Source organism: Schistocerca serialis, chromosome 6 (assembly GCF_023864345.2).
Source record: "Schistocerca serialis cubense isolate TAMUIC-IGC-003099 chromosome 6, iqSchSeri2.2, whole genome shotgun sequence".
In the NCBI taxonomy this organism is placed as follows: domain Eukaryota; kingdom Metazoa; phylum Arthropoda; class Insecta; order Orthoptera; family Acrididae; genus Schistocerca; species Schistocerca serialis.
In genome coordinates this window covers 350840578-350912666 of record NC_064643.1, presented here as the reverse complement: position 1 = coordinate 350912666, position 72089 = coordinate 350840578, and positions in this window count along the sequence as shown.

Below are 72089 nucleotides of genomic sequence, written 5' to 3'. Positions count from 1 at the left end.
ATTTGGAGTAGGGCGTTGCTGACTGAAATTCCGTGAAAAGTTCTTGTCGCAGGAGAAAACGCCTTCGTGTTAATGACTGCCACCGACCCTCCTTATCATCTTCCCTGTTTCACGACAATACAAAAAGAGCTGCCCTTTTTTGATCTTTGCTGATGCCTTCTGCCAACACTCTCTGGTAAGGATCCCACATTGGGCAGCAATAGTCTAGAAGACGACGGCCAAGCGAAGTGTAGAAAGTCCCTGTAGCAGATTTGTTGCGTCTTCTAGGTGGACTGCCGATAAAGCGCTTTGTTTAGTTGGTCTTCCCCACAATTTTCTTGTGAAATACTTGAATTACTGTTTTCGTGTAAATCCGGGGAAGTTAGTTGAATTTACAATCTCCAAATATGTATAATTTTTCGAATATCCCAAATTTAAAGGAATTTTTTAATACCCGTGCGGAGAAGCTCAGAATTCTTTATTGTCAAGTGCTACTTTTGGTCCCTGCAGATATCTTCTCAAAAGAGTTTTGCAGTTATTTTCCATCTTCTGATGACTTTATTAGACGATAAATGACACCATCGTCTGACAAAAATCGAAGAGTGTTGCTCTGATTGTTCCCTAAATACTTTATGTATACTAAGTACCAGGGCTTATAATGCTTCCTTGGGTACCACAGATATCACTTCCCTCACTTCCCGTCAAATACTACAATCTGTGGCAGTTGTGACAGGAAATAACGTAAAAGTCGCACAACTGAGACGATATTCTACTTTCAAGCGACTTTATTAAAACATGATCGTGTGGAACGAACTCAAAAGCCTTCTGGAAGCAGGTAAATATAGTACTGACTTGAGATAACTGCCAACAGCACTCATGACTTTCTAAGAATAAACAAACACTTGTGTTTCAGAAGAAAGCTGTTTTCTTAATCTGTGACGGCTATGTCTCAGTGGATCGTTACCTTTGATATAATTCATACTTTTTGAACATATTATAGGTTTTAGAACTCCATTGCAAATCAATATCAGTGATACGAGACTGTAATTCAGCGGACTATCTCTGTTTCCTGTCTTGTGTATTAGTGCGACTGGTGGGCCTTTCCAGTGTTTCGCTGCGGATCTTTCTTCGTGAGAGCGACTGAATCCCACTACTAAAAATGAACCTGTCCCATCAGCATACTCCAAAAGCAATCGACAATCTGAACCGGAAAGTTTACCTTTATTGACTTTAGGTGTTTCTTAACAAAAGAAATAAATTTGCTGCATGAATTTGCTACCATTGTGAAAATATTGCGCATAAAAATGTAATAGACCGCTGAATATAGCGTATATTTGCTAAGTCGTTTCGGCTACTGGCATCATCAGATCAAAATTTAGAAATTGTAAAACAACGCTCAGCGTCAGTATCAATATGAACTATACCTAACTGGGGCGTAAGCTGAAGCTGACTTCCCACCTAGGCATAGATTTTTTAAAATATTGAAACTGAATGTTAATTTACAAATTCTGAGCTTGGTTCTGATGATGCCAGTAGCCCAAACGACATTGTAAATAAAGACTATATTAAAATATGTGAAAGGTTTTATTCACAAAAAAGACTCAAACGAATGTATGTACTTCTGAACTACTCACATTGGCAGTTGTTTTCGACTCTCCTTCTGTAAATATTTACAGGATATTCTATGTGAAACAATTTAGGAACGCAGTGTTTCGTAACTCATTTTTGTGGCGTTTCCGCCGGTAACCTTCAAAACACAGTTAAGGCATGGAAAGGCATGCTGTGCAACATATCACTTGCTTCACAAATGATGTATATTTTCTTGGTGAAAAATATTTCAACTTGCTAACAAAATAAATAACTTACTTTTAATTCTTTTCTTTGGATTAAACTCAACTTACCTTGCTAACACAAAGTTTCTCACTTTCTTTCTCTCTCTCTCTCTCTCTCTCTCCCTCTCTCTCTCATTTCTCTTATACTAAAACACACACACACACACACACACACACACACACACACACACACACACATTGCAGAACTGGTGTAGAGCTCATTACGCGACGGACTCTTGGTACCTAGAGAAATATAGTGAACAGCGGTGGGGCCCTTTGAGGCAATTTTTAATAAAGTGTTCTATGTGATTATTGTGTTCACAATCTATGGCACTGAGATTAATCTGTTTTACATATCTGACGCTGCTATCAGGAAGATCAGTGGAAATACACAGATCAAAAAAAGTTTGGCATCACCTCGGTTCCGAGAATTCCGGAACCTGTACAGAAAATTGGAATAGAGATCAAAATAAACATCATTTCTGCCGTTTTTACTGCTTATGAAAATCCCACACTGCATGTTGCAGAACCATACAGCGAGACCTTCAGAGGTGGTGGTCCAGATTGCTGTACACACCAGTACCTCTAATACTCAATAACACGACCTCTTGCATTGATGCATGCCTGTGTTCGTCGTGGCATACTGTCCACGAGTTCATCAACGCACTATTTTTCCAGATTTTCCCACTACTCAACGGCGATTCGACGTAGATCCCTCAGTTGGTTGGTGGGTCACGTCGTCTATAAACAGCACTTTTTAATCCATCCCAGGCATGTTCGATAGTGCTGATGGCTGGAGAACATGCTGGCCACCCTAGTGGAGCGAGGTCTTTATCTTGAAGGAAGTCATTCACAAGAGGTACACGATGGGAGCGCCAATTGTCTTCATCAAGACGAAAGCCTCGCCAATATACTGCTGACATAGTTGCACTATCGGTCGGAGGGTGGCATTCACGTATCGTACAGCCGTAGCGGCGCCTTTCATGACATCCAGCGACGTACGTCGGCCCCGCATAATGCCACCCCAAAACAGCAGGGAGCCTCCATCTTGCCACAGTCAATCGACATTGTGTCTAAGGCGTTCAGCCTGACCAGATTGGCTCCAAACACGTCCCCGACGATTGCCTGGTTGAAGGCATATGCGACACTCATTGGTGAAGAGAACGTGATGCCAATCCTGAGCGGTCCATTCGGCATGTTGTTGGGTCCATCTGTACCACGCTGCATGGTGTCATGGTTGCAAAGATGGACCTCGCCATTGACGTCGGAAGTGAAGCTGCGCATCATGCAGCCTATTGCGCACAGTTTGAGTAGTAACACGACGTCCTGTGGCTGCACGAAAAGCATCATTCAACATGGTGGCGTTGCTGTCAGGGTCCCTCCGAGCCATAATCCGTAGATAGCGGTCATCGGTCGTCCAATGAAGTAGTAGCCCTTTGGCGGCCAGAGCGAGGCATGTCATCGACAGTTCCTGTCTCTCTGTATCTCCTCCATGTCCGAACAACATCGCTTTTGTTCACTCGGAGACGCATGGACACTTCCCTTGTTGAGAGCCCTTCCTGGTACAGCGATCGAACAGCGGTATTGACCGTCTAGGCACGGTTGAACTACAGACAACAGGAGCCGTGTACCTCCTTCCTGGTGGAATGGCTGGAACTGATTGGCTGTCGGACCCCCTCCGTCTAACATTCTCTGCTCATGCGTCGTTGTTTATATCTTTGGGCGGGTTGAGTGACACTCTGAAGAATGAAATGGATCGTGTCTGTGATACAATATCCACAGTTAACGTCTATCTTCAGAAGTTCTGGGAAGCGGGATGATGCAAAACTTTTTAGATGTGTGTAACAGTCCATGTCACGTGGTGTAACTGATTAGAGAGTGGCAGAAACGCGGCTTTTGAAACTCTGTTCCACGGAGTAGGCCGCCGTCGACAACACGGCTGCCTTTCAAATACTGTCGCACTTGGGAACATGAGTAGTGATGAATTTCGTCGCATAATTTTCAGCTAAAAGCCTCGGTTATGCACGATAATCTATGAATAAGGTGGCAACGAAGAGCGCACGATCCGCCAATGATGTGGAAACTGGAGTTACTGTCACGGTCCCTTTAGGGAGTTATCATATCGGACTTCAGGCCACTTCTAGTAGTTTGTACGTTGAGCTCTGATGGCATAGTACTACTTCACATGCGTCCGGCTTCCTGATCTCTTGCTCTCGTTAGTAGTATTCTGATACACGTTTCACGTCTCTCACGTGATGTGCAGGAAGATCATCCGATCTGTTAACTACCCACATTGTGTGGGATTTGCTTGGATTTGTTGTGGTACCTGCAGCAAGATCACTCTATCTGTTCGCAACAGAACTTGTTTGGGGTTCTCTTGGACTTCGTTGAATCATAGTATTAGTATCGAGGGCCGTCAAAAACTGTGGTGCGCCTGCTTACCGCAGGATTAAGTACATGGCTGTATGACACACTTTCCAGTCAAATCAGTGTGTAGAGTCACATCCAATATACTACTGACAATGGATTAACAGTGTATTTCAACTGCCAATTTCAGTCACCATTTACGTGACTTCGTAAAGACTGACGTAAACTATATGATCTGCCAGCATTTGATGTTTCATTTGACGTACTCTTTTTCTTCCGCGTATTTTATTTCTTTTGTCTGAGAGTACATGCGAAATGTTTAGTTCCTTATATGATACAATTTGTCCAATTTTATACAAAGACCTTCTATAATTAGTCAAAACACACTAGGAGATAAATGTTATTGGTTTGAAACTTTCGTTCTCTTTTCTCTCTGATATGCTTCCTCGCTGAGCTGTTGCAAACGTCGAAACATATCAGGGCATTTCAATTCGAAAGCGCATTTCCATTCTCCAGGAAGTTCCCTAATCAGTGCGTTAACTGTAAAATGGAACTCACAGCACTCTAACTGGAGAAGCTTTTAACAGGCTATTAGGCGGTTTTGCAGACACAGTCATTAATTTGGGTGGACACCGGTGCAGGTAGCCGTTTCGGCGTTCGCCGGTCGCCACTCCCCGTAAATAACTGTAATCGGCCGTGGTCGGCAGCTAATGAAGATAAATGGTAATTAATTAGAGCCGAGTGGCTGGTCATTTTTGCCGAATGGTGCTCGCAGGTGCGCGGAACGGCCTCGCGCCTCTAAACGGAGGCCTCTGCGTTTTATCAGGAATCGATGGTACGCGGTTACCACGAAAACAACCTTATCATGTTTTGTATAAACCAATCAGACTTAGTTTCAATAACATTTCACTGGGTGTTGCAGAGCTTCGTCGTGTAAAATACTTCAACGTTTCGGCCGCTGTTGAAGAAGAAGGTAAACATCAATACGTAAACGTCGCCTATGGGATTACGTATGTCAGTTGAATACACTATAACTGAGTAGAGAAGTAGATAATACAGAGGAAGAAAATTAAAAAGAAAAACTACTCCCATTTTGGGTCAGCAGTCTTCACTATTTCCTTTCTTTCATTCTAATGCAGGAATCGCGCCGATGTCTTATATTATTATTGTATCTATTGCAGTCATCAGTCCTCCACTGCATTTTTTTTCATTTGTAACGCCATCCTGTAGATAGTAAGAGTTTCTTACTCCCACAGTACTTTCACATAAATAATGAGTCATGTATGTATCATATTTGAGTGAACTTTATTCATTTATTCCTACAGCTACGATTTAATCGAAATAATCAGGAAAATTTAAATACCTTCTGTAATCTACCTTGCTCATTTTATGTATCTCTTCCCTATTCCACCTGCTTCATCACACCTCTCAACCTGTCCCTCTCCACCTGCCTCCTCACAGGCTCTCCATCTTCCATCTAACTAAATGTCCCTCTTCCATCTACTTCCTCACAGCATATCTCTCTTCCTTCTGCGTTATTACACGCTGTCCGTCTTCCACCTACCTAAATAGCCTCCTCCCACTTCCACCTGCCTCTTCACATTCCTTCGTCCAACTCACAGCGTTTCCCTGTTCCACTTGCATCCTCACACCTTTCTTTTCCACCTGCCCACTAACCCTCTACATTTTCCACATGCCTTCTTCCCCATTTATCTCTTTCCAGCTCCTCCACTTCACATTCAGTATTCTACTCCCACTTTCTACCTGACCCCTTTCCTCACCATCTCTCTGTGTCTGGATCTCTTTCTTTCAACTCTTTTAGTCCATTATATATGTCACCTTCATGCCACTGGGAGCTAGGTGGTTCCTACCCCCATAATGTTCCTTTCTGGACAGTAAATATTATGTGTACTATGTTCAGCAGAAATAAATCCACAGTTGTTCGGTTGAAACTGATCAGGTGCCTTTTTAGGAGGATATGTGTAACATACATATACACAAACATTCATTTTTGTAATATATAAAATACTGTAAACTTCAATCTTACCCTGCAATTTTAGCTGTCTGTTACTGTTCAGATCCATGGAAGCCATTCCCTGGTGGCCTTGCAAATGACCTGTAATTTGTTCCATTCTTCAGGTTAGCTTTTTCCGTGTGTTCTTTTCCCCGCCAACTCTGCGACGGACCTCGTAATTTTTAATATTATCCGTGCACTAAATATTCAGCATCTTACTGTAAAAACACTTGTAATTTTTTCAGATTTCCATAACGTAAGGAAACATTCACATTTTCTTTCAAACGTCACGTACTTCATATAATAATTTATCTAAAAGTAGTACGTGTATGTGTGTGTGTGTGTGTGTGTGTGTGTGTGTGTGTGTCAGTGATGTATAACCTGCACGCAAAAGGAACGAACTGTCGGCTATAAAATAAGGTCGGAACGATTGTAGCACCATTGCTTACGGAAGACGTCGTAGTCCCTGTAAGAGCGCTGAAGCTTCAGATTCGCCACTAGACAGTAAAGGACGCACATCCCCCTGAAAAAAAAGCAAGCATGTTCACACGTTGTTCTTTCATTTCGTCTAGTATTGATGAAAGATAAGCAGAGGCTTCTAGAGAAAAGCAAAGGGGGTGTAGTGAGTTTCCTTACAGCGAAGGGAATGTGATTAACGGAAATTCATCGACGAACGGCAGAAGTGTACGGAGAGCACTGCATCCCTGTTGCAGTTCCTACTTTCAATCCAATCTTCCCGCCGTAATTCACCGATCTCCCTGCTGGACAACGGTATCGGTAAAGCGGTGTGACATTACAGATCGTGCAACTTCTGTCAACGTCATCTGTCCTTCCTTGAATCACTTGTGCCATCCCTTGACCCTTTAACGGACATGAAGCGCTCTTCGCACACTTGTGCAATTCTTTGATGAATTTCAGTTCCCCACACTCTTTCCGCTATGAGGAAACTCACTAAATCGCTCCGCACTTCTTCCGAAGCTTCCATTTCACTGTTCTCCGCACGATGGGTGCAGTGTACGCTCGATGATGTTAAGCGCACCTACTCGCTCTGTCGCCACGTGCTGTGTGCCCACATTTCTTCAGCGGCGAGTTAGTGGCATCAGCGTTCTGGCAGAGACCAAGTCTCCTTCCATAGACAGTGCCATTACGGGCACTTCTGGGCTTTTAATTTACAGCCTCCGACTCGTTTCTTTTTGAATTTCCCTTAGACTTATGCACAGATGTGTTTTTCCCTACACCACTTGAAACATGGATTAGGATCAATAAACAAACACAAACCAGCTCCGTAACTGATAAACTTACAGGTATACAGGTTATAATGAGTATAAGTGCAGATATTTTTATGTGTGCTACCCTAATATGTGCGTACATTAGTGTATTCCTTATTTTTTCTCTGCGTTGAACCGTCTTCCCGCTGACACATTAAAAAGTTTACGACCTGAAGTTTTCTGTACAGTCTAAGGCACCACTAAGTGGAATACTCCTGTCAGTATAGAGCTAACATTTTGCGTCCACAAGTCCACACTTCAACATCTGACCTGCTTAATGACTTGCTCTTGCAATGCGTACTTGGAGGTACTAACCAACCTAAAAACATGCTACCTGTAATGAATATAACTATTAGTCTGCAAATAACTTAAGTACTGAGGTAATAATGGTCAGTACACCATCCTCAGTCACCAACAGAAACATCTCCACTTATAACCTTTGCACTCTGTAGATTCAGTGACCAAATGTTAAATTTTTGGAAGACCATGCAATGTTTTCGCTAGTGAGTTTTATGGAACTTCAATGTTAGTAATTACCTTACTACCTTACTACACAGCACCAAGAGTTGTCAAAGCGAATGTAGTTTTATTTTCCTTTCGTGAGACTCGAGCTGCTCCTGGCGTATCTAATATCAGTCATTTATGGAAATGAAGCTGGGTAATGACTTCGACCACTCGCAGATAGTCCGACATATCAACACACTTCTCTTCCAAGTCGTAAATAAAACGAGAACTCACTGTGCGTAGTGACGTCAGCCCTCGGTGGGTGGGGCCATGTCGTCCAGGAAACAAAAGACGGTGCGTATGGGAACGCACAGCGTAAACAAACTACAGCCAACTCAGCGCCAGACTGTGTCGATAGCGAAGCGTTAATCAACAACACACAGATTCTGCCTTGCATTCCCAGTTACTGGGATTATGTTACTAAGGAAGCCGTTGGGAATAAACTAGCAAGTAACATTGTAAACGCAACCGGAAGCTTTGTTGAAGCTCTACCAGAAATCCTGGCCTCTCCATGGTCAAACAACAGAGCGACGGAGTATTATACTACGTGCTCAACCGCTGTTAATTAATATTCACTTCTGATAACGTCTGGCGGTGGTTACGTTTTGTATTGTGGTGGCGCTAGTTGTTTTCTGTATGTGCTTCGAACAGGTGAGTCAGAACCGTTACAGACAGTACAGCTCTCACAACGAGGACTTTCGGTAATCGACACAAATTACCTAGACTTGATGTATACGTACCTGTGGAAGAGAGAGAAGCTGCTATAAAAACCTATCACGTCTATATTTTGTGTATCTGTACCAGTCCTGTTTGAAACGAAGATCACTTGATTTTGAGTTTAGTTCGTCATTTTTCCCGTTAACTAGAACCTTTAGCGTGGTGAGGTAGTTCTGCTAATTTTAGATGATGTAGGAACAGAGCAGAGAAGCTTATCCGTACCGATAGCTATACATGACTGCTTGACAATTCATCCAGTGAACAACTTTAAAAAAATAAATGAAAATACAGGTGTTAAAACTATTGAAATGAAACCATGAAATCTACAAACGTCCGCTGTAGCTGTATTTGTTCACGTCACTTACAAAGAAGTTAATAAGCGACATGAACAAATACAGCTACAGCGGGCTATCGGACAATTCACTTTAATAGTTTCAACAACTATATTAAAAAAAAGAGCTGTTCACTGTATGAATTGACAAGCAATCGTGAATAGCTGTGGTTTCCCCAGTTTTAAAATTATCCGAATCGATAGGTGACATCAGATTTCTCATTTGGACCATTGGGTTTGTCAGTGGCAGCAAGGTGCCTCTTTGTACACCCCCATTCTGTTTTTCGCCCTCGAGCGCTCACATTTCACGAATATAAATAATAAGATTTCCGCGACAGCACTTTATTCCGACCCGAAATGCCACCACGGGAACTAGGAATACTGTGTGTTCATGATTTCCTGATTTTTTGAGAATTAAACTCATTCTGAGTTTCACTGGTACATGTAATGTTAATTACCTTTTTGACAGCGTATATGAGAGGCATTGAAATGAAAACCGAGCGCCCACCGTAATGGAACCACGGAGTGGAATGCGATCGGACGTTGACGAATCCACAATATGAAGGATACAGACCCGCACCCATTCTTGCACTTCCTTTTCCGACTGAAATTGACATCTACGCATGCCTTCTCCAGGTCACCGAAGATGTTAAAATCATGCGGTGAAAGATTCGGGCTTTACGGACGATTCTGCCATTTTTCCCAATCAAATAGCTCTAGAGTAGTCTTCGTTCAGTTGGCAGTGTGTGGGCGGGCATTACCCTGCAACAAGGTGATTCTGGTCGACAGCATTCCCACAGGTAGAGGACAAACTGCCGAGCCAACGTTGGAAACATCCCACACCTCGTCTGCCAACGAAATCCAAAGTTGTTCACACAAGTTCCGGTAAGATCATGAAGTCCTATTCTTCGGCTGGAGGGGTTCTCTGCTCGTCGAGATTCTCGCGCGTGGAACCACTATTAACACGTAGCACTATGAAGAAATTTCGCAGACACTCCGACGCGCCATAAAGTCAAAACGCCCAAGAATGCTGTCGGACGGAATCATCCTGTTGCAGATCTTCCACCGTGTGGTTTCATGTTTGGCGAACTGAAGATAAGTGTAAGTGTGGGTGCGGTTGTGGATCCGTCAGTGGCCGACGGCGTTCTACGAAACAGAAATTTATCGTGTCATCTCACAGTGGGATAAATGTCCTAACGCGTCTGTTGAGTGCTTGTGAACGGGGTCATTGCTAGGTCTCGCTGTGGCGGTGGTTCGGTTTTCACCTAATTCGAATTGTGCCGTGTTGGAGACTTGAGTTTTTGCTCGTCAGCTTCCCAAGTCATATTGAATTGGATCTGAGTCTTTCGCTCTTCCAATAGATATCAGATGCTTTTGCCTACAGCGCTTAACTATACTTCTATATGTAAGTATTAACCCAGTTTTACACATCTCTGAAATAGACGAATCTTTCATCCTCACGGCCAACGTGTGTTATCGCGGGTCTTTGGGAGTCGACTTCACCACCGTAGTAACTGTTCTATTTATGGGGTGACTATAATTATGAGATAAATAGTTCTGGAACGTTACTGCCACTTATAACATCAATTTGGAGATCTGAAATATCTGAAGTGGGTGAGATGCCATCAATTTGCATTCTTGTTAAGTTTGAAGTTACCAGCTGATGAGTTGTAGGACAATACTACTTACAGAACGTATATCATTAATTTAAATTTTCACTATTTATGACTCCTAAAAGTTCAACAAAAGAGTTGTGTAAGATCGCATAGGTTTGATGATTGAATGAGGAAAAAATACAATACTTAACCCTGTGTCCTAGGTGGGGTTACTGACGCAGCACATCACCGTCTGTGTAGGTTCTACAAGGAGGAACAAGTAAAGAAGAGGAATATAAACATTCCGTCACTAATAAATGGAGTCATATGGCTTGTACATACTGGCAGCTCCGAAAAACAATTGGTTCGAATATCTTCACAATAATGGAACAAAAAGGGTTAACTAGATCAAATTGTCCGAATTTTGTGAGCAGGTCTTTCAGTAAACATAAGGTGTCATCAAGTAAGATGTGATCAATTCACGAACTCAGGATAAAAAATATGGTCAACTAGCTAAAATTAACCTTAGTAAAACTCACGCCTTGTGATTGTTGTCTGCGAATGAATATTATCTAACTGAGTCAGTCACTTCACGAAGCCGCACTTACTCTGAGAGGAATTGACGCCACATCCCAAGTCTGAATTTGTCTCCTTCCGATTCAGATACCGGGATAAATCGCGTCTACTTCCTTCTACAACCAACACCAGAACTTGATTGAATACTTCTTATTCGTCCATAACCTCAACTTAGGTTCTGAATGGGAAAATACTTATGTTAATTTTCTAGCCAATCACGTATTAAGATCAATTGTTCTGCCACCTGTACGACAGGCTAGCCAATGACACAGAGGAGAAACGGACTTTCTGACATCCCATCCTGTCAAACTCGAATAAAAAATTACAACATAAGATTAGAGAGAGCAAGAAGTTAAGAGGCGAGAGAGAGAGAGCGGGTTTACGCAGCCACCTCCCAGGCGCCTGACTGTCAGAGAATTTCACTCTTTTTAGAGAATGTTCTCTTGTTAGGCTTGCACTGCATATTACAAAGAACCTTTCTCCTGCCAGTAATATACTAGAGAGGCGTCTGAAAATCTGATGAGGATAAATATTTCCTAAACTCCAGCCTCCTCAGCACGGATTGTTCGTAGATCCCGTGAAAAACGCATTATTAGACAAGCAACGTTGGCGTCAGTACCTCTGTGGCCACGCTACTACAACGCCAGCAAGCCAAATACCTGAGACAGAGCCACATACACAGAATACGTGACTTTGTTCCTGTCTCTACGGGACTCGTCGTATTGAGGCCACAGTCCTAGCCGGGTTCGCGCCTATACGAAAGTCACTCGAGTAGATAGAGGACGATCTTTCTTGACATAAGTACCCCACCTTCACGGGGCCCGCCTCAGTTCTGGCTGGAAGCCGAAAGGCTAGAATCACCTCTAAGATTCTTGTTCTCTTATATCGAGTTATCAGAACTGCCCGTGATATATTTATGTGTGGTGTCTTATTTCGGGCATGGTGGGCGGGAGCACTTCGTAAATAGTGTGCGATGAGATGGGAAGGTGCTTTCGATGGCAAGAATGTTCGGGTACCAAAGCACTTGAGGCGGCCGCTCGCGTAAAGTGGGAAATCCGAGACGGCATTCTAGTCCGGCACATATTTTCATTTGTCACTGTATTCATTTCAGTAATCGATTGCGCCGGTGTCAGAATTATTTCTTTTCATCGTACCCATGATTTTCCTGTACTATGAGGTGTATCTAAAGTATGAAGCTGGGCTAAGCCAAGAATTATTTACAGACCCTCTGCAATACCTCTTGTTTACTTTTATCGTCATGCTAACTCCTTTTCCATGATATGTGGACAGAAGCAGAATGCTGAGGGGAGGTGGACGTTGATTGTCAACTATGTGTCAATGCCTCAAATTGGCAGGAAAGTTTCAAAGTCAAGTTACTAACATTTTTTTTTCTTTTGCGAACGCTTGTTCTTGCATACTCACACCTCTCTCACCCCATACGATATCATGCTGTTTCAAGTCGTGGGAGCTTGGATAAATTAATCAATAGTCCATTTGGCCTAAGATTTTGCAGAGTAGGGGCCGTATGGTTTCTCATATTTTCTTTTGTATTGTTAATAACGTAAATTACTCGTATGGAACAATAATTATTGGACGCAAGATCATTATAACAAAATCACGGTTAACAAATTAACAAACCTCTTTTTAAATTACGATTCTTTATCAGAACCTATCCCATTCCCGAGGACTTATACCTGTTTGTCAGGTATCACTGTTCAGGAAGGTCTGATTGTAAGAAAAGAATGACAGCTCGAAGTAAGTCCTATGATTTAGAGATTTGATCCTATCTGTAACGTTAAATTCCAACTTCATATTCGTGAAGTAGTGGTGTCTGTTGCAGAAACACATGTTCCAGGCCACAAAGATAGACAAATTTGTGTTGAAGGTATTACTTTGTGATAAAAGTGCACAATAGCTTTCTATTCTTAAATACTGAAACCCATGTTAACATGCAGTGTATAGCACTGCGGAGAGTGTATTCCTGAATAATGCCGCCATTTATGATGGAAGATACAAGTAAATGCATTATACTTGAGCGGATCAGAAAGCTATTCTGTTTGTAGGTGGACAAACGTGTTTGTAGCCCTTTTCTTTCAAACTTTCTTCTACTGTATATAAATTTGAATAGCTTGCTAACTGAAGGTATGCCATCATAAACAGGTTATGTTTGATGAGTTAAATTTTTCTAATATTTTCTTCAGTCATTGGAAAGTGAAAAATGTTATATCCGTAGATTAAAGGGATAAAATTGTGGCAGCACACATACCTGCAAAACAAGATTAAAACACTTGAAATTGTAGAAAGCAAATCTCATTAATGAAACTAGGGGCTTTTGTGAATGGCTTATTTAAAAAGGCACTGTTTTAATTTCCATTATTATTCGTCTGTAAGTACGGCATATAGTTGCTCAGAATATTGTGTACATGTGTCTTATCTTGTCTTCCTACATACCACTAAATCCGGAAGTAAGTGTCTGACTGTTAGATGTAACCACCTCCCTTAGTGAATACTGCGTTAAATGTAGGTGAAACGTGTATTTACTGGAATAAAGAAAAACGTGGAAGGGAGATCCCACCATTATAACTTTCTTTTCATACAACCTGATTATTTAACAATATAGAAAGTGTGTTTTATAGATAATCGAAACATTTACCCATAAAATGTTCTTTAACAAAAAGAACAGATTTGCCAAATTCTTTTGACTTTAAACCTTAACTTGAATAAGTCTTTAATCATTGCAAAAGAAATCAGAAGTGCTGTATTGCAAACCAGCAAACAATATGACAATGATTACAAGACGGATGGACCTGCAACCCACCAATCGGGTGAAATGGAGGTGTTTACTGCCGCTGTGGACTCAGTCTATCTAATTAAATGCCCTTCTGCAACACATGAAAGCTATATAAGCACCATTGATTACAAGACTGATTCAGCCAATCAAAACAGATGACTTAACTTTTAATTTGAAAGCTCTATGTCGATAGGTTCAGGGTTAAGATGCGCACCTGTGCTTAAAGGTTAGGCAGATTAGCAAAAACAGGACAATGATAAGGCTTATTTTAAAGCAATCAACCTTTTAATTTCAATAGGCAACCAAGGTACGACTGGATCCCAACTCGCCCCTTCTGACAATTTTATTTTGACTAAAGCCCTGGTGACAGTGGGCTGTTAATATTTTAAAAGTCAAACTGACTGTCAGTTATTAACACCGATGCGAAGGAACGTCTTGAAACATTGCTTGTGAACACTTATTACAAGAGAACTCACTCAGCGGAACCACAAGATCCAGCTAAAATACACCAATAATGATCCGGTCTTTCAAACACAGAAACGAACAGCGTAGTACAACAGGGTTTTCAGAATATAACTAATGACTGAGAAATGCAATTACAGTCAAAGAATTGAACCGGTTAACAGCTAAATCTACCACAAGATCGCTCTTTTGTTTAACGGCAACCTCTGCCTTAGTACAATTGCTCCGTCTGAGTTTAGGACCAAGAGCTGATTAATTAGAACATTAATGATCAGATCGGAGCCAGAAAGGAAAGGCCATATAATACATGGACATATTTTGAAACAGTACAATACTACTACCTATATCTACGACCATAGACCCGACCGCGTAAAACTCTGTGGGTCGGATACAAACCAGAAAATAATAAAAAGGGCCGGTAGACAGTGACACAAATCACCACGAGAATGTTACTCACCTTTATCAACAAGCAGTTCCATGGATCCATGGTGCGACGCAGCGGTTACTGAGTGGTGCCGATGAAAGCCAGCTAGAAGAGGGCAGCCAGGCCACGAGCGGTCGTCCGACACAAATGTTGCCAAACAACCAATGGGATGTCGGGCTGCTGCTTGTAGTCGACGCTGATCCCGGTAAAGTACTTCGGTATCTTCGCTCTGCGCATGCCCTTCTTGCGCAGCTCGTGGTTTCGGCCGCTCAGACCACCTCTTGTCGCGATGCTACCGCCAATCCGCCAACTTCGTGCTTCCCTTCGGGCCAGGGAAACTCGAATATATATCAGCAAGGAACGAGCTCCTAAGCATCTCCGGCGGTACCTTTCGATAGTGGCATTCAACTCTGATCGAAGTGTTAGGGTTTTGCAGGGATGGCCAGCCAGCCAGCCAGCAGCAGCAGCGGTCCAGCCAGCACCAGATGCAGCGTTCCTGCCAGCCAGCCAGCGTTCCTGCCAGCCAGCCAGCGTTCCTGCCAGCCAGCCAGCGAGCCAGCCAGCCAGCGTTCCTGCCGGCATTCCAGCCTCGGCGGCCGCCTCCCACCAGCAGCACCGGAGTTGGTTTTCGGCCCCGGTCGGCTTTTCATTGTTCTTCGTCCGTCTTCGTCCGTCCCTCGTTTTCTTCTGTAGTTTTTGTCCTGTCCTGTTCCTTTCCTCCTTGTAATCATGTCAACCCCCACCACCACTACCACCATAGTATACACCTCTCCCTCCGCCGCCGCCACCACCACAATTACGTGGTGTGCCCAATCGCCTCCCCCTCATTCTATCCCCCCACTTCTCACACTCCCTTCTCCTTTGCTCTTTGTCGCCCCATCCCCTGCTCTTTCCTCCTGTGCCTCCTCCTCTGATCCCTTCCCTCCACTCCCTCACTCTGTTCCCTCCATCTCTGCAGCCCCTGCTAGGGCGGTGGCCTGGAGGGTCACAGCCCACACCCATTCTCGCCCTCGCCTTCACCATCGACATCATCACATCATCTTCATCATCACTTTCACCATCGCCATCCTCATCTCCGGCACCAGCTCCAGCATCTACACCGGGACCTGCTACTTCCCGCCACCTCCCAGTTGCTCCTGCCCTACATGCCTCCTCTCACTCTTCAGTCGCTGACAAACTCCGCAGTGGCACCCCTGCCTCCTCTGCTCCCAAAAAGGCCCAGATCGACCTCCTTCTCTCCCCCCAGGATACCATGGATGTCTGCCCGTTTGTGCCCGCTACCTCCTCCTCCTCCTCCTCCCTCTCCTCCTACAAATACCTCCTCTCCCGTCCTCATCCCTCCCTCCTGGAGGCCCAGAACCTCCCCTCCTCCTCTGCCAACACTTTCCCCATCATCCTCCTCACTCCCCACTGAGACTCCGTCCTCATCCCCTTCCCCAGCCCCACCCTTCACACAGACATCCGCTCCCAAATCCCCATTACCCGATTTGGCCCCAATGCCTCCCTCACCCCTGCACTTTCCCCGTCTCCCTCTCGCCAACCCCAAACCCCGCGTCGCCTGCCTACCCTCACCTCTGTGATCACTCAGTTTAGTCAGATGACCACGGAGGAGGAGGTGTTGGCGAGGCTCAAGGTGCACATATCCTTAGAAATACAGGCAGTCTGCCACATGTTCAACCCCGCCGGCCCCACCTGCCTTATGTGGGTGTTCTCAGAATATGCCCCATCCATCGACTGTCTCCTGAAGGAGGGTGCTCTCCTCTTCCACCAACGATACAAGGTCGACTCCTCCCCTTCCCCTCCTCAATTCCTCCACTGCCAGATGTGTCTGTACTGTAGTGCACATCATACACTTGAGTGCCGCGAGGCCCCTGTCTGCCCACACTGTAAACAGGTGCACTTCCTCAGGCAGTGCCCAAACCTACAGTCCCCTTCCTTCTGCAACACCTGTAACCTCCCACATCTCACTCCCAGAAATTTAAGGCCTAACCCCCCTCCCACCACTCCTGAACTCATCATCCCTGTCAGCCCTCGGAACGCCCCCACCTTTCCTGGCAATTCCCTTCGTCCCCCCCTCCCCCCCACTGCTGAGGACATCGTCAGGTTCCTAACTATCATCCTCCAAAATGTCCACCCATTCCAGCGCCCCCACACCCTCCAGCAAATATCCCTCTGCACCCAATCCATCTTTCACCTCAACATATATGCCACCTACTCCCGTAATCAGGCCCATTTCACATTCTCCCGTCTCGACACCCTTGTCTAAATCCCTGTCATGGCTCGACAGCACCATATCTTGTTCAATAACATCCGTTCCCTTCTTGCCAACAAGAAATTCTTCCTGCACACTGTCGTAACCCACCACGTGGATGCCTTCCACCTCAATGAAAGCTTGCTTCAGCCCCAACACACCATACACACCTCGCCCTACCTCCTTCACTGCTCCGATAATCCCCTCCCGATAGCGCGTGGCGGAGTAGCCATCATTCACCACTGCCAGATCCCTGTTCGGCTCCAACCTCTCCTTCCTGACCCCATACAACAAGTGATCCTTAGTCTCTTCTTCCCTGGTCTTACCATCACTTGCGCCACCATCTATGTCCGCCCTAACCCCCCTATTCCTTTTGACTTCCTCTCCCACGTTAACTGTACCTTCTCCTCCTACATGATCGCCGCTGACCTCAACATCCACAGTCGTTCCACCGCCCAGTTACGGCGGTTCCTCTCCTCCCTCCAAGGCGACCTCATCCTCATTCCCCAGCACACCCACCCTGAATCCAACTCCACTCCCGATGTCATCCTCTCCTCCCCTAATCTCCTTGGCCGCCTAGCGGTGGATGTCCTGGACCCCATTGGTAGTGACCATCTCCATGTCCTCCTCACCATTTCAGACGGTAGTCGCCACCGTCCCAAACCTGATAATGACCATCCCCCAAAATACATCCATGATTATTCCCATGCTGACTGGAATGCCTACTGCCCTACTGGGATACCCTCTCTACCCAGGTCGATAGCCACCCCTTCACCTACTACCACCCTGATGATATTACCCATGCCACCTCCTTTCTCCAGCAGACCTTGTCCGAGGCCATGGAGGCCCACGTCGCTTCCATCCCCACCCACCACCACCGTCTACTTTACCCCCACAGGCCATCCTCCTTCTCTGTGAACTCCACCGTCTCCACCATGCCTTCCTTCTCACGCGTGACCTGGACATACTACGGCGCCACCGGCAACTACAACGACACATTAGAAACTTGCTCGTGGCTAAGAAATGCCAGGACTGGCGACAGACATGCACCTGTCTTATTGCTACACTTCCTATCAACTCGTCCAAGTTTCGGTCAGCATTCCGCCGCCTTACGAGATCAACCCCTCCCCCCCCCTACTACCCTCTCCTTCATGATAATCAACCATTCCCTGACAACCTTAGTAAGGCCAATCACATTGCCTCCTGCCTCTCTGATGTCTTTACCATCCCAGACGATCCCCAGTTCGATTACTCCCTCTTCCCAGATGTCCGAGATCGAACTGACACCTTTGCCCCTCCCCTCGCTCCTGGTTCCCAGTACTTGGACAACATTGCATACACCTAACTCAATTCCCCCATCACTACTCAGGATATCATCGCTACACTCTGCACGAAATGCAACACCACTCCCAGTCACGATCGTGTCACCTATCGCCACCTTTGTGAAGCTCCTGCCTCCTTCCTCTCCATCCTGGCCAGACTCTATAATGTAGTCCTGTCCACAGGCTACTACCCCAACCTGTGGAAAACCTCCCGCATCCTGATGTTCCTTAAACCCGACAAACCGCCGTCCATTGTCTCCTCCTAACGTCCCATCAGCCTTACCTTGGTCTTCAGTAAGGTCCTGGAATTCATCCTTACCCGACACATCCACTAGCATCTCCGTCAGCACTGCCTCTTTCCCGTTACCCAGTGTGGCTTTCGGCCGTCCTTCTCTACCGATGACCTTCTCCTTCACCTCACTCATCTCCTTTACGGCAGCTCAATTCGCATTGCTCTGCTATCTTCCTCTCCCTCGACCTCGAACGCGCCTATGACCGTGTATAGCATTCCGGTCTCCTCTTCAAGCTCCAAACCTTCGCCCTCCCTATTAACTACGTCCGTCTGATTGGGTCCTTTCTTTCCCAACTTCCTTCCTAAATCGCCATCCATAACGCGGATTCCTACACCTTCTTCTGCTCTGCCAGTGTGCCCCAAGGTTCCGTCCTGTCCCCTCTTCTGTACCTTTTGTATACAGCGGACATGTCGGTACCTTCAACCCCCACACAACTTCTCCAGTACGCCAATGACACCGCCTTCCTTGTCCACGCACCCACCCTGCAGCGCTCCTAACACCTTCTCCAATCCCAACCAGTGGTTGCTTCAGGTCAATCCTTCCAAAAGGTCAATCCTTCCAAAACCCAGGCGATCACTGTAGGCAAAACCACCCCTTCCCTCCGCCTCCTCGACTTCTATGCCACCATCTATTGCCATCCTATCGCTCTCACCCCCACTGTTAAGTACCTTGGCGTCACCCTTGACAGTCGCCTCTCCTGGACCTCCCATCTTCGGACAATCCAAGCCAAGGCACACTCCCAACTCCATCTCCTCAAGCTCCTTTCTAGCTGTGCATGGGGTCTGGACCCCTCCACCATCCTTCACACCTATAAATCCCTCATCTGCCACATCCTCTGCTATGCCCACCTTGCCTGGATCTCCACACCTCCTACCTTTTACAAATCCCTTCAAATCCTCGAACACCATGCTCTTCGCCTCACCTATCGCATCCGTCTCCCCTCCCCCACATGGGTCCTGTAAGACCTTATCCCATTTCCCCACCTCCTCCTTTTCCTCAAATGGATACAGATCCTCTACACCTCCCATAATCTAGATGCCCCTCACCCACTTGTTTCTCACATCCTCTCCCACCCCTGTCTGCTGCCGCACCTGTATTTCCACATCCCACCTGCTCTCCATCTCTCCACTCTCCTTACCCTCTCCCAAGGTGGCTTCCGCCAGCTCCCCCTCCCTGATGATGCCCTCCTCCCCTCCATCTGCCCGTCCTATCAACTTTAATCCTCCACTGCCACTTCCTGTGTTTTTTCCTCAGAACACCCTCTCTCCCTTCTCTCTCCCTTCTCTCCATCCTCCTTTCCTCCCCCCCTCCTCCCCCAGGCTTCTCCTACCCCCCATACCTTCATTCCTCCCCGCATCTCCTCCACCATTGGTATCTCTGCTCTTCCCTCTCCCTCCCCCCTCCCCCACCACCTTCTTCCCCTCTTGGCAGGTCCCCGGACTCACACACGTTAAGTGGACATTCGCGTTCTGGAGATCATCGCCATCAGTTTAGTGTGTGTGCCGTCGTGTTTGTGCCTCAGTGTTTTCGCCGCCCACGCTCCATCGTTCACGTGTCGTCTCCATCATCAGTGCCCGTGTTCAGTGCTAACAGTTTCTTTGGTTTTCTTTGCGTGTGAACACTTTCGTGTTTTTTCGTTACTGTGTCTACTGTTTTTGTCCCCCACTATGTTATGTATATTCTGTGTCTCCATTGTTTTTCTTTTGATAATACCTGTGGCTGAAGAGCAGCATACTGTGCTGCTGCCAGACCACCTTATGTAATGAGTGAAATAACAGTAAAGGAAAAAAAAGAGCTCCTAAGGGCACAACCCACAGATACTAACCCTTCCTCATAGATATTGGCAATGGGGCCGCAAGGGGTATAATCGACACTACACGTGAGCCAGTGGCGCCATACAGAACAATCTACTAACTCAATGGCGCCGGCTCAGTAGGTATGTGTTGTGACTTTTGTTCTGGTATGCTTCCACTAAACAGATAAGTAAATAGGCATGTAACAGTTTTGTTTGGTTACTTTGATTAATTCTCATCAGTAGTTTTTCATTCATATTCTCTTACATTGAGTGTAGGCCCTTCACTGTTACTATTTTAAGATAATTTGGAAAATAAATCCCACCATAAAGGCAAACTTTGCAACAAATGCTGTTTTGCGTATGAATAAAACATATGCTCACAAAACTGGATAAATTTGTAAGGCAAGTTGAAGCTGTGTGTTGTACAGAAACACTAGGTCAGCTGATCTCCGTGAAATATTAATATATGTCTACCTTATCTGTCTTAGACTTCATGTCACAATGTTGACGTGGATTGGCGTTTATCTTTACGACACTTAATATTCCATTCTCCTTATAGCTAACTTAAAAAAAGGGCTTTATCCCTATCAAATTTAAGCGACAAGGGTTACACAGTTCCATGGACATGGCAAATAAGTATCTCTGAATACTTTTTATAACCTTATGTCACAAAAACAGGTAAAACTGTCAAATATCTCCAATTGAACGGTACCTGTCTGAAACGAAATTCTCTGTGGGATGAAGAACATGATAGATTACGCGAAGTGGCGGTAACACAGGACAGACAGATAGCGAGCGTATGGAACAGAACGGTTTAATCTGACGATCCAGAAAAGGACAGAACACTTTTATGTCGCGTTTCTGAAAGAGCGTCTTAATCCTGGTCGATGTGGTCCTATTCACCGGGAATTTAAGTTGGAACGCGCAGCGAGAATTAGTTTCTGTCTTGAAAATTACATGGTTTTCAAGTATCAAAATATCGGTCGTTGTCTAGGAATTTTACCCAACTTAATTTTCGTAAAGTATTTGAATTCCTACTTCTGTTGTTTTTTAGAATCTGACTTAGATACTAAATAAAAAAACTAGTAAAAATGAAAATATTTTCTGGATATATTCAGAACAAAGCTAGACACTAACCTACAAAAATCTGTAATCAGTAAACACATTACTCGCTTTACTGCTCGGCTGTTTCCCTCTTTGAACCGTATGTTTACGTTGTGGTAAATTTCATCTTACTTGAAAAAATCTGAGGCTGCTGACATACAGTATACTACGGGCTCATTTCGGAGCATTTTTGAAATTTTCCGTGGTAAAATGATCCTGCAAGCAACACGTTCGTGTAGTACATACAAGTGTACAATTCTTCAGGTGAGGCAATTGGATACATACCTATGGAAAGAATAGACCAAAATGGAACAGAAATTCAGCACCGACATATCCTTGTGTTTCCCCAGTTAACGGAACATAGTTTTATGGGAAGAACTGAATATATTCGGCAGGTCGCTGAATTGAGGTGGCACAACAAGGGAACTCTCACTGTCTAAAACAGTAATGTCTCGTGAGAGCAACCAGGCTCACGTGTACAGTATTACTTCCCAAGCGCCGGAGGTTTCAGTTAATTATGAACCTCGTTAAGCATCCAATTAACAGGGGGCTTCGAGAGAGAAGGGATATTACGCACGTCCAGCAAATGGATACAGGGAATATGGTGCGTGGAGCTGGGATACTGCACGACGTCAGTCAGAAATGACGATACAGGACAATTATACCTTATTGGGCTCGTCAACAATAACATACCCTACCCACACAAACAGAAAGCCAGACTATTGGTTGTTTAATAAGGTTGTGCACTAAGTTGCTTTCGATAGTAACACCAACGGTTTACATACCTACAAACACCCACTATGGTTTCGCAGGCCCTGCTATGCAACAAATGACATTTAGCCCTTTGTTTACAGCTTCATAGTTTATTTTTCACAGAGGGTTTCGTTCTTATGAAAAACAACTAGTTTAAATGGCAGACTATGGTTAACAACTGTTAGCAAATATTTTAGCAGATTGATCAAATACGCGGAATTCACACTCGATAATCTCAAAGATTTAAGTTTCATCTCAGACCTTCGAGAAACGTACATTCATCCACCATTTAATAAACATGTTTTGCGAACTTACTTATCCACCGCATGTTTATAATCGCCCAGATTTCATTAAGTGATCATGAAAAATATGAATACAAATTCGAGAGGATGATGATGTATTAGATATATAGCCTGCACGAGTTCCGTAAGTATCCAGAAGCGCAACAAAAAGTTTCACTATACGAAGGACTGGATAAAATGTTTGGTGGAAATATGTGAAGGAAAGAGACCCAGACAACAATTCTGACACGACTAACAATAGACGTGGACAGAAACTCAGACAGGGATAAAACATTTGGTGCCTAATCATAATTAGAGTATACCATTAAACACGTTATGGAGCAATGTGACAAAGAAGACTGTAATTGTACGAATAGAACGATAGTCAGTTTACATTAGGTGCTTCGATGTAAAAAGAAACGAAACAGGAGATTAGAGAACTCAGGCTCGCATATAGATAACCAGCAACAGAATGTTACGTAGGTGCAAACCGAATTTAGACATATAGCCAAAAAAAGTCGAGACCGGTTGTGCGGAACAAAAGAAATCTGTGGAGAAGATGGCAAACAGCGTTGGAAGAATTGAAATCGATGTAATCGAACAACCCACTTGCTGCCATGCGCAGTAATCGTTTGCAAGAACAAACAAGAGCTTAAGAACCTTGCGAAACAACTTGATGACAAACTAAAGAAGATTCTATGACAAGCAATTCGCATAGGCGAAACTTGCAATGCACCAAAGAAAATTTTATTTCAACATAGTAATTTCACTGAAACCTTGCAAAACTGTATGCGAGTGCTGTTTCTGAAGTCTTTCGGTCAGTTATCAGATTATTAGGAATAAGCACACTAAATAAATTTTCTCAGAGGAACCCTGACTGTTGACAGTCAAAGTAGGGCACAGTGAAAGAAGAAACTTAAGATCTGTACACGAAACTATTTCCAGATAAATATTGAAACTGGGAAACTATTTCAGTAGTAATATGAATCCGTGTGGCATGTTTGACTGGAGATGATGAAGGGTTGGTTCAGCAGTCTCATTTTTCAAAATTTCTTTTTTTTCTCGTTACGAAGAGAGTGAACATTCTTTGAGAACTGTATCGCATAAATGCAATGTGTGTGTGTGTCTGTGCGTCATTTTTTGTGTTGCATGATGATGACAGATGGCGGACGGTGAAACCCGGTCAGTACATAATATACTTCTTTAGAAGAGCTGCGAGGCGCGCCGAACTTAACATCTCCATCCGGAGGACGAATCCCTATCAGCACTGCCAAACACCGTGGAGAGGTTTGCAATTTATTCCAGGACATAAATGCAATAGTCTGGTAATGAAGAAATTTGCACTACCAATTCTCCTCCACTTACCGGTTAAATAATAGCAGTGAAAATTTATTATAAAGTTAATGAATCACTGTATTTTCACTGTGGTTGTCAGACAGCTAATTGGAAGATTTGTGACTGTTTTTTGAGTTTACTTTCTTGCACCCCTCTGTCTGCTACTTCACTAGCATACGTTTTGTGGTTTCCACAGATATTTTTGTTTTTCTTTCACTGAATTTTTATGTTGTTCACAAATTGCAACACCTACCAAACTTTTCGCGCTAAGTAAGACCATCGAAGCATGGCCATTTCAGGATACGCATCTAGTCAAAAAGCTATTCTGGAACGGAGAGACTAAGGTTGTTTGCCACGGTCGCAGGCTCGAATCCTGCCTCGGGCATGGATGTGTGTGCTGTCCTTAGGTTAGTTAGGTTTAAGTAGTTCTAAGTTCTAGGGGACTGATGAACTCAAAGTCCCATAGTGTTCAGAGCCTTTTTCACCATTTTTTTAGCTTAAAAACGTTTAATATAACCGAATATTTTCTTAAAAATTTTCAACTTCCATTTCACCCCCTTAGGATTTGAAATTTCAAAAACACTGAAGAACCTTTTTTATTTGTAACAGCAGAATAAATAATTTCATAGATTTTGCTTCAAAAAAGCTTTCATACGGAAAATATCTAAATTTTTCATACCCTGTTTCACTCCCTTAGGGAGCTGGATTCCCAAAAACATTGAAAATAGATCCAGAATGAGATTTTCACTCTGCAGCGGAGTGTGCGCTGATATGAAACATCCTGGCAGATTAAAACTGTGTGCCGGATCTAGAGTCCAACTCAGGACCTTTGCCATTCTCGGGTAAGTGCTCTACCATGTGAGCTACCCAAGCACGACGCACGCCCGGTCCTCACAGCTTTACTTCTTCCAGTACCTCGTCTCCTCCCTTCCAGACATTACAGAATCTCTCCTGCGAACCTTGCAGAACTAGCACTCCTGAAAGAAAGGATATTGCGGAGACATGGCTTAGCCACAGCCTGGGGGATGCTTACTTTCAGGAGTGCCTCTCCTGCAAGGTTCGCAGGAGAGATTCTGTAAAGTCTGTAAGGTAGGAGACGAGATCCTGGCAGAAGTAAAGCTGTGAGGACGGAGCGTGAGTCGTGCTTGGGTAGCTCAGATAGTAGAGCACTTGCACACGAAAGGCAAAGGTCCCGAGTTCGAGTCTCGGTCCGGCAGACACTTTTAATCTGCCAGGAAGTTTCACTGAAAATAGATATTTTTGCTTCTAAGCAGGAAGTCACAGACTCATTTTCATAGATGTAGCTTTGAAACTGCTGCAGTAGTTCCTTAATAATGATTTTTTTAAAAAACTTTCTCCCACTTTTTTAACACATTAGTGATTGAAATTCCAAAAAAGCTAGAACACAAACATTTTTATTGGTTACTGTGGAACGAAACACCAGTTCTCGTAGTTACAGATTCAAAATTGTCTTAAGGTATTTCAGAATGACTTTCGAATAATCCCTTTGTTACAACCATCAGAGATCAGGGGTAGCAATATGTCACAAAGACCGAGAGGTGTGGTTTGGGAGAGAGGGATGACTCACGTCGAAGCACGCAGAGAAACACAGGCAAATGCTCAGTGACTTTATTACATCGAGAAACACAGCGACCTTTCGCTGAACTCGGTGATGACGCCGCACAGCGTCGTGGGTAAGAACCAACGCTTAGGTCAGAATCTGTAGCGTCGGCGTCCAGTTGCCCAACTCTGCGAACGTAGAGGTCCTACTCGGCCGGCCGGGATGGCCGATCGGTTCTAGGCACTACAGTCTGGAACCGCGCGACCACTACGGTCGCAGGTTCGAATTCTGCCTCGGGCGTGTGTGTGTGTGATGTCCTTAGGTTAGTTAGGTTTAAGTAGTTCTAAGTTCTAGGGGACTGATGACCTCAGGAGTTAAGTCCCATAGTGCTCAAAGCAATTTGAACCATTTAGATCCTACTCGCGCCACGCCTAAGCAGCAGCCGCGTGATTGAACTGTGCCTGTGTCCCAGAACAAGGCTGACTGCTCCCTCAAGCGTGTCTCTTGGACCTTACGTAGAGCCCCCAAGGGAAGCAGCCGACTGCCGTCGTTGTAGTAGTGAGACCTAGCAGCTCCGGCTATCCACCTAGGGCTGCTCGTTCAGCGCCTACAGACAGCCCTCCACCCGGGACGCTGCGAGTTCGCGTCCCGGCCCCGCCCCAGCGGCTGGCAGCTTGCAGTCCACCGGACGATGAGACCTACACAGCGGAGGCTACCAGCACTCTCTCTCCTCGCGCCGGTATTGCTCCAAAGTGGGACCCGTCCCATCTCAGCAACGACCGTCCATACAGCAGAGGTTGCAGGTAGCTTTAGCGGGCCGGTCGGCCGCCGATATCCACACCAAAAGGTATTCGTGGTTTACCTGCAACTCACACAGTCATCACTCTCTCCGATTCCAGACACGGACAAAATGGTGACACGACTGCCTGCTTTGAGTCAGTGGGCCTGCTTATTTATACTATTCCCTATGCCTCTGACATAGTTCGTCTGGAGGGGACGAGTGGAGTCCTCTTTGATAATTTACAAAGTCAGCTTTCCGCAGCCAGCTTCCGCCCCCACATGCAGGTCACTAGCCGCTGTTATGACTGCAACGTACGGGTTCATCACACCACATCGGTGCCCTGTGCTCCCATGATTAATTCACATTGGTATACAGTGCCGTCGGGCCGTGCCTTCTAGTCTTCGAGCGGCGTCGTGAACCTGCCTTGCAGAATCGTTTGCAAAATACCAAATTCGTCCTAGCCTGCCATCCGATACGCCAATCTTTTCCTTAACTACTGCCTTCCAGACATAGCTACGCGAAATTTACAAGAATTCCCCAAATCCGCACCTGTATTTATTCGTGCCGCAGCACCTTCTTCGAAGATGCCTACAGTACAAGATGAACACCCACTGGAAATTTCATGCTATAACCTCCACACTATGAAATGTTTCTGCTTGAAATGTAGCCCAAATTTACATCCCACACTTTAAAAACCTACGTATTACAAAAACTATGTACTGACGAACTGTTATCCAACTTAATCTAGTATCTTAACCTTGACTAAACGGAACTAGATTTTAATTGACCTGTAACTGTTCTGAATACAACTTCTCTTCATATTAAATGCACACCTGAAGTAACACATTTATCTAGTCCTAATCAAAATTTCCGACTTACCTCACGTCTTCAGAACATTGTTACACTTTTCTCGAAAGCAGAACAGCAAACAGCAAGTAGGTAGCAGATAGCTAGATTTCTGTTTGAAACTATGATAAAAAGTGCAGTTGACAGAGCATCCAAGCCTATGAAATGATATTCCAAACGGTGATTTTAGAAAGACGTTCATGTTGTTGTTGTTGTTGTTGTTGTGGTCTTCAGTCATGAGACTGGTTTGATGCTGCTCTCCATGCTACTCTATCCAGTGCAAGTTTCTTCATCTCCCAGTACTTACTGCAACCTATATCCTTCTCAACCTGCTTAGTGTATTCATTTCTTGGTCTCCCTCTATGATTTTTACCATCCATGCAGCCCTCCAATGATAAATATGTCATCCCTTGATGCCTCAGAACATGTCCTATCAACCGGTCCCTTCTTCCTGTCAAGTTGTGCCACAAACTCCTCTTCTCCCCAATTCCATTAAATACCTTCTCATTAATTATGTGATCCACCCATCTAATCTTCAGCATTCTTCTGTAGCACCACATTTCGAAAGCTTCTATTCTCTTCTTGCCCAAACTAGTCATCGTCCATGTTTCACTTCAATACATGGCTACACTCCATACAAATACTTTCAGAAACGACTTCCTGACACTTAAATCTATACCCGATGTTAACAAATTTCTCTTCTTCAGAAACGCTTTCCTTGCCATTGCCAGTCTACATTTTATATCCTCTCTACTTCGACCATCATCAGTTATTTTTCTCCCCAAATAGCAAAACTCCTTTACTACTTTAAGTGTCTCATTTCCTTATCTAATTCCCTCAGCATCACCCGATTTTATTCGACTACATTCCATTATCCTCGTTTTGCTTTTGTTGATGTTCATCTCATACCCTCCTTTCAAGACACTGTCCATTCCGTTCAACTGCACTTCCTAGTCCTTTGCTGTCTCTGACAGAATTACAATGTCATCGGCGAACCTCAATTTTCTTATTTTTTCTCCATAGATTTTAATTCCCACTCCAAATTTTTCTTTTGTTTCCTTTAATGCTTGCTCAATATAAAGATCGGATAACATCGGGGAGAGGCTACAACCCTGTCTCACTCCCTTCCCAACCACTGCACCCCTTTCGTGCCCCTCGACTGTTATAATTGCCATCTGCTTTCTGTACACATAGTAAATAGTCTTTCGCCCCCTGTATTTTACCCCTACCTGCTTCAGAATTTGAAAGAGAGTATTCCAATCATCATTGTCGAAAGCTTTCTCTAAATCTACAAATGCTAGAAACGTAGATTTGCCTTTCCTTAATCTTTCTTCTAAGATAAGTGGTAAGGTTAGTATTGCCTCACGTGTTCCAGTGTTTCTACGGAATCCAAACTGATCTTCTCCGAGGTTGGCTTCTACTAGTTTTTCCATTCGTCTGTAAAGAATTCGTGTTAGTAGTTTGCAGCTATGACTTATTAAACTGATAGTTCGGTAATTTTCACATCTGTCAACACCTGCTTTCTTTGGGATTGGAATTATTAGATTCTTCTTGAAGTCTGAGGGTATTTCGCCTGTTTCATACATCTTGCTCACCAGATGGTAGAGTTTTGTCAGGACTGGCTCTCCCAGGGCCGTCAGAAGTTCCAATGGAATGTTGTCTACTCCGGGAGCCTTGTTTCGACTCAGGTCTTTCAGTGCTCTGTCAAACTCTTCACGCAGTATCGTATCTCCCATTTCATCTTCATCTACATTTCAATTTCCGTAATATTGTCCTCAAGTACATTGCAATTGTATAGGCCCTCTATATACTCCTTCCACCCTTCTGCTTTCCCTTCTTTGCTTAGAACTGGGTTTCCATCTGAGCTCTTGATAATCATGCAAGTGGTTCTCGTTTCTCCATAGGTCTCTTTAATTCTCCTGTAGGCAGTATCTATCTTACCCCTAGTGAGATAAGCCTCTACATCATTACATTTGTCCTCTAGCCGTCCCTGCTTAGCCATTTTGCACTTCCTGTCGATCTTATATTTGAGACGCCTGTATTCCTTTTTGCCTGCTTCATTTACTGAATTTTTATATTTTCTCCTTTCATCAATTAAATTCAATATCTCTTCTGTTACCCAAGAATTTATACTAGCCCTCGTCTTTTTACCTACTTCATCTTCTGCTGCCTTGACTACTTCGTCCCTCAAACCTACCCATTGTTCTTCTACTGTATTTCTTTTCCCCATTCTTGTCAGTTGTTCCCGTATGCTCTCCCTGTAACTCTGTACAACCTCTGGTTTAGTCAGTTTATCCCGGTCCCATCTCCTTAAATTCACACCTTTTTGCAGTTTCTTCAGTTTTAATCTACAGTTCATAACCAATAGATTGTGGTCAGAGTCCACATCTGCCCCTGGAAATGTCTTACAATTTAAAACCTGGTTCCTAAATCTCTGTCTTACCATTATATAATCTATCTGATACCTTTTAGTATCTCCAGCATTCTTCCATGTATACAACCTTCTTTTATGATTTTTGAACCGAGTGCAAAATTCTACCAGATGGCTTCCTCTTTCAGTTCTTACCCCCAATCCATAATCACCCACTATGTTTCCTTCTCTCCCTTTTCCTACTGATGAATTCCGGTCACCCATGATTATTAAATTTTTGTCTCCATTCACTAAATGAATAATATCTTTTAGATCATCATACAGTTCATCAATTTCTTCGTCACCTGCAGAGCTAGTTGGCATGTAAACTTGTACTACTGTAGTAGGCATGGACTTCGTGTCTATCTTGGCCACAACAATCCGTTGACTATGCTGTTTGTAGTAGCTTACCCGCACTCCAGTTTTTTATTCATTATCAAACCCACTCCTGCATTACCCCTATTTGATTTTGTATTTATAACCCTGTATTCACCTGACCAAAAGTCTTGTTCCTCCTGCCACCGAACTTCACTAATTCCCACTATATCTAACTTTAACCTATCTATTTCCTTTTTTAAATTTTCTAACCTACCTGCCCGATTAAGGGATCTGACATTCCACGCTCCGATCCATAGAACGCCAGTTTTCGTTTCCTAATAACAACGTCCTCCTGAGTAGTCCCCGCTCGGAGATCCGAATGGGGGACTATTTTACCTCCGGAATATTTTACCCAAGTGGACGCCATCATAATTTAACGATAGAGTAAAGCCGCATGCCCTCTGGAAAAACTACGGCTGTATTTTCCCCTTGCTTTCAACCGTTCGCAGTACCAGCACATCAAGGCCGTTATGGTTAGTGTTACAAGGCCAGATCAGTCAATCATCCAGACTGTTGCCCCTGCAACTACTGAAAAGGCTGCTGCCCCTCTTCAAGAACCACACGTTTGTCTGGCCTCTCAACAGATACCCCTCCGTTGTGGTTGCACCTACGGTACGGCCATCTGTATCGCTGAGACAAGCAAGCCTCCCCACCAACGGCAAGGTCCATGGTTCATGGGGGGAGTAGAATGAAGTATGTATTCAAAAAGCAAAGTATTGCTGAGACCTATGTTACGTGTGAAATTCGTGCGTAGTTTAGGTCTGTCTTTTTAGAATGAGGTATGTATTCAAAAAGACAGAGCTAAACTTCGCGCGATTTTCACACGTAACATTGGTCACAGCAATACTTTGCTTAACAAATCGGACAGTGATTTAAAAAGGGTACAATGTTAGCAGAGAATTTCTATAAAACCAAACAGTGTAATCAGTTGATTTGTTACTGCATGACTCAGGTAAGTGGGGTTGTCTTTCTCTCAGCTCTGAGGAAATGAACACGGTTAACTAGCTGGCAATAATCATTTCTACAAATTAGGTGCTCCTGTCTTACCTCAAATATCTTGTCTTCAAGAATGTAACATTATTCCAAATTCATACTCCTTTCGCCTTTCAATAAACACATCACGTTTATCCCTGTTTTCCTTTACAATAAATCTTTCTTCATCTAACAAATACAATCACAGGTCAACGCAGCGCTACTGAACGCGCCCATCACCTACCAACATCGACTAGGTATGTATCAGACCGCGCAGAGGCAAAGAATGTGCCATAACAAGATCAAAGACTGTAACAGTAACGTAACTTGCTCTCTCTCTCTCTCTCTGACGTAAATATCTATAGCATACTAGAATCAAAATGACATGACCACCATGCAAAGTTTCTATCGTTAGTGGTTTGGGTTAGGCAATGACGTGTCACTGAATCAGGCTTGCCACATTTCACTCCATTAGGGGTTGGATTTCCAAAAACAGTGAAACATGTATTTTTTTTAAATTTATGGCTGAGAAACCGCATGTCATTTTTCAAAGATTTAGCTTTAAAAATGCTTTCACAATGAAAAATTTTCAAACAAAATTTCACCCTCTCTTTCACCTTTTACCCCCATTGTGGCTAAATTTCCAAAAATGTCGAAACGTGTTTATTTTTTTTCTGATCGAGGAACCAAATACCAATTTTCATATGCATAGTTTGAAAACAGGCATAATAGCACCATATTTTCATAAAATATTTCATCCCCTTTTTCAACTGCGTAGGGATGGAAGTTAGAAAAATTCCTTCTTGAACGCCTGCAGTATGATACAAACAGCTCGTGTAAATATCTAGTTACTATCCTTAGTGGTTTTGGCTTGGCAATGATGATTCAGTGAGTGTTCCGGTGTTGATAAGGTTTCTTTCGTTAAGGCAGTCTTCACTGTCTTCTTTGGTTCGCTGTCTTAGGTTCGTAGAGAGAACGAAAACACTTGCTAGACAATAGATTGCTAAGTAAGTCGTCTGCATTGGCTTCACACATCGGCTACATTTCCACTTCCAAATCGGTTGTGACTCTGTCTAAATGGGAGTCACGTTACCCAGTGGGCCACGACATTTCTCATGTTCACTGCGTAGTATAAGATGTTCCAGACAGATCCATGCCTGATTTGTACGTTTCCCTCTATCGTTGTGACTGTGATATGGTGGTAAGCACCACGCCCCTATTTCTGCTGCGATTCCTGCTTCTACACAGGGATGGTGCGTTGATGTCGCACATTCACATGGACTGAGCGAGAATTGTTGTAGCGTTTCGCCTTTTCGAACACAGGAAACCGATTGTCATACGAACCTCCACCTTATGTAAAGTGTCGAGCCGTTTTGTTTTGGCTCGTTTTGCAACCTTTGCAATTGGGTGTTATGGACTGCTTTATCTGCTGGGTACAAGTGATGTACAGAGTTCAGGGCACTCAGGAAATCGGAACAAACAAGCAATTTAGCACTCTAAACGTACCCCTCTCTTCCGGTGCCTGCGAGACAGCATATACTTCCGCGTAGAAGATAGTAAACTCGTGTTGCCAGGGGGAGACGGTGTCCTTCTGTTTGGTACCAGGACACATAGGTAATCCGGGGAACGATAAAGCATGTGCAGCAGCCTAAGAGGCGTGTCGCGAGCCTCATTTAGTTTTGTGTGCCGTCCCCGTGAATTCTATTATCTTGTTGTTGAGGCACAGAGTGATGCGTCGATGGGCTGAAGAGTCGCTGAAAGTGACAGATAGTAAGTCTGCGTGGTAAAACTCACAATGTTGCCATGGCGTACATTTTTCCAGGCACGCAGGAGGAATGAGGTCCATCTTGGCACAGCCCTGTGATACTTGGCTTCTTACTCCAGTGAGAGGACCCTCCAACGTGGGGTTCTTGTGGCGCACAGATCCCCGGTCGCCACATTTTGTTCTACTGTGTCGTATTTGCAGATCAGACGGCAGCGGCAGCTTTGGCCACAGATCTTACCCTCTACTTTGTCTCTTTCAAATGAATGTGGTTGAAGTGTTATGGTTTAGTGATTTGTCCAAAATGTATCGTAAGATTTTAGGGGTGCGTTCATAATCTGAGAAAAGGTTGACTAGCTTATCCATATTTTTTTGTAAGTGACCAGCCTTTCTTTCAGTTCCTCTGTAGTTTTGATTCCGTTTTAATACCATACTTGGCACCTTCTACTCTTTTTTCGTTATCTCAAGGCGTGTGAGATAGAGAGATTGTGTGGGTCAACGGGAGTGAGTGAATATGTGATATTTCGTAGCCTTCCTCCTCACTGTGTGGTAACAATATTAGCCAAGTTGTGCAAATTCATTTCTCTTAATACTTGTAGAGTCGCAGGTAACTTCACCATTGATCACCCGTGAAACACACCTCGCACACACACTATATATATATATATATATATATATATATATATATATATATATATATATATATATATATATACTGGGTGATCAAAGAGTCGGTATAAATTTGAAAACTTAAGAAACCACGGAATAATGGAGATAGAGATGTAAAAATTGACACACATGCTTGGAATGACATGGGGTTTTACTAGAACCGAAAAAAAACTAAGTTCACAAAATGTCCGACAGATGGCGCTGGTCAGCAGGTAACTGCTACCATGACGGGTGAGAGGTACGCCCATGTGTTACAGAATCGCATCATCCCCAGCCTCGCTGATAAACACCTGCTGGAACGTACGATGTTTATGCAGGATGGCGCTCCACCCCATATTGCAAGACGTATGAAAGATCTACTGCACGCGTCGTTTGGTGATGATCGTGTGCTCAGCCACCACTTCCATCATGCTTGGCCTCCCAGGTCCCCAGACCACAGTCCGTGCGGTTATTGGCTATGGGGTTACTGAAGTCGCAAGTGTATCGTGATCGACCGACATCTCTAGGGATGCCGAAAGGGAACATCCGACGACAATGCCTCACCATAACTCCGGACATGATTTACAGTGCTGTTCACAACATTATTCCTCGACTACAGCTATTGTTGAGGAATGATGGTGGACATATTGAGCATTTCCTGTAAAGGACGTCATCTTTGTTTTGTCTTACTTTGTTATGCTTATTATTGCTATTCTGATCAGATGAAGCGCCGTCTGTCCGACATTTTTTGAACTTTTGTATTTTTTTGGTTCTAATAAAACCCCATGTCAGTCCAAGCATGAGTGTCAATTTGTACCGCTCTATCTACATTATTACGTGATTTATTCAGTTTTCAAATTTATACTGGCTTTTTGATCATCAGGTGTATAGGGTAGTCATTCTGCAGTTTCGGATGAGATTATCTCGAAAACTATACATGAGGTAAAAATAGTGGGTAAGACAAGTTCGTAAGATCAAAGGGGAACATCAAATGATACTAAACTGCAATAAAAAGTGAGGGTTTCCATTTAAGATTCAACAGTTTCCCCCGGCCCCACCCAAGGGGGCGGGGGCTGGGTGTCACGTGTAGGGTCATTTGATGTCCCCCTTTGAGCTTACGAACTTGTCTTACCCACTATTTTTACCTGATGTGTAGTTTTCGAGATAATCTCATCCGAAACTTCAGATGGACCACCCTGTATAATCTGGCAGCGTGCTACAGAACTGTAGCGCGATGATTTCGATGCATGCCATGCAGTATAAACCAGCGACAAGGAAATGATCAATGATCGACTATTTTTCGAGACGTTAACAGAAACTTTGTCAGACCCTTCATTTCAGGACTTATTGGAAACAACGACAGTGCAATAGAGAAACCTGAAAATGCAACTATGTACCATCCGCCCAGCAATCGGGTATTAGCAACAGAGCAACGCCAGTGGTATTTTCTGTTATCGCTGGCGACACAGTTATTGTAGCAGCTTAGAGAACGGCTGGCAGTATTCTGCAAGACCAGAGGAGGAAACAAGCGGCCGATGTCCCTAGGGTGTCAGCTCACAGCTTGCAGACTGCAGGCCGGCTGTGTCTGCCCAGATAAGCCCACGAATCTTAATTACCTGCCGCCTTCCCGCCAGCCGCTGTTTTCTCTGCTGCACAGTGCCTCTTCAGTAATCTGAGTGCATTAATCAGTCTCACGGGCAAACGATACTCGAGAGAAGCGAAACAGATACAAGGAAGCGTTTGCTGTCTCTGAATTAAGGATGAAAAAAGGAGCACGTCTTTTTGCCTACTAAGGAAGGTAATTTATTTTTTTCACCGGGATTCGGCTTACAGCGCCAACACCTGGCTATAGCTGTCGTCGTCAAAGAAGTTCCAATATTTGTCCACAATATTGGAAAAACCGTTACTCATCTAGGCTGGGGTATAAAAACACAGCAAATGTCATCTTTGAGATAGCGGTGATAGCGCAATTAAAAGGGCAAAAACTGTAAGATGAGAAAAAATTATGAAGGGAGGAGACCATAAAAAAACATTATCGTTAAACACGAAACTCAATGCCTCAAACGATCATGAAGTCCTATTCCCCTAGACAGAGCGTAGGGGACGATACGGGAGACCCGCACCGCCGTACTAGGCAAGGTCCTAGCAGAGGTGGTTTCCCATTGCCTTCCTCCGATCGTAATGGGGATGAATGATGATGATGAAGACGACACAACACCCAGTCATCTCGAGGCAGGTGAAAATTCCTGACCCCGCGGAGAATCGAACCCAGGACCCCGTGCTCGGGAAGCGAGAACGCTACCGCCAGACCACGAGCTGCGGGCACCTGTGTAACAATTTACATTAAATAAACGATCCAAATATAATAAATTAGCGCTCTACAAGATCAGTAAGAATTGATTCAAGATTTATGTAATACATCTTGAAGATAGAGAAGCAGAGTAAAGGATAGAATTGACATATATAACAGCAAAATGAAATCATCGAGAATACAGGCTACCACAAATAAAAAAGTAAATAAATACAGGAAAATGGGACAGAAGAAAGCAACAGACAATGTGGTAAGTGACGCAAAACTGAGACGATTAAGTGAAGTTTTGAAGATGGTAAGCATTGAGTTCAGTTGGGTCATTTAATGCAAAATCAGGACTTTGAGCCAGTTATGTGTTGATGTCCAGGGCTTCCAAAAAGCCGGCCGGAGTGGCCGTGCGGTTCTAGACGCTACAGTCTGGAGCCGAGCGACCGCTACGGTCACAGGTTCGAATCCTGCCTCCGGCATGGATGTGTGTGATGTCCTTAGGTTAGTATTAGGTTTAAGTAGTTCTAAGTTCTACGCCACTGATGACCTCAGAAGTTAAGTCGCATAGTGCTCAGAGCCATTTGAAGCCATTTGAAACTTCCAAAAGGTTTGACTTCGTTTGCTAAGTGAAGGAGAAGGACTGTAGCTGCAAGTTGTGGACCTCACCCAGTACATGCTAAGCACCAAGGAAGTCATAAATTTGTAGCCTCCAACAGCTTTCATGCTCAGTCAACCTTGCTAGTATGTTTCTTCCTCACTCACCAGTATAAGACTTATCACAACCAGGACTAGTAATTTTGCGTCCCCCACTGTTGGCTAGTAACTGGGTCTCATCTTTGTTACTGAAAATTCACTGGGCTGTGGTGCTCTTCTCGTAGAAGAAAATCCTGTAGCTGGAGGATTTCGGAATGTTTCCTGCACTCTGTGGTACTTGCCGTAGTTGTGGTAGTGTACCTCACTGCCTGCAGACAGTGGAAGGAGCAGCAGAGGGAGCATAGAGGAGTGCCAAAATTTTCAGTTTCTGTGTCTGTGCTATATGTGGCCAATCAGGAAGGATTGCAGCCACTGGTTGAGGCAACGTATCTTATGTTTCTAACTCTACTTTGATGTTTTCTTTCGATGTAGGAAGAGATGTGAGTCAGTGCACCATTATGTGGGAAGCCATATTTTTGTGGGTTACGAGGTGTTGTGGGCAAGAAGGCATTACTGTGTCAGTAGTTGTAGTTTTTCTATAAATTTTGGAACAATGTGTTTGTGTACTGATGTCAGTGGTTATATCTCGGAAGTTTATTTGTTTGTTGCCATTGTGAACTGAATACTTATATGTTTACTAAATTAAGAGACGTTGTGGTGAACTCTCTTCTAGTGTCAGTCAACATACGGAGCACATTATCCACATGTCTTAACCAGTATTTAGTATTTGAACTGAAAGCTTCTTCATACAAGAACTGTTATTGGAAAGTGTCCATGTGTTCATTTGCTATCTAATGTGATACTGAAGGTTGAACAGCAAACAAAAGTTCTTTATAGAATGTTAGTCATCAACATCCGACACTGACAAAAATATTTGTCAATCCAATATGGCTGCCATCGTTCCGTTACACAGAACGATAATACATTACCATGGCATGCCCCTGCTGTCTGATCAACCACTCCTGCCTATCACTGGCGATATTCAGCCCATATACATCAAATGCATCTCACAATTATAGATTTTCTTTTAGTCATTCTTATCAATTATATAATTTAAAACTACACTGAGGTTAATTTTCAGTGGAAGGTACAGTGCATCAAAATAAAACTCTCAATCCCCACAGATATCTGATTCTAATAGCATCCACCTTATGTTTGCAGTATGTCCTCTGAGCTAGGCTCACATGGAATTAGGAGGGCTTTACTGAACCAAAATAAAAAGCGCTATACAGGTGCTGGAGTCAATTGAATAGCGTTTGTTGCTACGTAAGGATTGGATTTGATTAGTAGAGTGTACACATGAAATCGAATTTGTGAGGGCAAGTTATTGTGAAAGTCGCTGTTTGAAATGAATTATTATTAATGAAAAACCTTGTTCTAGAGAAAATTAAATAATTAAATCTAAATATTTTGACGTAATGCCTCGAATGTGACACCCTAATTGCTTCGAAGGGATATTATTAAAGTGTACAAAAATAAACTCAGCATTTTTCTCCCATGAGTTATGATAAGTTTACACAAGCTGTACTTCACAAAATCTGCTATGTGACGATGAATAACAGGTGGTTCTGACTTCCTTCTAAAAAGGAAAACAGAACCTAAAACATGAATAACATGAGAACGGACATAAAAATTATACTGACTGATATGAGAAGCGACGAATACTTTGGAGACAATTTTATGCCTAAGCCGATAATTTATTTTACACTACGTAGCAAACTTCTGTTACTACTAGAACATTCAGATTATGATGGATAAAGATCCTTCCATCACATCCATTATATTAGACGTGGATCGAGTGCTTGCAATCGATCTTGGAGTTAAAATAATTTAGAATACAGCGGAATTGTATCACTACGATAAGTGGGTATCACGCAGCAGAGATGGAATCTGCTCACCGAAAATACGTAGCACGAAGTCCGGTGGTTTAAAAGAAGACTCTGCAAGAAAATAAGTCTATACTATGTCTGAACATTACCGTCTTTGACTGGCAGATAAATTTCTACCTTGCTCACTTGAAACATTGTCCTGCTGACGACACGACGTGACATACGTGTGCACTACGCTGCGGTGTCGGCAGCACACGGGAGGTGTCTGTTCCCACGCTCCGTCAATAACCAGTCTTTGCTCAACCATATAAAAGTTGAATAATATTGGTAAAACGCTACAAACGCTAAAATGGTCGCCTGGGATTGGAACCAGTAATCTTGAAGATGTAATTGTCACGGTGGGAGAAACCTTCAAAAAGGCAGCAGTGACGTCCTATCTGCAGTAAAAGCACTAGCTATACAGAGCCGAACAGTACACCATTTTTAAATCCAATCCGACGACAGTGTGATATGTTTCGCGTGGCGTGGGAAACTGAATTAGTGAATTTTGCTTAATTTTGTTGTATATCAGCCTCAAAAGGTTGGGTGTGCAGCTCCAAACTTTTCAAATAATAGAAGACAGGAGTGCTATAAGTTTTATCGCTTTCCTTCAGATACAGATCGGCGTAAAAGGTGACTTTTAAAAAAGCATGGCACCAAGACCGGACACAAAACTCGAGCAAATACCAGTCTAGTGTCAGTAAAAAGGATTTTTTCTTTGTTTTAAAAATAGATGTGCTCACAGAGCGTGGTAATGAAAGTATAAGGAAGTAGTGTTTTTATTTTAATTTTGCTGCATTTTATGTTTGCATAACACGAAGTAACATTGTAAGTTTAAAGTAAGGTACTTTTCTTGATCTTAATTACAACTGTATAAAATCACGAGCCATCCTAAGGATCTGTTAATTTTATAGAAGGAGTAAATTAATGACACATTATCGCAACCTGCTGCTAGTAACCAAATATTTGCAATTATTATTACAGGGTCATTTTGAAGAAAGCCAGTTTGATCACAACCGGGCAGATAACAAGAAGAAACTGAAATCAGACGCCATGGCTACTGTTTTCAATGTGTCGAAGCCTCTACTTCCATTTGACAGCCAAAGAGAAAGCATATATAAGAGAAAGGTGAGCTGGTGAATGAAATATCTTAACCTGTCGGTTAGAATAAGTTCAGAACGCCGCAGTTATCTTTCTCGGTGTTATCAACTACTACTTTTCGAGCTTAAAGTTTCCCTTAAACAACGTATGAGAATATGTTAAGCAAGTTGCAAGTAAACTATTTAAAGGTTAGAGTATGAATGCACCTGAGAAAAGAAATTATTAAATATTCCCCGTGACACAAAAATGAAGAAAGTTATTGCATATGCCATAGTAGCTGGGACATCCTGTATATTATCAGTGTGAACACATCATAGCGTGAGATTGTGTTTAGGCTGTCAGGGAACCTAATCAGTAATGTGGAAAGTTAGTTGTGTGTTAGTCATTGGTTATTCACCACCACTAATCTACTACTGCTAAATGTTCAACACATTGCTACATGCCTCGTAAATAGTGATATCTGTGTGACAGATAAGTTCTTTGATACGTTATTCCATCTTCCAGCCTTTTCTTAAAATGTGTATCTCCTTATATTACCTTTATATTCAAGTCTTAGTCTGAATTCTATAACATCCTCCTTTTTCCACTATAATGGAATTACACTCTTCCAAATATCCCAATCTTTTAGCCTCTTGTGTCTTCTGTACATTCCAAAAGCGCTCAGCATTTATTCCAGTGTGGCAGCGTATCCCATCAAACTGGTAATTCCTATGTGGTCACTATACGCAGCATTATTACTGTAAACTTAAGTGGAAATGCCGTATGTACATCAGAAAATACGGTAATGGTAATGCTTTTGCACTGTATTTCGTAAGTATTCAGAACATCAAAGTATGACTTACAGGGAACATAAGCGAATGTATGAAATCTCGAAGTACTCGTCTAATCACCTACTTTAATTTGCTTACCTCTTAAAGTCACATGTAAGGCAATGCGTTTACTACGCCGTAATATTATCTATGCTAGGAGTGTACATCTGATGACCTTAAGAGCATATTAAAAGGTATAAGTGTTCGGTAGTTTTTAAACATGCGCCTTTAACGTGGGATTCAAAATGGCGGATTGTTCAGTTTGTACTATACAGTACACTAACCGACAGCAAGGCTATATCAGTACTGTCTCCTGCACAAATAGGTAGATGTCGGAACCAGTTGTAATTCGGTACATTTCGAGTTCTTTGACACACAGACTGACACACTGTACCTGATAAAAAGTTTAAATACGAGGGACGTTTGAAAAGTCCGTGCAAGTCCGAGAGATGGCACCACCGGCGCGTATCGAGGTCATGTTTAGTTAGTAGCATCTTTGGAAAGAACACACACAAAGTTTCAGATGTATTGGTATATTTCTTTCTGTTTGGCATTAGTGTGAATCAGGAAGTCGAGTGAGTGTCAAAAAATGAACGAAAAAGAATTTCATGTGGTGACTAAACATTAATTTATGAAAGGCAAAACGCCTCAGGAGACTAAAGAGAAGATTGATAAACATTACGGTGACCCTGCACCTTCGATTAGAACAGTTTATAAGTGGTTTCAAAACTTTCGGAGTGGCCATGTCGGCACAAGTGATGCTGAATGTTCTGGACGCCCTTTGGAGGTTAAGACTCCAAAAATCATTGATTAAATCTGTATTCAAATACAGAGACGTGTAAATAGGCAGAATACGTCGTTGCGTTCGGCAACGCCTGTATAAGACCACAATTGTCCATAACACCACGTTGAAACTCATTTAAAACTTGATAACCTGCCATTGCAGCAGCAGTAATGGCACGCTATCAAGTTTTAAATGAATCTGAATGAGGTATAACAGACGGTGCACGAGCGATGGGACACAGCGCCACCGAGCTAGCGATGAAGTGGGAATTTTCCCGTACGACCATTTCACGAGTGTACCGCGAACATCAGGAATCCGGTATAAAATATCAAATCTCTCATATCGCTGCAGCCGGAACAGATCCTGCAAGAAGAAGAACAACGACGACTGAAGAGATTCAACGTGACAGAAGTGCAGCTCTTGCGCAAATTGCTGCAGATTTCAATGCTGGGCCAACAACAAGTGTCAGCGTGTGATCGATTCAAAGAAACATCATTGATATGGGCTTTCGGAACTGAAGGCCCACTCTTGTACCCTTGATGCCTGCACGACATTAGCACACTGGACTCGCATTCGGCAGGACGACGGTTCAATTCCGTCTCCAGCCATCCTGATTTAGGTTTTCCGTGATTTCCCTAAATCGTTTCGGGCAAATGCCGGGATGGTTCCTTTGAAAGGGCACGGCCGATTTCCTTCCTCATCCTTCCCTAACCCGAGCTTGCGCTCAGTCCCTAATGACCTCGTTGTCGACGGGACGTTAAACAACACTAACCTAACCTGCACGACACAGAGCTTAGCTCCTCGCCTGGGCTCGTCAACACCAAAATGGGGCTGTTGAAGACTGGAAACACGTTACCTGGTCGGACGAGTCTCGTTTGAAATTGTATCGAGCGGACGGACGTATACGAGTATGAAGACAACCTCATGAATCCATGGACCCTGAATATCAGCAGGGAACTGTTCAAGCTGGTGGAGGCTCTCTAATGGTGTGGGGCATGTGCAGTTGGAGTGATATGGGACCCCAGATACGTCTAGATACGACTCAGAGAGGTGACACTTACGTAAGCATACTGTCTCATCACCTGCATCCAATCATGTGCAGTGTGCATTCCGACAGATGGGCAGCCCCAGCATTACAATGCGATACCCCGCTCCTCCAGAATTGCTACTGTGTGGCTCCAGGAACGCTCTTATGAATTTAAACACATCCGCTAGCGACCAACCTCCCCAGACATAAACATTATTGAGCGTATCTGCGATTCCTTGCAACGTGCTGTTCAGGAGAGCTCTCCACCATGTCGTACTCTTACGGATTTATGGACAGCCCTGCTTACTCATAGTGTCAGTTCCCTCCAGCATTACTTCAGACATTAGTCGAGTCCATGGCACGACGTGTTGCGGCACTTCTGCGTGCTGGCGGGGCCCCTGCATAATATTAAGTAGGTATACCTGTACTTTGGCTGTTCGGTGTATGTTCCTGCAGCTGATAATAGAAGGGAAGGTTTAAGAAAAAAGAGGAACACGGTAAAAAGAATATCTTGATTAGATGACACAAAGCACTGGTCCGGATCACTAAGTGAAAATCAACTGCTATGTTCTGCGGTTCATAGAAGGAAGATGCATCGTGTATTCGCCAGCATCCATTAATGGATCAGCAGAAAGTGAGGAACTGGAAGAATAACAACAAGAAGTTCCCTCGCCGTTGCACTCCACAATCACATCACCAACAACGGACTTGGAAAGCTATAGAAGAGTTGAAATGCCCTGTTGGATTTGTTACTCAAGCGACTGCAACGACTAGTCCACGTTCAAGGCCACTAAGCTCTCCTGATCAACCAACGTTGTTCAAACCGCCTTTCTCCTGACCGCCCAACACTTCTCGCCTCCTTTCATATTGGCGGGACCACCTCCCGTGACAAGTGGTCAAATCCATATTACATAGAGGTGTCAGGACGTTTTCTGTCTGATATTGTACATTCACTCACACATAAATATACGTACACAATACCATAAACGAAAATCAGTTTATCCTGACCTAAGTTTTAACTGATGTGTTTGGTAGATTTACCTTTGTAGTAATGGAAATAACGAAAATGTCAGGTTATTCAGCTGTTGATTTTAAGTAAAAGGCTTGGTAGGTTTACATTTGTGGTAAGGGAAGCTTAAAATTCGCTACCACATCTTCGTTAGGTAACCCCTTATCAGACTCCGAGGTTTCTGAAACATTTGTAGTGAATGTGATTCCGAGTTTTACAACAGACCATCCTATCCGTTGGGCAGGAGAGACGATGAAAATACAAAAGAACATGGAAACATTTCATAGGAGTACAGTGTCTTCGCGGAGATCCAACACCTCTAGATGAAAACATTATAGTCTATATTTTAAATTGAAGTATTTGCACATAATAACACCATAGTTTGCGGACTTGTATGTGCTACATCCTACTTCACACAGAAATCTGTGTGTCTCCACCTTCTCCTTGACATCTTGCCGACATGTATGCTACGAAAGGTTTCCGAAAGACTTTTGGGTAGTCGTACATTAATTTCACACTAATAATGTGCCACAAAAGATTTCTTAATTCCTGTAACGTGTTTCTATCGTGGTAAGGTCCGGCCTCGTGATGAGCATTCCAGTTGGTCTGGAGATGTTAGTAAATTAAGCTGAGTCCAACAGTCGCTAAGTTGTTCCTCAGGAAAAATTGGTGCAGATTAATAGCAAACTGTGCTGCAGCCCCGTCCTGCTGTACCCATATGTGATCCGCGATTACCTTGTCATTGAGGTGAGGCATTCACCACGTTTTCAATACATTCAGATAGGTATTTCCAGTCACACACTTTTCAAGTACGCCAAACAAGTATCGCAAGAGGGCACATCACACTTTCATCAGAAACTAAAACCCTTGAGTCAGACTCGTGGTTTGGGATTTTTTGTAATAAGCCACTGCCTCTGCGGCAAGATAATTTCTAATCGCACCGATTAACTCTGCCCTGTCTGCTTAAGTTTGTACACTCACAAACACGCCACTAATCGCGCTTCAGCTATATCCGCTCAAATCAGACATTTTTTCCCAATTGAATCAATGAAATACTGAAACAAAACAACATAATACTGATAAAAATTCCTGTCTTTGGCTTCAAATCAGTGATACCAAAACATCTATTTAGCTACATTTTCAGGGGAGCCTCCTGTTATTGCATTGGGAAACTGTTCCTAAGACTCTGATGAATTGGCAATGATTAGCGGCACGAGAACACATTGGAAACCAATGCAGCAGATATGCATAATGTGTACCCACAGGAAATGCTGCTTGTAACTGAAAAAGTGTCTCGATCAACTTTAGAATGGCAAAAGATTACGAATTAGTATCCCATTCGGATCTCCTCCAAGGTGGAGGTAACCATGGGAAAAAGAGTAAATAACCAACGAAAGGGTAACGTTCCAGGAGTACAAAAACACAATGTCAAAAGGTTGAAGCTATAAAATCTGAAGAGAGATATGCAAAGGCTAGGTCTAAATATGATGGAGAGGGATCGTAGAAATGAAATGTAAAGAAAATAAAGTATTCCGATCAGAAGAACATAGGGTAATACCAAGAGTAACAGATTATAACATATAAGTGTAGCTCGATCTGTTATGAATGGGAGTATAGGACAGAGAGTGATTTACTGCGAACACTCTTGTGATATGGCTGTTTTCATCAGAAAGGCAGCAGGTCAACTCCAACAATGACAATTCAGTTGACGACGTCGCAATCTGAACATGAGACAGATGGTGTAAGACAATACAGAACAAACAATTCGGTATATAAAGAGAGGTGACAGATTAGCAGTCATAGGTAACTGGAATGCGATAGTACGAGAAGAAACAGAACCTAGAGTTTTATGCTGCTTGTCAAAAGGATTGAGCGGGTAGTGATATAGAGATCCTCAGTAAATTTCAGTTTATAATAGCGAATATACTGTTAAAAATTCTCAAGAGGAGGGGTACATTTGGAAAATATCGAAAGATGCAGGAACATTCAAGCTGGATAACGTGGTCAGACAGGGATGTCGAAACCAAATGTTGGATTGTAGGAAATACAGAAGGGCAGATGATCACAATATAGTAATGACGAAACGAAGAGTAAGGTTTAAGAGAATCGCCCGGAAGAATCGCTGTGGTAAGAATCTGGGTACAGGCGTACTGGATAATGATGAGATGTGTTTGGAGATCACTTTAAGACTGTAGGCACGGACCTTTACGAAAAGGATGCTCAGAGAAGTTGAATAAACAAAGATGATATAATGATGGTAACTGCGAAGGAAGTCTGGGTTACAGAAGAAAGAGCTACATTGATCGGCGAAAGAAGGAATTGCAAAATTACTCAGGGAAATAAAAGATAATTCATTTGGAATTAACAGAAAGGGCAGGGAAGCCAAGGTCAAGTACCTGCAGAAGAAATGTGATTAAATTGAAAAGGAAATTGTTATTGGATGATACGTTTCAGCATAGAGGAACGTTAGGGCAATTCTGACGTTGCGAATCGTAATGGAAATGAGAGTTAAGAAAAATCGAGATACATTCATAGGATGCGTCCACCTAGAAAAAGAGTTTGACAATGTAAAATTGTGTAAGATATTCGAAACAAGGAAAATAAGAGTAATCTATAGGGTCAGATGCGTCATATAAAATAGGTACATGAACTAAGAGGAAACAATAAGAATAGACGACTCAAAAGGAAGTAGATGGATTAAAAGGATGCATGGGGGCTTAATTAAATATGATTGAAAATATTTTTTAAATTTTTCGTAGCTGTATGTCCGATTACGCTGTGTCTCGTAATCGGTTGGCCCTGACTGGTATTATTACGCAATCTGACTGCAACAAACAATGAAAGAAAATTTTCGTAAACACAGTTAATTAATTCAGTCCCCAGCAACTATAAAACCTACTAAACCAAAGCACAAGTATAACTGTTCTGTATGTGGGAGTGTGACTCAACGAACACATATGGCACGGTTCTTCTTCAACAAGACAAGAATTTTTAAATACCAATTTTACTGACGTGATAAAAGAAAATTACAAATACTATAATCGCATAATGAAAGCAGAATTACACTCGAATACAAGAACACAAGCCAGATGCTTTGTTGACTGAACCTGTAATGACGCATTATTTAAAACATGGAAATAATGAAAACAAAACACGCAATATTTTACCTTTATATATATTGACGAAATGCAATCTGATCATTACAGTATCTTCATTAGAATATCATCTGCTATCTCTCCCATCAAATAACTGCATAAAACATGGAACAAACACTCCTTACTACAACATCTCGACAAGCCTTGCCCACTCGCACATCTCAACACGAACTGTCTACTACGAGCTCTGCCCACGCACTGACTGCTACGAGTTCTTAACAAGCACTGTGGAGGCGGCTTAATAATACTCTTTGGCGCAATCTCTGGCGCAGTGGCTTAGTGTAGCCACCTTTCATATGCCCCTCCTCCACAGGCCAGAATTTGATGGTATTTTTGCCAGCATTGGTGGTGAAAATACCACCAAATTCGTCCAGAAAAATACAGACAAAACAAAAGATAATATTAATACCTAAATATCACATAATTATTTAAAATTTTGGCTTTGCACTGACCTTTCAATAACCTAATATATGAAATACAGTAGGCAATACAAATTCTTTTCATACATGTGACTTTACATAATAGTTTACACAATACATAAAAAATCAGTTTATACAAATGTTCACATAAAATGCTTTCAATGATTAGTTTATACAAAAAAAAGACACCAACAGGTGACATCTTTTCAGTAGAAGCAGTCCATCAGTGGCACCCAGTAAAGTTTAGCAGGTACACCCAGCAACAAGTCACATTAGTTCAGTAGAAGCAATCCATCAGAGGCACCCAGCAATCTTGAGTAGGTGCAGACAGCAACAAGTGACTTCATTTCAGTAGAAACAGTTCATCAGTTGCACCCAGCAATGTTGAGCAGGTACAGACACCAACAAGTGACATCATTTCAGTAGAAGCAGTCCATCAGTTGCACCCAGCAATGTTGAGCAGGTGCAGACATCAACAATTGACATCATTTTAGTAGAAGCAGTCCATCAGTTGCACCCAGCAATGTTGAGCAGGTGTAGACACCAACAAGTGACATCATTTGAGTAGAAGCAGTCCATCAGTTGCACCCAGCAATGTTGAGTAGGTGCAGACACCAACAAGTGACATCATTTCAGTAGAAACAGTCCATCAGTTGCACCCAGCAATGTTGAGCAGGTGCAGAGAGCAGTCCATGACATTCACTATCACTGATCACACAGCTCATCAGCAGAAATTAATCATTCCTAAGTGTCACACATTACGTTGAAAAGTGCAGGTAACAGTCCATAATATTCACCTTCACTAATCTGACAGTTCAGGCATGAACAATAGTTTGAAAACACATACAAATGCTTGTACAATGCTCTTACACTAAACATACAAATTCTAATAAACAAACAAAAGATGTCAGATAATTGTCATATTAACTATTACAAATACTCAAATATCAGTAAACCTATAATATTTACGGGTGTCAGTGCAAGCCACTACAAACAAATAAAATAATATTTACGAGATAGGTGGATAGGATTAGGAAAGGAAAACACACAAAACACACTCATTTATCTTTCATCCACATTAAGTACTACTGTGCAATTGAATGGTGTTAAATGTGTAAATGTAATTCTGTCAAAATCTGATGTTCATCAAGTGTATCAAGTAGTAGTGGCAGCAATGTATAACAGTCAATAATAGTTAGGTCAACGTCATAGTCATCATGTCAAGACCAATGTTTGCCAAGCCAGATCAAATGTACTGTTGTTGAACAACTGTCAGTGAGCCAAGATATGCAAATATTTCCTCTCTTCAAAAAAAAGTATATACTGCTTAGTGATTTAACAAAGTGTGAGTATAGACTATCTTCCTTCTACTTTAGTGTTCTAGTCTGCTATCTTCATCCTCCTTGTTCCATAAGACCAACCAAAAAAATATGCATCTCACTTACTTTACCTCTTATCCACCAAAACTCCAATAATCATCAACTTCACACAATCTCAATAATACCTCAATAATACCTCCTCAATACATCGATACATATAAACCTTATCATTAATAGCATTTACCTTACCTCTTGTCCACAAAACTCCAATAATCATCAACTTCACATAATCTCTATACCTCAATAATACCTCAATAATACCTCTTCAATACGTCGATACATATGAACCTTATTACCAATATCACTTCACTTCCATAACAACTCTTTCCTCTAGTCAGTCTCCTCGAATAAGTACAGATAAAATCCTAATGCAAACCTCATCATCCCATACAATCCGAAGACACATTGTCAACACACAACCCCTGTGTAATCCATCTGAGCCAAATCTTCTACTCGTTATGAATTATAAACAAAAGAAATGCATACATGACCTCTAACAGACTTAGTTCGAATAACTCTCAGTAATTAAGTACGATTATGGAGTGTGAATGATCATAATATTTCACAGTGTGTACATCACTTCAAGAAGCATGGCAGAAGCAAACATGTGGAGTATTTTTTTGTGTCAAGTGTCACTTACTATTTCAATTGCTCGCGAAAAATGCAGTGTAATAATTGTTAATGGTCTAAACCTAGTAATGGTATGTCATGTCGTTAGCTTCCTTCCTATTAGCATAAAGTTATACAGCTTCCATAAAACCTCCAGCTCATGTGACCTCAACGAAGTTCTTTGTAGCAATGTCGTTCGTCGAATTATAGCAGTTCATTTTCTTATCTTAAAAATATAAGGCACTGAGCGTAAGCAAAACAAGCAATAGCGAGTAAATATACCAGTAGAGAACAGAATTTCAACAAGTGGATGCAGCACAATTCCTACAACGAGTCTCTGCCAAGCGAACAATCTATAATTAATCCAATAGTGTGACCTAAACTCTCTGTTTGTACACAGTATATCAGCATTTCTATACACCAAATTAAAGAGTAGTTATGACAACAACAGATATGTATAAATATGCAATCCATACGCATAGCAGCAAACATATGTTATCTAACATAATAAACATGTCATTAGCATCATATCAGCATAAGCAAATAAATGTTCATATGTCATCTTAATAAGTAAACATGAAGGCGCAAGCAGATAAATCACAAAGTATAACTTACATACATAATCACAGTCAGCACAATTAATCAGGTTACAATTATAATTTAAATAAATAAGCACAGCAGGCACATAATTAAAAAATATGACATCAGTGAAAAAGCAGTGCAGCCATGCGATGCATAATATATACAAGTTACAACCCAGTTCATTAATTATCGTTGTCAAAATCAGTTAACGTACGCAAGCACGTCGCTTCACAAGTAAATTCATAGAACATGAAATTAGCACAAAGTATGAATCACGTAATTGCGAGCAGCAAATTACGTCTAAAGTACGTACCTAAGTGGAAATATGTTACCTGAAAAAATAAACCCAATTAATAGATACCTTTTTAGTTTATTAGTTTCTTCTTGGAAATTACATTCTTTCTGAAATTTTCTCGATAGCAAGTCGTCTTAACGTCGGACACGCACAGAATTTACCTGAAGTTCTTAAATATTTTATAGAACCGTATCCTGAGAAATACTGAACGTTAATAACATAATTCATCAAGTCGCTATAGCTTTATACTGAATTTAGTCGGAGAAATTAGACTGTGTATTTGTTTACGGCTGTCAGTGGATTCGCACTGAGCGCTCGATCAGCTGTAGGCGCGTGACGTAGAAAGCAATTGTTCGCGGTCAACGACTGCCTTGTGCGGCTCGCAGACTTGACTGTTGCTTTGAGTATGTGCCGCCGCCAAAACACAGCCCGGTATCCTTGTACTCTCCGCATGTTTACATCTAGCTGTTGGTTTCTCACAAGTATGTCATTCCACAAAAATTTTTTAAAAGTATGTCATTCCACAAAAATTTTAAAACGTGGTGTGGCCAAATCGTCCAATCTAACAAAGCGTCTAAGAAAATTACAGACACCAATGAAACTACGAACATCACGTTTTGTGGTAGGAACAGCATAATTACGAATAGCGTCAAGTTTTTCTGGATCAGGAAGAATACCTTCTGTAGAAATAATGTGACCGAGAAATTTCACCCGAGAACGACCAAATTCACATTTTTCTAAGTTCACTGTAATGCCAACTCTTGCAAAATACGTAATAATGAATCCAAAATTTTGTTATGCTTACTCCAAGAACGTTTAGCAATAAGAATGTCGTCAACATATGAAGTAATATTGTCACAAAGATAAACAGGTAAAATTTCGTTTAAACTACAAATGAATGCTGCTGAAGATACAGTAAGTCCAAACGGTAATTTCCGAAATCACTTTTGGGTAAATTAGTCATATCAGGTTATTGTTTACTTACTCTCTAGATAGATTGATAGTCGAAGAGTTGTTTTGACAGATGCAAAGAATAGTAAAAGAGTAGGCAGCGGTGCAGAAAACTAAAAGGGGAATAGCACCACTACAGCTCGGGGCCCTATGCTCGCTACGGCACATATTCACTTAGGACCTTAATAGCCGCACATAATTTTCAGTTTGTGACTTTGTGGTACATCTGGCGGAAGTGCGTACGTAAATTGATCTAACCATGAACATGGATGTATGTCATTCTTAGAATTGCGGAAGATCTTAAATTTCCGAACAGTCAAAAAGTGTTTATAGTCAAAGTTTTCGCCTCGTGGCGACAAAGACCTACCGCGTCTGTCCCAGTCCGAATGTCGATTATTGTCAAGTTCGCGCGCCTGGCGCTCTTTGTTGCTTCTCGTAAATGAAATAAATTACTTTCTTCATACCCCTCTGCTATCTGTGATTCTAAGTTCCTTCTATTGTCCTTTCCTACTATTTCGCCTTCAATTTGTTTGACTTGCTTTCGTAATGCCTCAAATTCCCTTTTCACGCGCTCATTAAATTTTCCCTGATTTTCAACATGCTTATTTATGTTCTGGTATTCTTCGGTTTCTGCAAATGGCAATGGTGCTGTATCATCTGAATCTCTGTCCCCATGTAAACTAAGATTTGTCAATTTATCTGATATTTCCTCAACTCTTTCCGCTAAATCACATATTTTTTCTTTCTATTTATTTATGTCTTCCGTAAGTGTCGCAACTCGGGTTTCAGTATTGACACATTTGTTAGTTAACTGTTCATATTGTTGTGTTAGATTATTTATTCTGTCATTTGATACGACTTCCTCGATTCTCTCAAATATTTCTTTCTTATCGTGTGCACGTTGTAAATTTAACTCTGAAAATTTCTGTACTATCACACGATCTCTTTCTTCCTGTTCTCTATCCTGTTCCCTTTGTCTGATTTCTACTGCAATTAATCTATTATTGTGAGCATTCAAAATTGGTTGTACTTCTTCTCTGATTTCTTTTTTTAATTCATCTTTCATATTTTTGAAACATGTCCCTATTCGTGAGTCTAACCGTGTTTCCAAAATTCCCATCTCTGTTTTAAATTCAGATCCTAACCGAGTTTCCATTGTTCCCATCCGTGTTTCCATTGTTCCTATATCAGTTTTTAATTCAGATCGTAAAATTCCCATCTCAGTTCTAATTGTTCCTATTTGTGAGTCTAACCGTGTTCCCAAATTTAATATTGCACTCATCAACTGCTCCGTACTAACTTGTTCTAAATTCTTTTCGCCCCTAACATTTCCCGCAAAACCAGTTTCCTTCGTCATAGCTGTGAAGCTATCTGTGTTCGATACTATTCCAGAATCTTCCATCGTTAATCTCGTATTCTGTGAATTTTCTGATTGAGAAAAATTTTGAAATGGTTCCGGACTATTTTCCCGACTTATTACATTGTTTTCAACTCCATTATTCATCATACTATTGTCCTGTGTTGGCGAGTTCGCCATGTCAACAATTTCGTCATTCTCACTATTCATCATTTTCGCCTTTTTCATCGACCGCGTAATCATTTACAAAACAAACAAAAAAATTCGTCACTGTACGAAAATTACACACAATGACTCTTTATCTCTAACAATACCATTTACATGAAAAGTTTCCCTCAAACACGATTAACGAACAATTGAAATTATTGCACTAAATTGACAAACCTGTAGACAATACAACAACAAAAAATAAATTTTGAAAAATACCATTAGAAGAATGCCAATTACCAAATCTATACGTGCAAAATAGGCTACAATTACTAAACTAGAAATTACTACAACAATACTACTGTCTACTATTTTTACAATCAGAAGAATTCCAAGGGACGATCCGAAGCAGCGGTCGCCACGTGCATGGGGGCTTAATTAAATGTGATTGAAAATATTTTTTAAATTTTTCGTAGCTGTATGTCCGATTACGCTGTGTCTCGTAATCGGTTGGCCCTGACTAGTATTATTACGCAATCTGACTGCAACAAACAATGAAAGAAAATTTTCGTAAACACAGTTAATTAATTCAGTCCCCAGCAACTATAAAACCTACTAAACCAAAGCACAAGTATAACTGTTCTGTATGTGGGAGTGTGACTCAACGTACACATCTGGCACGGTTCTTCTTCAACAAGACAAGAATTTTTAAATACCAATTTTACTGACGTGATAAAAGAAAATTACAAATACTATAATCGCATAATGAAAGCAGAATTACACTCTAATACAAGAACACAAGCCAGATGCTTTGTTGACTGAACCTGTAATGACGCATTATTTAAAACATGGAAATAATGAAAAAAAACACGCAATATTTTACCTTTATATATATTTACGAAATGCATTCTGATCATTACAATATCTTCATTAGAATATCATCTGCTATCCCTCCCATCAAATAACTGCATAAAACATGGAACAAACACTCCTTACTACAACATCTCGACAAGCCTTGCCCACTCGCACATCTCAACACGAACTGTCTACTACGAGCTCTGCCCACGCACTGACTGCTACGAGTTCTTAACAAGCACTGTGGAGGCGGCTTAATAATACTCTTTGGCGCAATCTCTGGCGCAGTGGCTCAGTGTAGCCACCTTTCAAGGATTGTAAGAGAAAGATGTAGTCTTTCACTCCTATTGTTGCATCTGTACACCGAAGAAACAAACAGAATTAGAAGAAAGGATGTAACCTCCCCACAGCAATTTAAAAGAAAAAGAAAAGACGATACTTAATACAAATGGGAGCCGAGTGTAACCTCCCCGCCGCAATTTTTTAAATGAAAGAGAAAGACGATACTAATTAGAAATGGGGATGGACATGACTCTAAGCGTAACCTGCCCACAATGAAATGTACTGAAAATGGCAACAAAAATATGAAATACGCAATCTGACTCAATTATAAATCCTTCAAAAAAAATTAAAGTCCATTCAGTGACAAGAAAATTCAATTAAACCGAAATATCGGTCTTTGGGCCTGTGTAAAAACAATCAGAATTAAAGTCTTACCTCACAATAAATGGATGTCACATATCTGCTCTTGTTGTTGCGCACCGCTTGGAGGAACTGCATTGCTAATAATAATATTCTCTTTTTTTGTAATTTTAGTGAAATTTTTCTTCAAAAAGAAGTGGAATGAAATGGGAAGTGCAACGAGATCTTTAGTTCAAAAAATTAAACTTTTGAGAAAATGCTTTTGAAATAAAAAATTATTATTGGGAGACTTGTTGGAGAATAATTACAATAAATAAAATTTTTCATTATCTAATGATTATATTAATTAACAGTATACCTTATTCCTCATCTGGACCATTGTAGCCGACCGCCTACATCACACAACCGCACTGGGCTGCTACTTAGCGACAACTCTGCATGACGACTACAGACTGAGTACTGCTCTCAACTAGACAGAGCTACAGACTCGCAACGACTAACTATACTGTACTGGCCTACAGCTACTAACAGACTGAGCAACGACTACAGACTGACTGAGAACCGCTCGCAACACTCGCGCGGTCAAACGCAAACTCTGGTCACAGATGCTACAATGCCTCGCCATCGCTGCTGCGTTACATACGTGTTTCATAACCCTCCACTCGGGGGGCAAAAATTTGGCAGCGATGGTGAGTCATTTGGACTTGCCAAGCGCGGCAAAATTTTTCTTTAATAAACAAAATCCTACAACTTACAGAATATTTAAATGTTGTGCACACGCACTAAGTACAAAATATATCAGACAAGGACAAAATGTGGATACTAAACATAGTAGCAAATCAGAAAAGTATATACAAATTATTTGACAGATAACAAAGTGCACAGGCACTGAAAAAATTCTTTAGCATATTCAGAACAAATAAACAGACTGGCAAAAAATATTATGTTGACAAGTGTACATGCACTGAAAAATGTCTTTAGCATTTTCACAACAAATAAACATAATGGCAAAAAAAAATTCATGTCCAGAGTGCACATGCACTGAAAAATGTCTTTAGTATTTTCACAACAAATAAACATAATGGCAAACATCATGTCGACCAGTGACATAAGCGTACTCACACTGGAGTTTAGCGAATCGAAAAATGTATAACCTATGAACATAAATGATGTTACCAAAAAAAAAATTTTTTCTTTATGTGACAAGAATCAGGATAGGAAAGGGAGGGATTGCATCATGGTTGTAGCACTTTAGATTGCACACAGCTGCTCTGAAAGTCCATATCTTTCCACAGTAGTACAACACCAAGTGACACAACTTGAAGTTCTTTTCCCATCAGAATTTATCAGTGTAGCCAAGACACTGAACTGTCGTAGTAATGTTCCATGTTTTCATTTCGGCAGTACATTAGGTACACCAAACAGTGGGACCATAATAATGTCTTCATCGCTCATGGTGGTGGACAGCATGTCGTGTCAACACCACACTCTTACAAGGCACACCAACGTAGAATTAGTGCAAAACCGAAGATAGTGCTCCATGATCACTGGGATAAACAGGACAAATGGACATTGCAGTAATTCAGGGTAGTCAGCTTATGAGGTGAAGAACATCAAGTCACATAATATGGACAATTACAGTCTTCATTGATAGTTCGTGGCATTCATAGCCCAGTTATTGAACATTTCTGTACCAAGTATGTAGTATTACAGAAAAATGTTCATTACTTGTTTTACATAGAATCAGTAGCCTTCTTTTCCTGGTTACAAAATATTATGAAATAATCGCATTCTTTTCAGTTACAGAGTCTAATTAAGAATCATTAACCTTCTCCTAATTACAGTTAATTAATCATTTGTCATTAATTAATCATTTGTCTAATTACAGTTAATTAATCATTTGTATAATTACAGTTAATTAATCATTTGTCGTTAATTAATCATTTGTCTAATTACAGTTAATTAATTAATCATTTGTAGCCTTAATTAATCACAAAGCATTATTAAACAGTACCATAGTTAATTAATTATGTGTCATTCCAATCTATTAAGAATCATTAGTCTTCTCCTAATTACAAAGCATTATGAAACAGTCACATTTATTTCCAATTACAAAGTATGAACATTGAAAACAAGAGTTAATTAATGGTATAATTAATAACAATTTCGTTGATTGACATTAATTATTGGCACTCAGTGGCCATCAAGTATTGAATAGAATAAAACATAGTTCATCATTCAGTATTATTCACATCATTACAAAGTCATTATTAAGAATCAGTTAATTACAGTCAAATCATTAGTAATCACAGGCATTACAATAAACAGTGGCAGTTATTAGCTAGTGACAAAGCATTATTTTGAATATAGTCTCATTAAGAGGTCATTACTCGAGTGACATGCTATTCAGAGTTGATCAGTATTATTCAGAATTATCATAAACTAGTGACATTATGTGGGACTGGTAATACATTTTTTTTGGTAGCAATGCATTGCGTTGGGATCGATAATTAATTGCTGAGGCATAATACTTTTTGCTTTTGACCTATTGCTGCAAATGAGGATAGGTAACGTCATTCGTCATGAGTCAGCTGTAGCAAGATTATGTAACAAGGCAGTACATGTGATCACATTTATAAATGATAAACACAAATGGGTAAAAAATATAAAAATGCAAGTACTAGAACAGGTATAATAAGTAACAGGTTTAGTAAGTGTCGTGAAAAACTTCTCCTGGAAAAAATACAAAAACGGATTATTGACCTGAAAGAAGAAACGCACACTATGCTGAAAAGTAGTGAACTTCGAATTAACAAGTAGTGAAATGTGTATAAAATGTGTTCCATAGCTGTCCTTTCCAAAACTTTCCGTCATCCTACTATGCAATGTAACACCTGCTGTCAAAGCAAACTGCAACAAATACTTAAATAACTACGTAGCATAAATACATAACTTCAACATTATCCTCATCTGTAAAGAAAAAAACTTCATTATCCATCACTTCATTATCCATATTATCATAACTTCATTATTATCACCACCTGTAAAGAAAAACTTCATTATTCATAATACCATTTCCTTCATCATTATTCATCAGTATTCACTATCATCTGCAAAAAATCACTTCATTACTCATTATACAACTATTCCTTATCTCTAGCATATTTCATCACTAAAACTAAGACGTGTAGTTCTCTCTGACAGCCTGCATCAATCACCTTGTAATCTGAAAGAAAAAATTAGTTAAGACTGCTATTCTGTGATAAGTATAGTATAGTCTTGTTAATGCTTGTTAATCCTGATCCCTTTACTCTTCCTCATAAAGTTATTGCATCTCCTTTCGTTTATTCCGTAGGTGAAATTCCCATTTATGTTAAATTTATTTCTTAGAATCATCATTCCTTTCTGAAATTGATGAACAAAGATTAATGTCTTGCATTTAAATCCTATACCCACTAAATAATGACTGGTTTATGGTGACACAATTAACCATACAGCATAACATGACAGAAAACGTAATATGTCAAAAACATTGACAGTGTTCAGATGCAAAAAATGTACACAGAATAATACAATGCAGTAGCAAAAAAAATGTGAAACAGTCACGATGTTGAGATGTCATAAGGCAAAGCAAAAAAAAATGTCAAAGTCGACTGGTGTGTGTTATATCTTAACTATTTCATAGTGCATACAAACAAAACTGGAGTACAGTCATATACACAAAAAAATGGAAAATGTGCACGGTCTGATGTGTAACGACAAGAAAAGCGACCTGCTAACCTTACCTTGCCGGGCACTTGCCAAGAGAAAAATACGATAATCATCAGTAATTAGTCACATAAATATAATTGCAGAAATAGTCGTAAATGTGTAAATTCATCTGGAAAAATATGCACGGTCTGATGTGTAACGACAAGAAAAGCGACCTGCTAACCTTACCTTGCCGGGCACTTGCCAAGAAAAAATACGATAATCATCAGTAATTAGTCACGTGAAATAATTGCATTAGTAAATGGCATCATAGTGTGTCGAATCATACAGTGGTTTCACTCAATAAACGGTTTAATGTTTGAGATATGGTGATTGCCTTTCGATTTTCTGGTTCTCAAAGTTTCGACGTGTACAACATTGGTGTGAGGGATGCTGCGAATCCGATACGGACCTGCGTATAGAAGTTCAAATTTACTGCACTTACCTTTTAATTTGCTGGATAAATAGTGTGTACGTACTAATATCTTCTGTCCAACGTGAAAGTCGCGGCGTGTACAAACCTGTTTTTGCTGTCTTCTCCGGCGCTCTGCGGCACGTTTGATGTTGTTCAGCGCAATGTCAATTATTTCGTGGTGTCGTAGGCGACGATTTTTGGGGAAGTCTATTAATTCTTTAATTTTGTTCGGTGGTTCAACGTTTTTCAGTATAACAGTCGGAGATAGCATAGTGGATTCATTTGGAATGGAATTAATTACATCTTGGAATGAGAGTATGTGTGTATCCCAATCAATATGTCTTTTGTGGCAGTATATTCTGCACAGCTTACCAATTTCCTTCATTAATCTTTCACAAGGGTTCGAAGAAGCGTGGTACTTGGATATATAGATCGGAGAAATGTTTCTGGCTCGTAACATGCGTGTCCATACACTACTACGAAATTGAGATCCATTGTCAGAAATTACTTTCATTACATGCCCTACATGAGATAGAAAATGTTTTACAAATGCTTTCGAAACAGTTTTAGCAGTAGCTTTGCGTAACGGAGTGAAAGTAACAAATTTTGAAGTGAGCTCAACAGCGACAAAAATGTAGCAAAAACCTCTGTTAGTTCTCGGAATCGGACCAAAAATATCTACTGCGGCCATGTGTCTTAATTTCACAGGTATAATGGGATATAAAGGAGGAATATGTGAAGTGGTGTCTGATTTAGCTTTCTGGCAAATTTTACAAGACGCTAAAACTCGTCGTATACGTTTTTCCATGTTGGTAAAATAACAGTTCTGTCTCAGTATAAGAAAACATTTTCGTGCTCCGTAATGTGCGTAACTTAAATGAGTGTACCAAATTAGTTTGTTAACCAGTTCATCAGGAATGCATAATAACCAAATGTTGCTGTCAGGATGAGAGCGGCGAAACAGAATGTCATTGCGTACAGTGTAGTGGTTTCTAATCGTAACATTATTCTTATCTTGCCAAAGCTGTTTAATTTCTTTCCACACATTGTCCTTGTTTTGTTCTTGTGCTATGTCCTGTAATGACGATGAAATAAAATTTTCAAATGCAACTTGCTGAATGTACATGACACTGAAATTTGTTTTGCAGAAGTTGGTTGCTACGTCTTGCTGATTGTTACCGAGAGAACGCGATAGTGCGTCTGCTATAACATTTTGCGTACCGGGAATGTGAACTATTGTAAAATTAAATTCCTGTAAATATAGTTTCCATCTGCTTAACCTGTCGTGAGTGAATTTAGCTGAAAGTAAAAATTGTATCGCTCTATGGTCTGTGTAGACGGTGGTATGTCTGCCGTAAAGAAAGTGCCTAAATCTCGTGAAAGCCCATACAACACATAATGTTTCAAGTTCTGTGACGGAATAATTTCGTTCAGCAGGTGACAGAATGCGACTTGCAAATGCGATGTTTTTAATTACTGTAGAGCCATCTTCTTCAATTTCCTGGAAAATATGTACGCCTAAAGCGGTGTTGGAACTGTCAGTGGCAATGGAAAAATTTCTGGTAAGATCTGGGTGCGATAAAAGTGGTGCATTCAACAAAGCATGTTTCAGGTTCATGAATTCAGAGTGTGCTTGCTTATCCCAAGACCAAATACTGTTTTTACCTGTTAATTGGCATAGTCTAGGCGTGTCTAAAGCAGAATGGTGAATAAATTTACGAAAAAAGTTAATTAAGCCCAAAAAACTGCGTAATTGCTTTTTTGTTGTAGGAACAGTAATGTCACGTAGAGCTTGAAGTTTTTCCGGATCAGGTGCAATGCCTTCTGCTGAAATTACGTGTCCAAGAAATTTTATAGAAGTTTTACCAAAGTGCGATTTACTGAGGTTAACTGTGAGTCCTTGTGCATGAAAAGTTTGTAACAGTTGTTCAAGAATCATATTGTGTTCAGACCAGTTAGCTTCTGCGATAAGAATGTCGTCTACATACGTCGTGATCCTGTTCTTAAGTTCTGTCGGAAGTATAGTGCTCAAACCGCGAATAAAAGCTGCAGAAGAAATAGTTAAGCCGAATGGTAATTTGCAAAATTGATAACAGTCGCCGAAACAGAGAAAAGCTGTGTATTTTCTGCAGTTCGGATGAAGTTGAATTTGCCAAAATCCCGATTTCAAATCTAATGTAGAATAAATAGCTGTACCGTGAAATTTCTGTAAAAGTTCCTCTAATGTCTGTGGTCGATCTGTTTCATTAATAATAATGTCATTAATGTGACGTGAATCAAGTACAAGGCGAAGTGAGCCATCTTTTTTCTTAACAATATGTAGCGGGTTTATGTACGGACTAACTGCTGGTTCTATAATTCCTTGGTCGAGCATATCCTGCAATTCTTTTTTAACCTGTTCTCTGTGAATGTATGGAATAGGATAATGCTTTGCTTTAAATGTGTCATGCGGTTTGACTTGAAATTCATACATAAAGCCGGACATAGTACCAGGAAAGTTGTCGAAAACTGGAGCTTGCTGTAAAAGAATTTTGTGTAATTGCATTCGTTCGTCGTCTGTAGTTGCACTGCTCTCTTTAATCTTATCGGAAATCATTTGCATTACGTCGTAGTCAACTTCATCTGGAGTATTATAGTTGTGTACGTACGTATCCGTGAACAATGTGGGATTACAGTCTATGTTACGTGTTGCGGAAATGACCTCTGTGCGGTTAATTGTTTGTTCTTCCGCAGATAATGAGTGCTGAAATTCTAAAGCAAGTTGTACATTTTCATCCTTTAACATTAAATAAGAATTCTGAAAATCAATGACTGCTTCGTGTTGTACCAGAAAATTCGTGCCTAAAATAACGTCTGTTGTCAATAAAGGAACAATCCAAAAATTAGAGTGAAAAGTATGACCTCCAATACAAAATGATAAATGTGTCTGTAATTTAACGTCTACTCCTTTACTCGGTACTGCTCCTTTCACTTTTGTTTTGCCTAAAGGTAACGTCGGATAAGTATTCTCTTTGTTGCACTCATTAAAAGTCTCCTCATTTATTACAGATATAGGTGATCCGGAATCAATTACTGCTAAAAATTTCGAAGAACCAATTTTAATTTCGATGACAGGATGTGAAATAGTTTTCTGAACAAATGGTCTTTCCTGCAAAAGAGTGTCTCTGATGTCGTCAAAAGTAATTACATTTTCGTGAACAACGTTTTGCGTGTCTAAGGTAGTGCTTGAATTATTGCAAGATGCGTCCTGTACAGTATCTAGTCAGATTCTATCTGACGTGTTACTATTATTAAGAGGATTCTGTGGCATTTCGACTATTTGAACTGTCCTATTACTTCTTCCAGGCGTGTTACGCTCTGGATGGTACCTACTGTCGGGTTCATTCATGAGAATATGTTCTTGCGTATGATTTTGCTGTTGGTATGACCGACTGTTGTTAGATGTTCGCTGAAAATTGTCCTCATTATTTTTACGTCTGTCGTAATAGTCATTCCTATACGGTGCATTACGATAGGAATTGAAATACTGTCTTCTTTGTACGTAGCTGTTTCCTTGCTGACGTACGTTACTATTTGTTGGGGCTGGGACTATACGTGCACGCGGCGAAACATTAAAGCCTGGTTGACCTTGTGAATTCCATTGTTGGTTAGGTATGTTAACCGGCTGGTTTTGATGTTGTTGTTGTGAAACACCTCTATTGTTACTAAAGTGTTGTTCCTGTTGCTGAAAATTTTGACGGTATTGATAATTAGAATTTTGCCTGTTATTAAAGTTTTGGTAGTTGTCGTTCCTAAAACGTCTGTTATTTTTCCGATTGGAATTACGTCCCTGATCATAATTGCAGTACTGTTGTTGACCTTGGTTGTTACTCGAAAAGTTTTTGTTTACAAAAGAATAATCGGATTGCTGTACTTCCAAGAGCTGTAAAAGATCCCTGAATGCTGAAATGTTTTCTTTTTGCTGGCCCGTTAGAAGTGACACTCGTAATGACCGTGGTAATTTAGAGATGCATAGTTGTATAAGTGCGGATTCACTGTACGGTTCACTTAGGTACTGGTTTTGTTGTACCATGTGCTCAAAAAATTGCGTTACACTGGGAAAATTTGAGTTTTCATAGTTTGGCAAACTAATTAGTTGATCTTTAATTCCGCGCTGTGTCGTCTTCGACCAGTACGCTGACAGAAAAGCATTCTGAAATTCCTCTACCGAGTAACACTGTCTCGCGATCGGTCTCATACGAGTTGCCGGTTCGCCTTCCAAAAAACTGCAAATAAATTCAAGTTTATGTGTTACAGGCCAAGTCGGTGGAAGAGCAAAACTAAACTGTTGAATCCAATCCAGTGGGTGTATCTGCGTTCTATCGTTTTTGAAAACCTTAAACTTTCTCACTGACAGAAAATGTTTGTAGTCGAAGTTATCATCTCTGCATGATGGAACAGGTTCAGGATCGTAAGAGTATCTATTGAACTGTGGTTGTTCGGAATCTAAGTCCCGTACTCTCTGCAGATTGCCCAAATTATACGCGCTGCGTGAGTCTGATACATGTTCATAAAGTGGCGTCTGTTGTGTATTATTAACAGAAGTGTTTTTCATTTCTGTTACTTCTTGTTGTAAATTTGATAACTTCCTACGTAACGTGTTGTTAGATGAATCGATCTCATTAATAGTCTGCTGTAAATTTTGAAATTCAGGCGTTTGAATAAATGAAACCTGTGCAGTATCGTCTGATTTATTATCATTAGCATTTTCAATAACATCAATACGACTGGCCAATTCATCACATTTTTCAGTCAATATCTTAACCTGATCATCGGTTTTAGAATCAGACGCATTAATCTGTTTTTGCAACTTGCGCGTAGTTTCGCTCAGTTTTTTAACATCACCTTTGATAACATCACAATCCTGTGTTAGATCTAGTTGTTCGAATCTATCTGTCACTGTTTGAATATTTACTGTGTGTGTATCCGTTTTTGCTTTAAGATCAGAAATTTCATCCCGTAATTCCGCGTTCAATTGTTCTATGGTATTAATTTTGTCGGACACTGTAGTAATATTGTTGTCTACATACGTCTTCGCTTTCGCGAATATTTTACGTTTGTCCTCTTGTCTTTGTGCAGTGATTGTTTCCATAACTTGTCGTTTTACTTTGTTTTGATCCTGAATAAATCTGCGGAAACGCGTATCACTGTTCTGTATGTGCTGGTTAAAGCGCTCGTTAATCTGAGTGTTCTGCTGTTCGAATTTCGCGTCTATCTTTGCGTCCATAGTGCGCGAAAGTTCTACCGTCATTGCTTTAAACTCGTCCCGTAATTGTGCAGCTTTTTCAGAGCATTGTTTAGCGACTCCGCTAATTTCGTCTCTGAGTGTTTCTGTTGCGGCTGTTTGCATTTCTCTTAATTCTTGCGCAACAGACTTAATTTCTTCGCTATTTTTTTGAGAACAAGCCTCAATTTCCACGCGCAATTGCTCCTTAGTGTCACGGCACTGCGCGGCAACGTCTCTAATTTGTTCACTAAGCTGTCTGTTATCTTCCCTAAGTTGTTTGAAATTTTCGTCATTATTGTCAAGTTTTTCATTTAAGTGTTTGTTATCTTCCCTAAGTTGTTTGAGATCTTTACTACTGTTGTCTTGTTTTTCGTTCTGTTCGTTCTTAAACTGTAGCATTATTGCTATAAATTGATCCAAAGTAACATTACCTACTTCATTCTCACGACTGTTTGATTGTGTACCTCGAATTGTCGCGCTTTGTGTGACCATTTGGTCATTCTGCAATTTACAAAAAGGATTATCAGTCGGACCTACACTGTCACTCACTATTTCGGAATTAAATAAATCCGTCGTACTTTGTGTATCCTGTTCATTTTCATTAGACAAATTTGTCTGTACATTACTTGGATTTTCTGAATCGGGTGTGTTAAGCTCGCCAGCGCTCATTACAATAGAGCGTCCCGCGTCATCAATTGTCGTCAAGTTAACAGACGAGACAATTGAGTTCGTTTGTTCATTATCAAGGTAAAAGTCATCATTAGTGGTTGTAATGCATTGATTGTTAGTGAACGCAGGAATGTCATGATTACACTGCGTGTCACATGTCCTATCGGTAAAATTGTTTAAATCGGTAGTTTCGTTCGTAATACCTCGCGATACACTATTCACAGTCTTTCGCGGCATTTTTACAATAGTCAAAATTTTTCACAAAACAAATCAACACAATGCAAAAGCAACACAAAAATACAACAAAGCAACAAATTGCCGTTGACCTGTAGAGAGAAAGTCACAATATTATTAAAAGCGTTGCGCTAATCCTAATTATATCTAAGCAAACAAGAGCAGATATCTGACTGTCGCTCAAAAGACTCTCAACGAAATTCGATCCTGGACTGGGTGTCGCCAAGTGTAACCTCCCCACAGCAATTTAAAAGAAAAAGAAAAGACGATACTTAATACAAATGGGAGCCGAGTGTAACCTCCCCGCCGCAATTTTTTAAATGAAAGAGAAAGACGATACTAATTAGAAATGGGGATGGACATGACTCTAAGCGTAACCTGCCCACAATGAAATGTACTGAAAATGGCAACAAAAATATGAAATACGCAATCTGACTCAATTATAAATCCTTCAAAAAAAATTAAAGTCCATTCAGTGACAAGAAAATTCAATTAAACCGAAATATCGGTCTTTGGGCCTGTGTAAAAACAATCAGAATTAAAGTCTTACCTCACAATAAATGGATGTCACATATCTGCTCTTGTTGTTGCGCACCGCTTGGAGGAACTGCATTGCTAATAATAATATTCTCTTTTTTTGTAATTTTAGTGAAATTTTTCTTCAAAAAGAAGTGGAATGAAATGGGAAGTGCAACGAGATCTTTAGTTCAAAAAATTAAACTTTTGAGAAAATGCTTTTGAAATAAAAAATTATTATTGGGAGACTTGTTGGAGAATAATTACAATAAATAAAATTTTTCATTATCTAATGATTATATTAATTAACAGTATACCTTATTCCTCATCTGGACCATTGTAGCCGACCGCCTACATCACACAACCGCACTGGGCTGCTACTTAGCGACAACTCTGCATGACGACTACAGACTGAGTACTGCTCTCAACTAGACAGAGCTACAGACTCGCAACGACTAACTATACTGTACTGGCCTACAGCTACTAACAGACTGAGCAACGACTACAGACTGACTGAGAACCGCTCGCAACACTCGCGCGGTCAAGCGCATACTCTGGTCACAGATGCTACAATGCCTCGCCATCGCTGCTGCGTTACATACGTGTTTCAAGGACTCTGATTAAAATTGAGGTTGAAAAGATATCAGTGATAATATTAGGTAATGGAGTCGCGATCCTCAGTGAAGCCAAAGACTTACAGGACCTGTAGAATGGAATGAACATGTATTGAGAGTGAACCACAGAAAGACGGAAGTAATATGGAGAAGCAGAAACGAGATTAGCGACACACTTAACATAAAAACTGGTGCGTGCGACACGAACGCAGTTGACAAACTCTACTACCTTGTAAGATGTCTTGGAAATGAAGTAACACATGATGGAAGAAACAAGACAGAAAATAAAAGCAGGTTAGCAGAGACAAAGAGGGTATTCCTGACCAAAAGAAATTTGCTAGTATAAAATATCGGCCATAATTTGAGAAAGAAATTTCTGAGAATGTAAGCTTTGAGCCGGCCACGGTGGTCTAGCGGTTCTGGCCTGCAGTCCGGAACCGCGGGACTGCTACGGTCGCAGGTTCGAATCCTGCCTCGGGCATGGGTGTGTGTGATGTTCTTAGGTTAGTTAGGTTTAAGTAGTTCTAAGTTCTAGGGGACTTATGACCTAAGATGTTGAGTCCCATAGTGCTCAGAGCCATTTGAACCATTTTTTTGTAAGTTTTGAGCACAGCATTGTATGGTAGTGAAACGCGGATTGTGGGAAGCTCGAAAGGAAAAGAAGCGTACCGTTTGAAATCTGATAATATAGTAGGATGTTGGAATTAGGTGAGCGGACAATAGACAGAGTGAAGGGATTTTCCTCAGAATCGACGAAAGACATATGGGAAACAATGACAAGAAAAGGACAGCAATGACATTATATGTTTTAACAATACAGTAAATAACCTCCATAGCATTAAAGGGTGCTCTAAAAGATAAAAGCTGTAGCGGAAGACAGAGATTGGAATACATTCAACAATTAATTGAAGGTGTTGCTCTGTGATGTACGGGTTGACTCAAAAGAAGCATTCGTGGTGGACTGCATCAAAGTATTCGAAAAACTAATGGCTCAAAAATGTAGTGAATTTGCGACTTTAACTTCTGAGTATTTTATTCCGGTTTCACATTTCTTCTTCTTTCTCTCAAGAATTCACATACAAAGTCGTTAACTAAAAGACAGTTTTGTTTTCTTCGCCCAGCACTTTTAAAATACCGCTACCTTTATTCTTGATGGACAAATAAGGGTATGTATATTTTGGGTTTGAAAATGTGCCCAAGTTTTAAATAATTATGGCTACGGCCTTTCATGAGGCACATTCGAAAATGTAGACACCTCTTCGCAACTGCTGTGTATGTCAATACTATAAAATATTAACGCCGTCGCTAGTCAAGTATGCAGCTGCTATCAGGTTCTGCGGATGTGTTGACAGCTAAAATGTGTGGTCGTTTACAAAGGCGACAGAGCAACAACCCGTGATGAACATTCCCAAGAGGGCAGTGTCAACAACAGCTGTTGTCAAACAAAGAACCGAAAATCAACCACACAGATAATGATTCAACTTACATGCAAGCGGTTCCACTGTTTTTCCCCTTAATAATGCTACAGGAGGTTTTTTGTCTCCCACAGGAAACACGTCCCAATTTGAGCTTCAGCTTACGTAAGTACATGAGTGCTTGCGTGTGTGTGTGTGTGTGTGTGTGTGTGTGTTTGCGCGATTGAGGGAGCAGCGAGGAAATTGGAGAGAGAGAGAGAGAGAGAGAGAGAGATAGAGAAGGGAATAACGAGGTGGGTGTGAAAAGGTAGCACAGCGTGAAAGACGAACTGAGGACGCGAGAAAGTGGGTCGGACGCAGAGAAAGAGGGGTGAGTAGAGAAGCGAAACAAAATGTCCTTTTATGTTTGGCAAACCAGCGTGGAACAAAACGATCGCATCATTCTTTCACGCGCTCCGTTGCGCCCTATTGTGCGGCAAAGCTTCAATTAAACTGCATTGGATATGGAAAACAAACAATGTCAGCGAGGGGAAACGTGTGCACACACTCGCAGTCCAACAGCGAGTAATTTTGGCTGAGGAGGACCTCGTTCATCATATTTAACGCTCACGACTCGTACTGTGGACAGATGCAGCAGCTGTGTGTATCTGCAGCGTGTTACATGTCGGTGTGAATAGTCTAGGAAAATGCAGATATCAGCTGCTATTTGCCATAATTTATTTGAACATTGACACAAACTGAACCTTAATTAAAGGTCGACTAAAGTAGACTAAGTCATTGTTTGAATCCCCCATTTATCCACTACTGTATTATGTAGGCGCAATGGATTAGACTGTATTACATAAAATATTCATTGATATTGATTAGCACAGAATTCGCATGGTAGGACAGAAGCAGCGTTACCACAGGAATGAAGTTCTGTTCACGAGTTATCCAACCTGTACCCAAATCACTTAATTATTTTTAGTGAACAAAATACAAGCTTCAAGAACACATGACTACAAGTGACTGGATGCGGATCATTATTACAGACAGATCTCAGCACAACGTTCTTAAATGAACAGAATTGACAAATGTAAAGCTTAGGATTACCGCAAGGAAGCCCAGTGGGTAATATTGCAGACTCCGTAAAGCAATTCGCATACTCCGTTAGCCACCAAGCGGTGTGTGGCGGAGGGCACCATTCACGTCAAAGTCATATTCCCCCTATCCCCCCATCCCCCCTCCCTGTTCCGCTCGTGGATCGCGCGAAGGAAAAACGACTGTCTGAACGCCTCAGTACGAGCCCTGATTTCCCCCATCTTTGAATGGTGATTATTGCGCGATTTGAATACATCCACGGTGAAGATCGGATTTCGGAATTTAGTGAGCAGCCCCTTCCGTTTAGCGCGTCGTCTATCTACAAGTGTGTCCCACTTCAAACTTTCTATGAGATTAGCAAGGCCCTCGCCAATGCTAAACGTACCAGTCACGAGTCTTGCCGCTCTTCTTTGGACCTTCTCAATCTCTTGAATCAGACCCAACTGGTAAGGGTCTCATACAGACGAACAATACTCTAAGACTGGACGAACTAACGTATTGTAAGCTATTTCCTTTGTTGAAGGACTGCATCGCTTCAGGATTCTACCAATAAACCGCACTCTAGTGTTCACCTTACCCGTTACTTGTGTAATCTGATCGTTCCATTTGAGATCATTTAGAATAGTCACACCCAGATACTTGACAGGTGTAACCGCTTCCAAAGACTGGGCATTTATTTTGTACTCTTACATTAATGGGGATTTTCGCTTTGTTATACGCAGTAGGTTACATTTACTAATATTGAGAGGTAACTGCCAGTCATTACAAAATGGTTCAAATGGCTCTGAGCACTATGGGAATCAACGTCTGAGGTCATCAGTCCCCTAGAACTTAGAACTACTTAAACCTAACTAACCTAAGGACATCACACACATCCATGCCCGAGGCAGGATTCGAACCTGCGACCGAGCAGTCGCGCGGTTCCGAACTTTAGCGCATAGAACCGCTCGGCCACCGCGGACGACGCCAGTCATTACACGACGCATTTATTTTCTGCAAATCCTCATTGATTTGTTCACAACTTTCAAGTGAAACTACTTTCCTGTAGACTACAGCATCAACGGCTAACAGTCTAATGCCGCTGTCAATACCATCAACCAGATCGTTTATGTAAATCGTAAAAAGCAGCAGACCTTTTACGCTGCCCTGAGACACATTTGATGTTACGCTTGTTTTCGTTGAAGTCTCGCCATTCAGGACAACATAATGCTCTCTGTCTGTTAGAAAACTTTCAATCCAATCGCATATGTCATTGGATAGACCGTAAGCTCGCACGTTTTGCAGCAAGCGACAGTGTGGAACTGAGTCGAAAGCCTTCAAAATGTTCAAATTTGTGTGAAATCTTATGGGACTTAACTGCTAAGGTCATCAGTCCCTAAGCTTACACACTACTAACCCTAAATTATCCTAAGGACAAACACACACACCCTTGCCCGAGGGAGGACTCGAACCTCTGCCGGGATCAGCCGCACAGTCGATGACTGCGGCGCCTGAGACCGATCGGCTAATCCCGCGCGGCGGAAGCCTTCTTGGGGCAGGTGCCATCCCAGGATACTATATCAAAGTGCTGGTAGACCAGCAGAGAAACGAAGACTCCAGCAGAGACTGTCTTTCACTTTAAACGTAAATAAATGTTGTGTGTAAGTTGGTCAAGAGATCCAGTGTGGTTCGCCGAATCAGTTGGCGATAAATATGTGGAAAAGTTGTATGGAGCAACGTAATGTGGAATAGCCACACACACAGACGCAAAAAAATCGGAACATCAAAAAGTAATTACTGTAGAGTAATGAAATTTCGGCAATACATTTGTCTGTGGAACATATTCACGTGATTAACATTATCAGATCATACGTCAACGTAAGCACGAAATAAAAAATTTCAAATGGGAAATTCTAGTACCTTAATAACCGGTATAACCACCAAAATGTTGAATGCAAGCAAGCAAACGTGGTTGCGTTGTGTTGTAATAGTGCCAGATGTCAGTTTGTGGGGTGGTGTTCAGTGCCTGTTCCACTTGGTCGGTCAGTACAGGGCGGGGTGGTTAATGTTGTTTGTGGATGACGCTGGAGTTGTCGTTCGATGATATCCCATACGTGCTCGACTGGAGAGAGGTCTGGTGATCGAACAGGCCAAGGCAATCTGTCGACACTGTAGAGCATGTTGGGTTACAACAGCGACATATGGGAGGGCGTTACCTTGTTGGAAGACACCCCTTGGAATGCTGTTCATGAATGGCAACACGACAGATCGAATCACCAGATTAACGTACAAATTTGCAGTGCTTGTGATGAACACGAGAGACCTGTTGCTGGGGCCAGTGGAATGCACGCTACTGGACGTGTGACTGGGAGCTATCCTTGCAGCAACCGATTTGTAACACTTCGTGGTGTCGCTATGATGCCAACTGCTGATATTGTTGCTGCAGATGCATTTCGATGAGCCAGAGCCATACGATGAACCCGATGGTCTTCTCTCCCGGTAATGTCGTTCGGAGCCCGGTCTTCTTGCGACCGTACATTCCCGTTAACTCGATGTCAGCAGTCATGTGCAGAGGCAACATTCCTGCCATATCTTCCTGCAATATCGCATAGGGGACATGTAGCTTCTCCTAACCCTACTACACGACCTCGTTGGTAATGCGTCTTGGTCTAAGAGCATTCTTCACTAACATAAACTCAGAAAGTCCTATCTCAAAGGCAACTAACGCTCACATCTGTAACAGCTATAATCTTTCAGACGTCGAAACACACCTACCAACTTCCACTTATGTCACTCCTCTTTGGTGTTACTACGTTTTTTTTTTTTTTTTTTTGTGTAAATCGAAGTGTAGGAAGATCAGATGGCCGGTTGAGATTCATTGGGAAGCCATGAGGAAATGTACTTAATTTCTGATACAGCATGTGGAATATGGTGGTGCAATATCTGTAATTGTAGTACACCGCCGGCCGGGGTGACCGAGTGGTTGTAGGCGCTGCAGTCAGGAGCCGCGCGACCACTACGATCGCAGGTTCGAATCCTGCCTGGGGCATGGATGTGTGTGCTGTCCTTAGGTTAGTTAGGTATAAGTAGTTCTAGTTTCTATGGGACTCATGACCTCAGAAGTTAGGTTCCTTAGTGCTCAGAGCCATTTGAACCATTTTCAACCAGAACCGGGCGCAAACGGATCACAACAGTCTTTGACGACAGAATGATAGTAACAGAGTCGTTACAAAATAGGAAGCAAATCTCTTTAGACCTCACTGCTGAGTTATATGAAAGTTTTAACAAAACAATATCTGCTCACACCACATGTAGACAACTTCAAGAAACTGGTACAAAAGGCTGTATAGCCAGGAGGAACTCATAGCTCTCTGACAAGAATACAAGGGCACTATATGAATGGGCTCTAAAACACCAAACGTTCACCGAACAAGATAGATCAAATATCGTGTGGTCTGACGAAGCAAACATTGAGGTGGGTTTGTCAACATGATGCACTTAGCAACTTGGGTAGAAAAAAGATATTAATTTAAAAACTCATGAAAGAGATCTCTACAATATTTATTCACATTTCAGACTCGCACGATGGGTGAGTGTTTGGAACCTACCGTGAAACAAGGCGGAGGGAGCGTCATGATCTGGAGCTGCATGAATGCTGCCGGAGTGGGACAAATGGTCGTTTCTGAAGGCCACATCAATTCCACAAAGTATTTAGACGTCCTAGGATCTGTTTTACTGCCCACTCTTAAGACCCTTTTTGCGATACAAATACGATCGGCGTTAAATTTCGGTACGGTAACGCAGTTTGCCGTAAATCTGTCTCCACAACGACTTGGCTTTGGGAAAATAACATCGAGCTTCAGGACTGTCCTGCCCAATGACCGTACCGGAACCCCATGGAACATTTATGGGCTTTATTAAAGCGCAACATCAGGCGGGACAGTTAAGTGGAAAGAAGAAGTGAAAGACTGCCTGCACCTTGAGTGAAACGGCCGAAGACTAAAAAGCTAGTGTACCCTCTACCAAAAGGAATTTCTGGTGTAATAAGGGCATAAAGTGAGCGCGCGAAATGTTGATTCTGTCCTATAATTAAACGTTATAAACTGGAAAACTTGTTTTGTATTTATTTAATTTTCTTATTTTTCACAACACTCACAGCTATCTAAGGTGCTCAGTAGTTTTGCTCAAGGGTGTATTACTCGGGAACAAGAGACAGGTGGCACGTTTACTTATGATTATTGCGACCTCATAAGAATTTATGATACCGGTACTGTGAAAGCGTTGCGTCCTCTATTACAATAAGACGGACGACGCCATAATCGCATGTGAGGGTCAAGAGGTTCTGAAAAGTTTGAAAAACAGAAAAAGTTGTAATACTGAACATTTTAAGCATGGGTGGACACAATGCCAACTGCGACTCTTTTTTTAATGGATAGTGGAGAATTTGTAAAATCCCTGATGATACTAAAACAGCCAAAGCGATTTCTGTTTTTGAAAATGACCAAAGAAATACACGTGACAATTACGGGGGTATGAGTCTCAACAATATAGTTTATAAAGCTTACTCGAAAATTACGATTCGAAATAAATTCGATGAATGCTAATGTCTTGGCCAGGTACGGGTAGATATACTACGTTTTAGTGACATACGGACATTTGTAACAGACCGGGACTCGAACCCGCATTTTTCGGGAAATCTGTGTTTATGTCCCAGTCTGCCACCAGTCTGTAGCGTATATATACCTATATATACCTAACACAGCTGACGACGAGATATCCGCACTAACCGAATTTACTTCCAATTAATTTCGGATGTCT